Below are 72,089 nucleotides of genomic sequence, written 5' to 3'. Positions count from 1 at the left end.
TGAGGAAATGGCTGAGGAATTGAACAGGTTTTTTGGGTCGGTCTTCACAGTGGAAGACACAAATAACATGCCAGCGACTGATAGAAATGAGGCTATGACAGGTGAGGACCTTGAGAGGATTGTTATCACTAAGGAGGGAGTGATGGGCAAGCTAATGGGGCTAAAGGTAGACAAGTCTCCTGGCCCTGATGGAATGCATCCCAGAGTGCTAAAAGAGATGGCTAGGGAAATTGCAGATGCACTAGTGATAATTTACCGAAATTCACTAGACTCTGGGGTGGTCCCGGTGGATTGGAAATTAGCAAACGTGACGCCACTGTTTAAAAAAGGAGGTAGGCAGAAAGCAGGAAATTATAGGCCAGTGAGTTTAACTTCGGTAATAGGGAAGATGCTGGAATCTATCATCAAGGAAGAAATTGCGAGGCATCTGGATAGAAATTGTCCCATTGGGCAGACGCAGCATGGGTTCATTAAAGGCAGGTCATGCCTAACTAATTTAGTGGAATTTTTTGAGGACATTACCAGTGCAGTAGATAACGGGGAGCCGATGGATGTGGTATATCTGGATTTCCAGAAAGCCTTTGACAAGGTGCCACACAAAAGGTTGCTGCATAAGATAAAGATGCATGGCATTAAGGGTAAAGTAGTAGCGTGGATAGAGGATTGATTAATTAATAGAAAGCAAAGAGTTGGGATAAATGGGTGTTTCTCTGGTTGGCAATCAGTAGCTAGTGGTGTCCCTCAGGGATCCGTGTTGGGCCCACAATTGTTCACAATGTACATTGATGATTTGGAGTTGGGGACCAAGGGCAATGTGTCCAAGTTTGCAGATGACACTAAGATGAGTGGTAAAGCGAAAAGTGCAGAGGATACTGGAAGTCTGCAGAGGGATTTGGATAGGTTAAGTGAATGGGCTCGGGTCTGGCAGATGGAATACAATGTTGACAAATGTGAGGTTATCCATTTTGGTAGGAATAACAGCAAACGGGATTATTATTTAAACGATAAAATATTAAAGCATGCCGCTGTTCAGAGAGACTTGGGTGTGCTAGTGCATGAGTCACAGAAGGTTGGTTTACAAGTGCAACAGGTGATTAAGAAGGCAAATGGAATTTTGTCCTTCTTTGCTAGAGGGATGGTGTTTAAGACTAGGGAGGTTATGTTGCAATTGTATAAGGTGTTAGTGAGGCCACACCTGGAGTATTGTGTTCAGTTTTGGTCTTCTTACTTGAGAAAGGACATACTGGCACTGGAGGGTGTGCAGAGGAGATTCACTAGGTTAATCCCAGAGCTGAAGGGGTTGGAGTACGAGGAGAGGTTGAGTAGACTGGGACTGTACTCGTTGGAATTTAGAAGGATGAGGGGGGATCTTATAGAAACATATAAAATTATGAAGGGAATAGATAGGATAGATGCGGGCAGGTTGTTTCCACTGGCGGGTGACAGCAGAACTAGGGGACATAGCCTCAAAATAAGGAGAAGTAGATTTAGGACTGAGTTTAGGAGGAACTTCTTCACCCAAAGGGTTGTGAATCTATGGAATTCCTTGCCCAGTGAAGCAGTTGAGGCTCCTTCATTACATGTTTTTAAGGTAAAGATAGATAGTTTTTTGAAGAATAAAGGGATTAAGGGTTATGGTGTTCGGGCCGGAAAGTGGAGCTGAGTCCACAAAAGATCAGCCATGATCTAATTGAATGGCGGAGCAGGCTCGAGGGGCCAGATGGCCTACTCCTGCTCCTAGTTCTTATGTTCTTATGTTCTTATGAGTCGTGAACACATGGCAGGCAAAGACCTCGTTCATGGGCCTAATATACATTTTGTCCAAAATCGCCAGCGCAGCGGTGTAGGAACCGGCTGGATTTAATTGTGTAGAAATTCTGTGGCTTACCCTCGCATGCAGTAGGCTAAGCTTTTGTTCCTCCGTAGTTTCAGCGGTGCTGATTTTGGCCAGGTAGGCCTTAAAACATTTCAGCCAGTGGCAGAAGGTTTCTTTCGCCTCTGCACCCTGTGGATCGAGTTCTAGACGTCCTGTTTTAAAGTGGATTCCATGCTTTACTGCGGCAGCTTCTTAAGTGTATTAAATTAATGGAACCTTCAATTCAGCGAACACGTGTAGTTGGATCTGAACAGAGGCTTTAATACACTTATAATAGAGCCAGCCTATTCGTCGTTCAGGTGAACTGGCAGGCTGGCTCTAAGGCACTGATCTTTATACATTGGTCCCAGGGGGAGGAGTCCTGGGCGGAGCCAAGGGAGGAGCCCAGTACAAACTCTCGCGTACTCCCAGAGCGACTCCCCCTGGTGGTCGGATAGTGCAACTGCACTTACAATGGGTAGATAACGAACATATATACATGGAGTGATATTGGCAACTATATATAGTGTGAATCACATTCACCACACTTACTTATTCAAATCAAATTATGGAAATCATAAGTATGGCTCAACTATGGGGTGTTTGACATAACTAATTGATGTTAGGGTTAGAGGCACTACATTCATTGATCTAAGATGATTATGGTAATCCAAACTGGACTTAGCACTTAGCCATATAACCATATTGCTCAAATGGATTCCAGAATATAAGAGAAATATGTTCTCTCTGCAGACATGATATAAAGTGAAGCCGGAATATTCCGGAAACGTGCAGAGTTCACATCTTTTAGAACCCTGTAATTTGCTGTAGTAAATCGCTCTGAGCGCTGTTCATTAATGCATGATTGACCTCTGAAAGAACCACATTCGATAAACCGAATGAGAGAATGTTTACAGCACAGAAGAAGGCTCTTCGGCCCAACGTGTCTGGGCTAGTTCTCCATCCTGGGAGCAGGTCAGCCTGGTGTATAGGCACTTCTGCCTCACAGCGCCAGGGACCCGGGTTCGATTCCGACCTCGGGTAACTGCCTGTGTGGAGTTTGCACTTTCTCCCCGTGTCTGCGTGGGTTTCCTCCGGGTGCTCCGGTTTCCTCCCACAGTCCAAGGATGTGAAGGTTAGGTGGATTGACCAGGCTAAATTGCCCCCTGAGTGTCCAAAGATGAGGTGGGCTGACAGGGAAAGGGTGGGGGAGGGGGCCTAGATAGAATGCTATGTCAGAGGGTCAGTGCAAACGCGATGGGCTGAATGGCCTCCCTCTGCACTGTAGGGATTCTACGATAGAGTCACAGATCTCGAATCAGATTCAAACACTAATATGTGCACTCAGTTAGTTATGGCAAAGGATTTAGCAAAAGAAGGATCCCGCATTTAAATAACAGCTTTTATGGTCACAGGATCTCCAAATTGTTTTGCAGCCAATGAATAACTTTTTGAAATACAGTCACAGTTTCTAATGCAGGAAATGCAGTAGAAAATATATATGAACAGCAAGATCCCATAAATAGCAATGTTTTAATGAGCAGATAACAGGTTTATTAACAATAAATAATGGGCAGTGCATGCCCCTGCTCTTCAAATAGTATCGCCACATCAGGTTGGATTTAACATCTGGTCTGAATTCAGTAACACACTGTGGTATCGACCTGCTCAAGTCCTTGGAGTGAAAGTCAAACCCACAACTTTCTGATTCAGAGGCGAGTGTGCGAGCACTGAGCCAAGTACAATTTGCAGGAGACATTGAAACAAGAACTGCAAGATATGTACAGCAGACCCGCCACCACCTGCAGAGGAAAGACAGGTTAACTTTCTAGTGGAGACCCTTTGTTAGAAAGGAATCTCACGTGTGTCCTCACAGAGGGTCTTTATCATCTTTATAATTTAAAATCTTTATTAGTGTCACAGTCAGGCTTACATTAACGCTGAAATTACGTTACTGTGAAAATTCACTGTCCGTGTGGCGTTTGCACATTCTCCCCGTGTCTGCGTGGGTTTCGCCCCCACAACCCAAAGATGTGCAGGTTAGGTGGATTGTTCACGTTAAATTGCCCCTTAATTGCAAAAAATTATTGGGTACTCTAAATTTTTTTTTAAAGTTACTGTGAAAATCCATAGTCGCCACATTCCGGCGCCTGTTGGGGTACACAGAGGGAGAATTCAGAATGTCCAAATTACCTAACAAGCACGTCTTTCGGGACTTGTGGGAGGCACCCGGAGGAAACCCACGCAGACACGGGGAGAAGGTGCAGACTCCGCACAAACAGTGACCCAATCCGGGAATCGAACCCGGGTCCGTGGCGCTGTGGAGAAACAGTGCTAACCACTGTGAAACATTAACGTATCTCACCTCATTTCAGATGCTGATGGACCTCCTCTACCTTTCCAGCCTTTTCTGTTGTTTCTAAATTTGTACTTTTCTTCGTATCTCAGAGCGCGAAGGTTTTATCTGACTTATGGAAGCAAAGTACTGTACACACCTCTGTCAGCATCAACGGGGCCTAGGTGGAGATGGTTAGCAGTTTCAAAGTCCTAGGGGTGCACATCACCAAAAATCTGTCCTGGTCCACTCACGTCGATGCTATCACCAAGAAAGCACAACAGCGCCTATACTTCCTCAGGAAACTAAGGAAATTCGGCATGTCCACATTAACCCTTACCAACTTTTACAGATGCACTATAGAAAGCATCCTATCGGGCTGCATCACAGCCTGGTATGGCAACTGCTCAGCCCAAGACCGCAAGGAACTTCAGAGAGTCGTGAATACCGCCCAGTCCATCACACAAACCTGCCTCCCATCCATGGACTCCATCTACACCTCCCACTGCCGGGGGAAAGCGGGCAGCATAATCAGGGATCCCCCCCACCCGGCTTACTCACTTTTCCAACTTCTTCCATCGGGCAGGAGATACAGAAGTCTGAGAACACACACAAACAGACTCAAAAACAGCTTCTTCCCCACTGTCACCAGACTCCTAAATGACCCTCTTATTGACTGACCTCATTAACACTACACCCATGTCTGCTTCATCCGATGCCATTGCTTATGTAGTTACATTGTATATCTTGTGTTGCCCTATTATGTATTTTCTTGTATTTTCTTGAATTTTGTTTAATTCCCTTTTCTTCCCATGTACTGAATGATCTGTTGAGCTGCTCGCAGAAAAATACTTTTCACTGTACCTCGGTACACGTGACAATAAACAAATCCAATCCAATCCAATGTGTCAACAAGGGCACATAATTTTAAAAATTACTTTGTTCAACGCATGAGCAGAGAAATGAAATAAACCCACAAAGTGTTATTTAGCAGCCCACCAGAGCCACTCTAAACAGCATGGTGCTGAACAATAGGGCCATGTACGGCTTGCCAATTATGTATTTTACTCAAATTATAAAGTCAGTGCAGGGAGTTAGGAATACAAGCGTATTTTACAGTTACCTGTTGTACAATGCCGTCTCTTTCAGACCACATTGTACCATTTAAGGGACAGTCAGATTTTCATACCAGTATTGGTGAATCAAAGTGCAACTGGGAATGCTGAAGATTTGGAGGTAGGCCATTTCTGGACTATTTTTCTTCTATTTTGTTTTCACAATTTTCCGCCCCATTTCTTCAGCTGGGCTGTGGGGAATATGAACGAAAGTGCTCGGAGAGGAGGAGAAACAGTACATATGGAACAGTGGAGGTGCTGAAACTCAGAGAGCGGCTTTCAATTTAATTTTCTTGCCAATTTTCTCTCTGCGCCTCTCCTGAAGCTGTGAAAATATTTGCTGAGATATGTTTTTATAGGCACCACAACCCGCCGTCCAAGATAACGTTTATTTACACATGTGCTGCAAGGCTGACAAGTGTTGGAAAGAGGTCCGGATCTAGAATCCTGGAACATTTTCCCCTCCCTTAATCCAGAGGCACTGTGATCAATCATAATCATAGAGTTTACAGTGCAGAAGGAGGCCATTTGGCCCATCGAGTCTGCACCGGCCCTTGGAAGTACAGTGCCTTGCATTCCAGCAGAGACAGACCGATATCGCACTGGTTGCAGGTCAAGTTTGGGGCCTTCTTGGCCAGGCTGTCTCAGTTCTAAACTGGTCAGTGCCCTTGGGGCCATTCAGGAAGTCTCCAATTATAATCTTTAATGCAACTTGAACGACACTGACTAAAAAATGGGCTTGTTGCAACCAGAACGTAATTCAAGACACCTTACCCAGAAGGCTTGTGAAGCCTGTTACCTACCGCCAGGTAGAACAGCCCGTGCTGTCTGCTTCTCCCCAGCAGTTACATAACTGACCCAACACCTTTTCTGCTCAGAGAGGATCTTCACTCGAATATATGTCTGCTTTGTCAAATAAGGAAAATGTGTAACACTTTGCCCAGACTACTGGCATGTTCAGCTTATCGAGCAGAATAGGCGTGGTGCAGCTGTGAATGATTCCATTTCACTGGCAGATGCAAAGGGAAGAGGTAACAGACACAGTAGAAATCATGTTAAAATCGAATGCTCTTGCCCATGTCAGTTTTGGAATGTGACCCCATTCTGCCTGGACACATGGGGCGAGATTATCCGTTGCCCGATGACAATATCGTAATCGGTGATCAGGTGGAGAATCCATTCCAATGCCCAAATCAGGGGTGGTGCCATTTTTGAGTCACCGCCCCCTCTGAAATGGCGACATCGCGTTGTGCGCTGCACGCCGTTGGAATGGTGTTGATGAGTCATCGGAAGGCCCTCCCACGATGCTCCGCCCTCAATGGGCCGAACTCCGAACCACACAGTTAACATGTGGCCTGAACGGTCTGGGACCCAGCATGGCGGCCGCGGACTGTGTCCAGCATCACCACAGTCAGCTGGGAGTGACACCGCTGACCGGGGGGCTTCCCCGAGGGCTGGGGGGACTGGTGGGGGTGGCTAAGGGGTGTCGTGTGGGGCCTCTGTGTTTGGCAGGCCGGGTCCGCACAGAACATCGCCGTGCACATGCGCGGCCACAGACCCGGCCATTCTCCTGCCGCATTTCGCGTGGGAGTCGGAGGTTTCCCCGGCGTCGCTGCTAGCCCCTCACCGGTCCCAGAATCGGTGAGGGTTCGGCGCCAATTCTGGCGTCATAAAACGCCCAGGAATTCTCAGTTTCAGACGGCACTTAGCTCCTGAAACGGAGAATCCAATCCATGATTTCTCATTGCTGGTTAAGTAAACATCGCCAGTGAACTGCTGAATCCTACCAAAGGTCCTGGGCCCAATCCCTGGTTTGTGTTGAGTTATCTAACCTCAGCAATGCAGTGGTGAAGGCAAGAGAATCTAAAACAACCAAACTAGCAAAGGGGGGAAATCAGTCCTTCGAAATCTGCACTGTTGCATGGTAATCAGATTTAATAGCATTCACAGCTGGACCCAGGTTCCTGCAGACACAAGGTTCCCCCAATCAGAGTTAAAAGGACAGTATAAAAGCAGCCTTTGAGCTGGTTTAAGAGTGTTTAATCCTGTTTAACCATTCAGCGGTGCCTGTTAGCTGTGTGGGCCTCAGGTGAGGTCAGTATTCAGGTGAGGAGGCAATGCTCCAGTGGTGGAATAGCAACGGACACCTACGAGATTTTCCTAATTCTGTGCTCAGGCAGAATAAGATGGGTCTAAACAGACACCTAACAAGGGAAGTGATTCCCCTGCTTTCACGTACTTGGAAAGACTTGCCTGATTTTCCAACGTGTACCATGCATTCCGGATTCAGCCCTTGTATTCAGTCCCTGGAAAATCTTCCCTCCTCAGTCCCGCCTAACACGCAAAGATGTGCAGGTTAGGCGGGCTGGCCATGCTAAATTTCCCCCGAGTGTCCAAAGATGGTTACAGAGGTTAGGTTACAGAGTTACGGGGTTAAGGCAGGGGAGTGGGCCTAGGTAGGGTGCTCTTTCGGTGGGTTTGTGCGGACTCAATGGGTGGAATGATCTCCTTCTGCACTGTAGGGATTCTGTGATTCTATGATAAAACTGCCAGCCCAACTGACACAATATTGTGCCAATGCGTGTTGAAAAAAAACACCCTCAGGTTTTATTTTAATGCAGAGATTAGTCTTAGTTGTTACACACGATTACTGGTGTGCCTATAGACCATGAGAAATGCTGAAATCCCTTGTCAATATTCCAACACGCATTCCTTGGGCTACTGAGTAATCCTAGCGATTACCACAATTTGTGCAATGTAGGCGCCTATTAGAGCTGCCGGCAGCTGCACACTCTTCAATCGGGTATTGTGTGGATCTCTTCATTCAGTTTAGGGTTACAGCCCCAGAGCTCTGACAGTCCAGCCCTTTGAAGGAAGGGGGACTCAGTATTATTCATACGTATATGGCTGATACAAAAACAGAAAATTCTGGAAAATCTCAAGAGGTCTGAAAGAATCTTTGGGGAGGGAACAGAACTAACGTACCGAGTCTGGATGACATTTTGTCAGAGCTGCAGAGAACTGGAAATAGGTTAGGATTTGTACTGTTGTGGGGGCAGTGGGGCTGAATAGAGGAACAGTGATAGGCAGAGGCTAGGGAGAGATTGACTGCGATGTCGTGAATAAATAGACACAGGGAATGTAAATGGTGGTGATCATGGCTAAGAAGGATGCTGATACCGGCACATTAAGAGATCAGAATGTGTTACTGGCAGAACAAAGGTAAGCAGTGTGTCAACGGACAACCTGGAGCAGGGAACAGGTGGCTCGAGTGGGATGAGGTGGGAGCGAGGTGAGATAGTGGTAAGGTAAAAACAAGATGGAAAGCGGGATGAAAAGGGGGATGAAAAATGAATCAATGGAAGAAGTGAAAATAAATTGATGGAAATAAAAATGGGGTGAGGGTGGAGGAGAGTTCACAGTCGGAAGTTGTTGAGCTCAATTAGGAATGTGTGCCTAATGTGAAGATGAGGTGCTGTCCCTCCAGCTTGCGCTGGGCTTCACTGGAACATTGCAGCAGGCCAGGGACGGACATGACAGTACGACGGTGTGTTTCTGGGTCCTGCTTGCAGACAGACAGAAGGTGTTCTGAAAAGCGGCCGCCCATCTGCATTTAATCTCTCCAGTATGGAGTGGACCACATTGGGAGCAGCAAATACAATTGACCAGATTGAAGGAGGTGCACGTGAAGTGCTGCTTCACCTGAGAAGAGAGTTTAGGCCCTTGGATGATGAGCAGGGAGAAGGTAAAGGGGCAGGTGTTACACCTTCTGTCATTGCAATGGAAGGTGCCGTGGTAAGGGGGTGAGGTGTTAGGGATGGTGGAGGCGTGGACCACGGTACTCCAGAGGGAACGATCCCTGCGGAATGCTGACAGGGGGAGTGAAGGGAAGATGTGTTTGATGGTGGCATCATGCTGGAGTTAGCAAAACTGGCGGAGGATGATTCTTTGAATGCGGAGGCTGGTGGGGTGAAAAGTGAGGACAAGGTGGACCCTATCCTGGTTCAGGGAGAGAGGGGAAGGGGCAAGAGCAGAGTTTCAGAAGATAGGTAGGACACGTTGAGAGCCCTATTGACTACAGTGGGGTGGGAAACCATGATTAAGGAAGAAATAAGACATGTCAGCAGCACCATTTTGGAAAGTGGCACCATCGGAACAGATGCGACGGAGGTGAAGGAACTGAGAGAATGGGATGGCATTAATTCATTCTGATCTCTTAATGTGCCACTATCAGCACCTTTCATAGCCATGATCACCATCATTTACATTCCTTTTGTCTTTTTGTCCACAACAACTTTGTCAATCTCCACCTAGCCTCCACCTATCACTGCCCTCTTGCCAGCCCTTACTGCTCCACCCACCATACCCCTTCTCCCACAATGGTATAAATCCCATCCTATTTCCAGTCCTCTCCAGTGTAGCCACCTGGGGTGGCCATGTCCCGATTCAAAATGGACACTCGCAAGGAGTGCAGGAAAAATTGGACAACACCAGAGACAACAAGCAGGTGCAAAGTTTCCTGTGTATTAAGATTTGCAGAACCCAGACAGAACCAAAACCAATAGCCATTAACATATTAATGAGCTATCTCCAGAAACAATCAGAAACATTGAAACAATCGGGACCAAGACAGATTCCCCGGCGCCAGTGGGAGCTAAAACAAAGGCAGGCCAACGGCCACATAGGCCCAACGATCAGAGAACAACTCCGGTAGTGGAGAAAATCGATAGGAACGACTGAGACATGGACCAATTAATTGGGACCAAGTCCGGGGTCCGCCCAGAAGGGTGCGAGACCCCTGGGGACTATAAGATAGTGTCCCCAACTTCAGTTCGCTCTCTTGGCCTTGGCTCTCAGCGAGGAGAGGCCTGCCTAGCAGCTGCATCAACCAAGTAAGTCTCAGATCAACGCACGCTACGAGATAGATGCTCCTAGCTACTATTCCGTACCAACTCGAAGCCAGCAGAATCAGAACCGGACAAAGGCCATTGTTCCTCTGACCTGGTGGGCCACTCGAAGCTAAGTATAGGCTTTTAGTAGTAGTGGTAGTTTAGCAAGTAGAGTTTATGCATGAGTAATAATTGACTGTGTGTAAATAAATGTGTATTGATTTCAAACTTACTAACTGGTGTATTGAGTTATTGATCAGCACTTGGCTTTGAACCTCGTGGTGGTATCAGAAGGATACCTGGCGACTCTAGAGCAAAGGTTATTAAAACAGAGCCAATTAAGGGAAAGCATAACGAGCAACACCAGCTTTGATGAACGGTCACCCAGACCTGAAACGTTAGCTTCCTTCTTTCTCCACGGATGCTGTCAGACCTGCACAGATTGTCCAGCACTTTCTATTTATGTTTCTGATTCCAGCGTTCATAGTAATTTGCTTTTATATTGCTAATAAACTATTTTATTGTTTGAATTCAGTAGCTTTGGAAGCTCTTTTTAACATTACTGCTTCACTGCTGAATAAATCCTAAATCAGAATAGCCAAACCTGTCAGCAGCAACTTGAGATAGGCAAAGATTAATATGATGTCACATTTTTAATTTGTGCTAAGAGGAATGTTGATATTAAGTTACTTAAGAAATTCATTCCACAAAAGACATTCTGCCGATGTGAATTGAGGCCAGTCAAAGGCTGTCTTGAGGGTAGCGTTCCTTCTTTTTTGTTGCGCACCATATCATATTGAGATAATAAGGTCCAGTTACACATTCCTGAGGGGAAATTGGGTGTTATTCTGGAACCGCTTCATACGTATAACGCAGTTAGGATTAGATGCCAATGAAACCTACTGTTACCCCCTTTAAGTTAAGCTTGATTGACAGCTGTAATCCTCCATTAACAAGGTCAGATGTCGCGAGACGACAACGGCAGCGAAATCTGTCCGGGAGAAGCAAGTGACAACACCAACCCCAGACCCATTCGCGTATTGCCCTCTGTAATTGTTTCTCCAGCACCCAAATGTACATGTACCTCCCCCCCAACCCACCCCCCCCCTCCCACCCCCCCCCCCCCCCCCCCACCCCCACAAACAGATGCCTACATATATTCAAAATAATATTGCCAATTGTACAGAGTTGCTGCTGTTGAGCGGGTAATACCCTACCAGTTATTTTATTTTATTTTTTGTTTGTTTTTTTTGGTATGTTTGTGTGTGCTCTTCTCTTCTATATATATATATCTCATTCTGTGTACATAACGGTAAATATATTTTGTTCAAAAACCCAAAAAAAAACATTTATTAAAAAAAACAAGGTCGTATGTTCTCTCTTTCATGAAGATGCACAAACAATAAACTTGCTCTAAAATTTTTAAATGTGCAGGTTAGGTGGATTGGCCATGATAAAGTTTTAAAAAAAAATTTAGAGTACCCAATTCATTTTTTCCAGTTAAGGGGCAATTTAACGTGGCCAATCCACCTAACTTGCACATTTTTGGGTTGTGGAGGTGAAACCCACGCAAACATGGCCATGATAAAGTTGCCCCTGAGGTTAGGTGAGGTTAAGGGGATAGGGTTGGGGGAGTGGGCCCAGGTAGGGTGCTCTTTCAGTGGGTTAGTGCGGACTCAATGGGTGGAATGGCCTCCTTCTGCAATGTGGAGATTCTGTGGTCCTATAGAAAACTTAACAAATTAAAGTTATAATTTGGTTTAGTGTTGACGAAGTGCTTCAGTTCCCCCACAGTGCCCACTGATTGCTGAAGGGTACCTATTGCTCCTTTATGTAAATTGCTAACTAGGATAACCTTTGCCATTGTCAATAAAAGTTAACAAGTGTCTCCCTTTTAAAGTAATGCAAACAATAATTTTTCATTTATAAGTAAACTAAAGAAAACTGAACAAACTATGTCACAATGTGGTTGGCCGTGTTAATCATGCACTTCAGTTAGATTTATTGTCACATGTACCGAAGTACAGTGAAATCTATTGTTCTGTGTACAGTCCAGGCAGATCATTCCATACATAAAAAACATAGGACATATGATGAATACACAATGTAAATACATAGACACAGCCTCAGATGAGCATACAGAGTGTAGAGCTACTCAGTAGAGAAGATGTGTGAAGAGATCAGATCAGTCCATAAGAGAGTCATTTAGGAGTCTGGTAACAATGGGGAAAAGGTTGTTTTGAATTTGTTAGTGCGTGTTCTCAGACTTTTGCATCTTCTGCCCAATGGAAGTTTGAAGCAAGAATAACCCGGGTGGGAGGGGTCTTTGATTGTGCTGCCCGCTTTCCCAAGACAGCTAGAGGTGTGGACAGAGTCAATGAATGAGAGGCGGGTTCGCGTGATGGACTGGGCTCTGTTCCCAGGGTCCCACCAGTCGCGAGAAGTGTCAATCGGCAGACACCCTCTCTAGTTATGCAAATGGTCATGGAAGATAGGCTGGTAGTGGGTGTGATGTTCTTGTCAGATGGCCTGATTTATATTACAAGAACACTTGTAGCTAAAGCTATAACCGATTTATTAACAATAACTGTGGGTCAAATATATACAAAACAACAGATGAATAACAGTATGAGCATGCACAGGCAACCTCTCTCCCAGCTCCCTAGTCAGTCTGAGGTCACCTGACTCTAACATTCACTTATATACTAATGAGACCCCTAGTGGTCAGTCGATGAATTACAACACAACCATGGTATCACTACAGTGGGGGCAAGCAGGAAACCCATTGTTAGGATGGGTTGCACTGTCAACTCAAATGGCAAAGCCTTTTATCATGATCGCAGGGACCAATCTTAGTTCAAGGACTGGATTCTCCTCTTCAGGGATGGGGGGAAGGGAGGGCTGCAGGACACGACCTATAAAATCAGAAGACATAGGAGCATAATTAGACCATTCAGCCCATCGGGTCTGTTCAGACATTCAATCGTGGCTGATATGTTTCACATCCCCATTCTCCTGCATTCACCCCGTAACCCCTGATCCCCTTATTAATCAAGAACCTATCTCTCTCTGTCTTAAAGACACTCTTTACATTTGCTCTGAAGATATATGGTGGGGTCCTAAAAGGGGGAGGGCTGTCAGCTAATGCCTATTGCAAAATCAATGTGATGAATATAAGCTGGGTTCTCTAATGAACGGCCGATCCACTTTACCAGATTACTATTCATGCGGTGAGGACAGAAATGTATCTCATAAATAGACCCTGAGGTTACATGGTACACACATAGGTGGGCCTGAAATACAAGGAAATGCTGAGAGAGCAGACAACATTTGAAATGAGAGAGGCACAGCTTAGAGTTTCCTAACTAGGTCATTCATCAACACCTGGGAGTTCACTGACTTTTTCAGGTATATGAGAAATTATAAGCCTAAAGTTATTGCTCAGGATATCAATACTCAGGTGTTTGATGCAGTTGTGTATTCCTCTCTGTTACTTAGAACCATAGAATTCCTACAGTGCGGGAGGAGGCCAGTCAGCCCATCGAGTCTGCACCAAACCTCTGAAAGAGCTCCCTACCTAGGCCGCACTCCCCGTCCTATCCCCGTAACCCTGCATAACCTGCACATCTTTGGTCAGTAAGGGACAATTGTTTCATAGCCAATCCACCTAATGTGCACACGTTTGGACTGTGGGAGGAAGCCAGAGTACCCGGAGGAAAGCCACACAGACACGGGGAGAATGTGCAAACTCCACACAGGCAGTCACCCAAGGTTGGAATTGAACTGGGTCCCTGGCGCTGTGAGGCAGCAGTGCTAACCACTGTGCCGCCGTGCCGTATTATCTCACTTATCTTAAGCAGGCTAGCAATCCATTTAAATAGAAGACACACCAATGTTGCACAAACGGGTTGAACAATATCTCGAAGATTAGTTTCTTAGTTAAAAGCATCAGAAGGCGTATGTAAGGATTTTGAGAAGAAATAGGCCACTGCAGTGCTCAGCGATGGAACACCACTTATTCACACCAAGTCTGAGACCAAACGCTTCCCAGAGAGTAGAGCTATATAATCTACTCTTAACTCAAAGATCCTTGTTTTGAATGATCTCGCCCTTCAAATTATAGGTGGGAAAAATAGCTCACATTGTGTTTTACTTTAAATTGCTTAATTTAAAATACCCGGCACTGAAATTTCAATTTTTCCAGTCATAGAACAGCAGCAAAAGGATACAGTTAGACTGTGGTTAGAGGGTAAACTTCATTCCACACTGTCTCAACATGTAGCATTTCACAGATCCATGTGGGAGGTGTGAAACCACTCACCACATTTATAACAATACAGAATGAAACAAGTGAAGCAAGTAATGCAGAAAACCTTTGCCACATTTAATGCGGCATATATAGTATTACAGAGAGATCTATTGTACCATATTGAATGACTGCACATGTAACACTCTAATGTCTGCATGCTCTTATTTATTCCCTCTTCCTCTTGGAACACATTCTGGTGTCAATGCATTGCCATTGCGTTTCCTCTATGCTCCCTCCCAGCCGTCCTTGTGGTTTTGCTAAATAATATTATGGGTAATTGTTTTATTCTACAGGGACCACAATTGAAGTTGCCTGAGCTAATTGCTCACAAAAATCTGAGTAATGCTCAGTCACTTTGGTGATTACATCCTGTAGAGCATTTAATGCTGAGTTTAATTCACCATGAACGAGACAATATTACAACACTGCTTTCACCTCTGGGACTCAGATGAACCAAATGAAGGGTTAAATATAATTGTGCCTGAACTGTACCTGTTCAGTTCCGAGGATAAATGCTTAAACTTTACCTAAAGTTGGCACTGATGAGTCCTCGCGTTGTGAATGGCCACAAAAAGAGAAACATTGAATTGGCTTACATTCTGGTGAATGTGTCTCGTTACGGTAAAAAGGCAAAACACCGCAAATGATGCAAACCGGAAATAAATGCACAAAATGCTGGAAACCGATGTGCGTAATTGTGATGCAATGATGCACGGCAGAACAAGGGTTAACATGGGCCTGGAGAATAACATCGCCCATGGTATGATGTATAGAGTCGCATGGTAACAGACTGAGAATCAGTCCAGAGGGAACACTCTGTAAGCAGCCTACCTGCATGGCAGCAGCACCATGCATCGAAGTAATTTTGTCACAGGTGACCTTTTATCTGGACTGGAAAATGTTAAGAAATGTAACAGGTTGTAAGAAACTACAGACGCAGGGAAAGTGATGGAGGTGCAAATTTTCTCCTCCAGGCCCAACAAGGAAATCTTGAGTCTTCCCTGCCCCAGATTCAAATCCATCCCCCACCCCAATGTGTTAACATCACAGACTAATATCCATATTCCACCAATATTTATATGGGAAGTATCAGCTAAACCAGGCACAGCCTGCTGAGATGATAGTTATGATAACTAAACAATCCAAAGACGGATGTGAAGATTACAAGTGATGGGACTGTGACTATTTCCTTCCTGGAAGTAGCCTGGCACATAGAAGTTCAGGGCGACCGTCACCTTGATGGCCACTGGGAGCAGATGTCCTCCCCCATACCCCTGCGGTGCCAGGTGTGCCATCATCTGCCAATTATGTCACACTGTCCCCCTGCCCAGCTGGAGTCTTCGACCATGATTGAATGGTGAAGTAGACTCAATGGGCCGAGTGGCCTACTTCAGTTTCTATGTCTTATGGTCTTATGGCATGCCCGATCCAGCAGGTCCTTGAAAGACAGTCAGTGCCAGTACACACGAGTCTTCATGCGGCGACTCCTTGGCAGCTCCTCCTACTCGGCCTGTTGGTCAGCTCGACCTCCGTCCTGGGCAGCTGCCTCCTGTCCCTCTGCTGCCCACTCCTCTGCTACACGCTCCGCTGCTGCAGCTTCCTCCTCCTCCTCAAGCCATGCCAGCTCGTACAGCTGCAGGGCACCTCCCAGGGCTGCGGTGACCAGCAGGAAGGCCACCATGCTTGTTGAATTCTAATATCCATTGTCAGCAGGGGGTGAAATGCCGACATGTTAGCATGGTGCCTACCCCCGTACACAACCAGGTTCACCGGGCTACATGGTCCCCCCCCGGTTGGCACTGCGGGCGTTGCTCCCGCATGTTCCCCCATCCTGATGCCAGGTATACTGTCGGCTGGCACTGCCACCTCCAGGGGTATGCACCGTGACACCCGTAGGGGCTACTGTGGGCATTGCCCTGGGTGGGCCACCATAATGTGACTGTCGGGTGGGGAGGGGTGTGGCGGAGGGTGGGGTACGTGAATGGGGGGGGGGCGGGGGGGGAACACCCATATGGTACTCTGCAGAACCAGTGGCCAGGGTGGGTGGTCAGTAGATGTACAGCAAGATGGCTGCTTTGCAGGCTGCAGTAATGGCGGTCCATGACTGGACACCGCCCCAGTTCCGTGGAGGGGGGGCCACCCAGGCCATTTGGTCTGTCCACCCCCTACCCCTGGTCCTGGCAGGGCCCCCCTGCCCCTGTCAGCCTGGCCAGTGTCTGGCCCAGCAGCCCATAGTCGTTCCTCTCGGTGTCCTATCTCCTCCCTCTCGCCCTCATCAGCCGTGACGCTGGTTTCACAATTTGTAAAAGCACAAGTGCCATCGGAGGAGGAGGCCCCGGAGAATACCGGGTCGGGCCCGCTAATGATATGCAAACGGTGTTTATTGTACGTGTGCTCCAGTACGCATTGACGGCGCTGTCCAGGTGACGGAGAATTGCGATTTGGCATCAAATCGGCACCTACCTCGGTTTTGGCGTCGGAACCTATTCTCCGCCCAATCGTGTTTCCCGATTTTGCCGTTGGCCAACCTAGAATCCCGCCCATGGTCTTTGTAGTTTGTGTGAATGACTATATACCTCATGTTTTGTCATTGCTGGAAGGTGCTAGGTACCTATTTCTGTCAATTCCCATCAGTCTATTCCTCTGCTGGAGTGATTCCCATTCCAAATATTTGGTCAAGGATACGATTCGTACAGAAGCATCTTTAGATCTCTTCAATCTTATTCATATCTCTCACCATATAGGGATCCCACATACAACTTACATACTGCAGGGCTGGACAAACAAATGGCATTAAGTCTGACATTTTTGTCGCAATACTAAATATTTTTCAAAAATCCAAGAAGCCTATTTGCTTTGGATGTTACCCACTATATATAGAATTCCCAATGAGGTTTGCTTTTAAGATGAATTCCCAGGTATAGTTGTGGATCTACCTGTTGGAAAATTTGATTAGAAAACCTAAAGCTATCTGTTGGTAGATCCATTTTTCGTTGATGATCACATGATACCACATGTTTGCCATTGAATGTCATCTTCCATGTTTGCAATGCCAGAAGATCATCTTACAGTGAATTGATACGATTTTTAGTTTTCCTGGTGCATAAACCATGCAGTCATATTGTTTAACTTGTTGGGAAGGCCCTTTGTGTATGACAAGTAGACTACAACACAGTTCCCTGGGACACTCAGGAGAAGATGTCTCTTGGAGATGATGATTCTCCATCACATACCACTCTTTGTCTTCTGTTAATTAATAAGTGTCAGAACTAATTTAATAATGTCGTGGAATTTGGAGAAAAACATTTCATGAGGAACTTTGTCAATAACTGAGAATCACCACTCTGTCCTGAATGATGGCTCCTTGTGTCAATGTTGTTTTTTAAAATTCATTCATGGGATGTGCTTGTCGCTGGCTGCGCCAGCATTTATTACCCATCCCTGATTGCACTTGAGGTGGTAGTGATCTGCCTTTTTGAGCAGCTGCAGTCCATGTGGTGTAGGCACACCCACAGTGCAGTTAGGAAGGGACTTTCAGGGTTTCGCCCCAGTGGCTGTAAGTGAACGGTGATAAATTTCCAAGTCAGGATGATGAGTGGTTTGGAGAAGATCTTCCAGGTGGTGGTGTTCCCATGTACCACCTGCCCTAGTCGTTCTAGATCAGTGTATTCCAAACTTTTTTCCCGGGCCCCACTTTTGCCAACCAGTCGGCCTTCGCGGCCAATGTCAATCAACCTTGGCGACCCACGACAGTCAACCTTTGCAACACACATCATGTCTGTTTACCTTTCATGCGGAAGTGGAGCCTGCTTGGTCCTCATGATCTCACTCCAATCAGGTTCACAGGAGGAGGGAGAAATGCCCATATCAGGTGCAGAGTGCAGACAGTTCCATTGTGCCATCTTCATGCTTGTGAGAATGGAACATCCAATCTCGCACATGTAGGTAATCATGAAGGACAATAGCAACAAAATGCTTGCTTTACTCAGCAATGGATACTCTTGGCAGATGCTGCTTCTAAATCTTGACAGCCTCATGGACATTTGGTGGGTTTTTAATGTGCTGTCACAGGTCAGTTACAGCAGCTTACTCTTTTCATTTAGAGTCAGTTGTACATCAATAACTGACTCTGCAGTCTCAACCTCAAAAGGAATTTTTCACCCACCACTTCTCTTTCAAAATCTGAAATTTCTCTTATTTAAGAACATAAGAACATAACATAAGAACTAGGAGCAGGAGTAGGCCATCTGGCCCCTCAAGCCTGCTCCGCCATTCAATGAGATCATGGCTGATCTTTTGTGGACTCAGCTCCACTTTCCAGCCCAAACATTATAACCCTTAATCCCTTTATTCTTCAAAAAACTATCTATCTTTTTCTTTGAAACATTTAGTGAAGGAGCCTCAACTGCTTCACTGGGCAAGGAATTCCATAGATTCACAACACTTTGGGTGAAGAAGTTCCTCCTAAACTCAGTCCTAAATCTACTTCCCCTTATTTTGAGGCTATGCCCCCTAGTTCTGCTTTCACCCGCCAGTGGAAACAACCTGCCTGCATATATCCTATCTATTCACTACATAATTTTATATGTTTCTATAAGATCCACCCCCCCCCCCCCTCGCCACCCCCCGCACCTTCTAAATTCCAACGAGTGCAGTCCCAGACTACTCAACCTTTCCTCATAATTCAACCCCTTCCACTCTGGGATTAACCTAATGAATCTCCTCTGCATACCCTCCAGTGCCAGTACGTCCTTTCTCAGGTAAGGAGACCAAAACTGAACACAATACTCCAGGTGTGGCCTCACTAACACCTTATACAATTGCAGCATAACCTCCCCACTCTTAAACTCCAGCCCTCTAGCAATGAAGGACAAAACTCCATTTACCTTCTTAATCACCTGTTGCACCTGCAAACCAACTTTTTGCGACTCATGCACTGGCACACCCAGGTCTCTCTGCACAGCAGCATGTTTTAATATTTTATCATTTAAATAATGATCCCTTTTGCTGTTATTCCGACGAAAATGGATAACCTCACATTTGTCAACATTGTATTCCATCTGCCAGACCCTAGCCCATTAACTTAACCTATCCAAATCCCCCTGCAGACTTCTGGTATCCTCTGCACTTTTTGCTTCACCACTCATCTTAGTGTCATCTGCAAACTTGGACACATTGCCCTTGGTCCCCAACTCCAGATCATCTATGTAAATTGTGAACAATTGTGGGCCCAAGACTGATCCCTGAGGGACACCACTAGCTACTGATTGCCAACCAGAGAAACACCCATTAATTCCCACTCTTTGCTTTCTATTAATTAACCAATCCTCTATTCATGCTACTACTTTACCCTTAATGCCATGTATCTTTATATTATGCAGCAACCTTTTGTGTGGCACCTTGTCAAAGGCTTTCTGGAAATCCAGATATACCACATCCATTGGCTCCTCGTTATCTACCGCAATGGTAATGTCCTCAAAAAATTCCACTAAATTAGTTCGGCACGACCTGCCCTTTATGAACCCATGCTGCGTCTGCCCAATGGGACAATTTCCATCCAGATGCCTCACTATTTCTTTCTTGATGATAGATTCCAGCATCTTCCCTATTACCGAAGTTAAACTCACTGGCCTATAATTTCCTGCTTTCTGCCTACCTCCTTTTTTAAACAGTGGTGTCACGTTTGCTATTTTCCAATCCGCCGGGACCACCCCAGAGTCTAGTGAATTTTGGTAAATTATCACTAGTACATTTGCAATTTCCCTAGCCATCTCTTCTAGCACTCTGGGATGCATTCCATCAGGGCCAGGAGACTTGTCTACCTTTAGCCCCATTAGCTTGCCCATCACTCCCTCCTTAGTGATAACAATCATCCAAGGTCCTCACCTGTCATAGCCTCATTTCCATCAGTCACTAGCATGTTATTTGTGTCTTCCACTGTGAAGACCGATCCAAAAAACCTGTTCAGTTCCTCAGCCATTTCCTCATCTCCCATTATTAAATCTTCCTTCTCATCCTCTAAATGACCAATATTTACCTTAGCCACTCTTTTTTGTTTTATATATTTGTAGAAATTTTTACTATCTGTTTTTATACTCTGAGCAGGTTTACTCTCATAATCTATCTTACTCTTCTTTATAGCTTTTTTAGTAGCTTTCTGTTGCCCCTTAAAGATTTCCCAGTCCTCTAGTCTCCCACTAATCTTTGCCACTTTGTATGCTTTTTTCTTCAATTTGCCAGTGCTTCCCTTCATTTAACACAATGGGCATTGCATCCTTATTTGCATTGGCACAATTGACAAAACCATACCTCTAGAAATCATCTTTCTTTGTTCTAGAGTTAAGTTTATTCTTTGTAGGTTGTTACCAGAGACCCTGGAGCTCTATATAGATTTAACACTAGCACTGCTCTATCCTGCTGTGGATTCTCCTGTGCAGCTCTCTCCAGCAGATTCAGATGTGAGATCTTGGCCAGTATGTACACTGTCTATTTGTTTCTCTAGCCATCTCTTCTGTAACAAAACAATGCATCTTCACAGTCCGCTAGCCTTGCTTGTTGGCAGCTAGAAAATGGAAGAGCTCTCCTCCGTGATAAGGCACTAAAAGCACAAATGTACAAGGCGCTTGACATCAAGTAAACATGCAGGGTGCGTGACCTGCCCACTGCTGCCATTTATGGTTGGAGGACTGCACACAGCTTCACACTTAAAAGCCAGTCAGGCCGCCATTCTCAATTTAAATGCAGTAGCGTCCATTGGGTGCACCTCCCGAGATGGAGACCACTGTAGGAATGCCACAACCAATCGCTCCGTGACCAATTGCCCCATTACCCTCCTGACACCTGCTTGCAATCCGCCTGTAGACCGCAAGCTGCACTTTGAAAAACCCTGGGCGGGATTCTCCAATAATGGGGCTATGTCCCCACTCCAGCGTGAAAATGCGGGCAAATCACTCACGACTTTCCTGAAGGAAGTCCAGAGTAGATTCTCGTACCTGAAGGGGGCTAGCAGGGCCTCGAAGTCGTCCTTGCAGCTCTGGCTGCCGATTTGGGGCCCTGCATTTCCGGTCGGGGGTACGCGCATGCACACAGCGTCGGCATTCGGCAACCGCCCAGCGCAACTTGGCGGACCCACACCGCAGACCGGCACCAAAAAGATAGCCCCCCCCATGAGATGGCGTACGCCCGCGGATCGGTGGCCCCCGTTCACTAGCCTGGCCGTCTGTGAGGCCCCCTCCTCCCCTGGTAAAGGATCCCCCCACCAGGGCGGCTGCAGACTGAGTGACAGCCGCCACACCGGGTTCCCAACGAGTGGGACCATGAGAGACCCACGCCGTCAGGAACTCGGTCAGTTGTCATCTGAGAATCGTCATGGGGGGCTCTGTCAATGGCCCCTACCCACTCCGCGTAGACCGCTTGCGCATGATTCACGGTGATTCTCTGGGGACTGGAAAAGCGTGGGAGTGGAATCACGTCGGATTTCGGCGTCAATACCTATTCTCTGCCGCCGCAGAGGCTCAGAGAATCCCGTCCCCTGTTCGAGATGGTTGCAGTCATGGGTTTGAAAGGTGCATCCTTTTGGCTTGAGAAATTGAAAAATTAAAATATTCATACATAAAAATTAATAAAGTACAGGAAAGTTTAGATAGCTGATAGTAAATCAGATAGTCTTGGTAAGATTTCTGTATGAACTTCTCAGTGTTCAGACACAACCACTACTTGCACTTAGGTGGTGCTTTTAAGGTAATACATTGTCCCTGCTTCGCAGGAGCATTTTGGTTGTCAAAATTTCACACTGCCTCATACAATAGAGATATTTGAACAGGTGACCCAAAGAAGAATCATAAGGCTGCATTTACCCTGCTGCGGAAGTTAGCGCAAGTCGTGAGGTTTCCAAACTTAGCACACCTGTCCCCATATAGGGGGCTCTTTTAGACCTTATCTTCACTCAGCAGGGTGCAAGGCTGTGACAGAGTCAGGCCCACTAAGTCCGAGTGCTGCGGTGCCCTGGTTAGAAGACATCTTGGTCTCTGAAACTTTGTACCAGTTGTTTTAGAAGCCATTAGGCTCTCTAGCCCTCGCCCCTCAATCAGCTTCTCTTTCCACCCACCCATGCCATCTTATACCCCCTGACACCCACCCACCTCCTACGCTTTCTTATACTCAATGCCACCTCCATTTACACTCATCAAGGATCCAAAAGGAGTAGACATCAGGAGCCATAGAAAGATGAAAAAGAATTTCTAACAATCTAATACAGCTCTCACTCAAACAAACTTGTTAGTGGAAAACCTCCCATTCATGAAATTCATTCAAAACCTTTAAATCTCCTCAAGTGGTAAGTCTGTCACAACAACAATTACACTTTTATTCAGTAGCCACATCAAAGACAGCGAATCCTTTAGTAGCCTATTTAGTATGTTCTCGCCATGTCTTTGTGGGTGTCCTCGGGGAACTACAGGCTCCTCCCACAAGTCCCAAAAGACGTGCTTGTTAGATGAATTCGATATTCTGAATTCTCCCTCTGTGTACCCGAACAGGTGCCGGAGTGTGGCGACGAGGAGATTTTCACAGTAACTTAATTGCAGTGTTAATGTAAGCCTTCTTGTGACAGCAAAGATTATTATTAATAAACTGTCAATCAAATATTGAATTCACAACCCCTGTTAAGATAATAGTAGCATTTGAAACTCAGTCAAGCATTCAGAATGACATAATAACAGCCCTTGTGAATTGTCTCAACTACTCCAGATGGCTGATCAATCAAAGGAATCCAGTAGTCAGCAATTTTTGTTTTAAGCATTCACTTATAGTTTAAGCCACTTGTTTGCAAGTTTAAAATGCAAGGGATTTTTTAAAAAGTTAGATCCTGACACTTAAACAGAGCCTACCTGCCCTTCAAGAGCATTAATGCCTACCCCACACTGTGACTCCCACACTGTGGGTTAAGGCCTTTGAAACAACCAAAGAGGGGTCTGTGTTATCTCAGTGCTGAGATTAAATAGCCTAACTGCATTTGGGTTCCCATCTGTGTGAATCACATCCCACCACGTTTCCCCACTGGGGGATGATGGGATTTGTTGGAAATTACGGTAGGCGTTCAATTTCCGTATCACCCGCACCGCCCGCCCCCAACCTCCCCACTATGTTAAAATGTCCTTGGAGCCTTCCGAACTCCATGGAAATCCAGCCCACAGTGACAAGCTGATTTTAGCACACCCTCTGTTGAATTTGAGTTAAGTTAACTCAGCAGGGACTATAGATTAAGCCTGTGAATATCTGGTGTGCTGCACTGAGTGTTCATTTTATCCACTCTGTAATTTGGCAGATTTGAAAAGGGTGAACAAAAGGAAGGCCTTTGCTTTGTGAGCAGACAATTGCACGGACAAGAGTTGCTTGTGAGTGGCAAGGTTATAACGGTTCGAGTGACGAGTTAACAAAGGAGTACATCGACACACATTCTGCTGTTCACGAATACAAAATAAATCTAAAATGCTGCATCAGGAAGCATCTGCAAAGAGAAACCGAGTTAACATATCAGGTTGGCAATAATGCTTCAGCAGAACTTCTTAAACATGAGAAGGGAAATAGAAAGCAATGAATGTGAAAACGGTGGAAGAGGAAAACCCATTGGGGGATGGGCAGGTTGAAGGGTCATCATTAACCTCGAAGTATTAACTTTGTTTCTCTCGCTACTAATGCTGCCAGACCTGCTGAGCATTTCCAGCATTTTCCGTTTTGATTGCTGGATTTCGATGTTGCTAATATATTGGGAAGGTGATCTGCCATCCAAAATGCTTCCTGAACATAAGCAAGTGTTCGTCACTGTGCTAAGCTTTTCCAAATGGCAGGAATGTCTTTCATTGGTGTGCAGGCTCCTGGCTCTGTTCTGTTTCAAATAAGCTTCAGGAAAGCTTTGCGTTTTAATTGTGATGTTATAAGCAGCAACAGGGAATGTTCAGTGAAGCCAAACCACCAAAGATTCCTCACTATTACTAAGGCAGAGGAAAAACTGTAACAGGAACACATGAAAAATATAACATCACCAAGTGCATATTGAGTTACATCAGGTCTACAGCACAGAAACCACTGCAGCGTTCATTGACTGACTCAAGTTAAAATTAATCTGAACTCGGGCGGCACAATGACACAGTGGTTAGCACTGCTGCCTCACAGCGCCAGGACCCGGGTTCGATTCCGACCTTGGGTGACTGTCTGTGTGGAGTTTGCACGTTCTCCCTATGTCTGCGGTTTCCAGTTTCCTCCCACAGTTCAAAGGTTAGGTGGATTGGCCGTGCTAAATTGCCCTTTAGTGTCCAAAATGTTAGGTGGGGGATGCAGGGATAGGGCAGGGGAGTGGTTCTAGGCGGGGTGCTCTTTCAGAGGTTTGGTGCAGACTCAATGGGCCAAATGATCTCCTTCGAAAAGCGGCAGAGGGGCAGAGTGGTTAGCACTGCTGCCTCAACAACGCAAGGAACCCAGGTTCAATTCTAGTCGGGTGAATGTGTGGCGTTTGCACATTCTCCCCGTGACTGCGTCGGTTTGCTCCGGGTGCTCCAGTTTTTTCCTACAGTCCAAAGATGTGCAGGTTAGGTGGATTGACCTTGCTAAAATTTCCTCTTAGAGTTCAGGGTGCGGGGATAGAGCCTGGGAGTGGGCCAAGGTAAGGTACTCTTTCAAAGGGTCAGTACAAGCTCAAATGGGCCAAATGGCCTTTCTGTATTGCAGGGATCTACGGGCTTCGATAGCTTTAATGATCTCCAGAAGTTATCAGGACAAACATCTGCTTATTAAAGTGCGAAAGAATGTTTCACAGGGGAAGAAATGAAATAATTAATTAACTCAAAGCATCATTTACATAAATCAGATATGGGAGGGAGGTCCGTGAAGTAAAGCACAGTGGGATATTTTACTACACTAAAGGCACTATTGAAATTTATTTAGATGTAAGTTGTTGTTTCAAGGCTGAATCCAGCAGATTAACCTTTTGATTTGCTCTGAGGTGCAAGAGACCTGTGGCCTTATCGAAGCAAAAGCAATTTGTTCAAATACTTTTCAATGTCTCAAAAGCAAAGATTAAAACACTGACCCAATTTTTTTCAGCGTTACCAAAACGCACCACAAGCCAAAGGCGGAATTGAGGAAATATTTAAGGCTTTGCAAAACTAAACATGCAAAGCCAAGTAAGGGGTGTCAATGATGCTAACATGATAAAAGGAGCTTCTGGAAAATAATGGATTGAACAACAGGGAAGCAATGAATAAAATTTGTCAGGAGCCAATAGAACGAAACAGCGCGAGGGAAGCCAAGACAGCTAAAGAGAATTGCGAAATAATAAGCCTGGACAATCACTGTATCCCAGGTGGAAAAATAAAGGATTGCCCAAAGGGAGAGGCGAACGCCCAGGTGATTCGGTGGGGGTAATAAGTGGCTGCTTCTTAACCTAACCTACACAACAGGCTCCACACATGTGTTGCAGTGAAATGCTTTGCAGCCCACTAGAGGTAATGAGTAATCTGGGAGAACGTGGGTGAACACATGGAATCCTGTGTTCACGGCATGGTTGAATGTGATATTTTAATGAGGGTGAAGATTAAATATAGCAGGGCAGATGTGGATGACGAGGGTTGTGAAAATAATTCTACTGAGATTAAACAGGGAGCAAAAATTAAAAGGTCAGAATGAAATGGAATTTTTAAAGACAATTTATTTAAGGATAATGGAAAGTGAATCCCCAAAGGGAACAGTGAGAAACACGGTTGAATAAGGAGGTCAAGAGTAATTGAAATATCTCTTTTAAAAACTAACTAAATCAAAACGTTGTGAAGACTGACAGTAGTATACAGCTTTGGTAAAGGTTTTTTCATACAAGCACTAGAAGTGATAAGAGGACAATGTGGAGATCAATTATTAATAGGATTGAGTGTGAGTCAAGTAAATATTTTAGTTATTTGATGAAATAAATGAAATATCAAAACAACATGATAGGTTAAGTGAAATATCACATGTTAAGTGATATGGAGGTGAGTAATGTTATGGAGAAATTAGGAACAGCAGACATATTAGAGCAATTCTAAGGAAGAGTGCTCTTTCGGAGGGTCAGTGCAGACTCGATGGGTCGAATAGCCGCCTCCTGCACTGTAGGAATTATGTGGAGAGGCTGAGACTAATATAAAAGTCAGTAATAGTTCACGAAGAAATCCAATGCAGTGACGATTTTGAGGCACCTGGACTGGACAGAATACACCCTTAGGTCTGAGAAATAAGGAGGCTCTTGTTAGAATGATTCTGGCCCCAAGGCATTTTCTCAGCCAAAGTACAGCATCAATACAGAGGCTGTATCTGAGAACTGGACGAAACCTCGGCGGGTGTTTTCCAGGTCTCTGCTTCCCTTTTGGAAATTCAGGCATGCACTGTATGTTGTTACTGACTATTTAAAGCAACAACTATCAAATCCTATGCAGGGTGGGCCTTGGTTTATGAGGTACATCCGCAGTGCGCAAGGCTTCCCACACCCCCTGCAGAGGCAGCCAGTTACTCGCTAATAGTATCCAGCATGTGCTTGCACGTGGCCATTTTATGGGTACTATCATCAATACATTGTAGATGTTATGAGGAACATCCAGCTGTTTTTTACAAGCAGTATGACCTGCCAATGTAAAGTTATTTGAGGAACTACATAAAATTAACCATTCGAGGGTCAGGAGACTGACAGAAATCCGCTCATTTTATTTAAGGTCGCACACTGTAAATTTAGAACCTTAGAAACGTTAAAGCACAGAAAGAGGCCATTCAGCCCATTGTGCCTGCACCAGCCAAAAAAAAGAGAGAAAAAGAAAATGGCTGCTCATTTTAATCTCTTTTCCAACACCTGCGACATGACCTTTCAGGTTACAGCACTTCAGATGCAGATGCAGGTCGCTTTAAATGAGTTGAGTGGATCAGCCTCAAACACCAACTTTTTTTTTTTTTAAATTTAGATTACCCAATTATTTTTTCCAATTAAGGGGCAATTTAGCGTGGCCAATCCACCTACTCTGCACATTTTTGGGTTGTGGGGGCGAAACCCACGCAGACACGGGGAGAATGTGCAAACTCCACATGGACAGTGACCCAGAGCCGGGATCGAACCTGGGACCTCAGCGCCTTGAGGCGGTTGTGCTAACCACTAGGCCACCGTGCTGCCCTCTCAAACACCAACTTAGGCAGCGAATTCCAGACACCCACCACCCTCATGTCCCCTCTAATCCTTCTACCCATCACCTTCAATTATCTCCTGGTAATTGATCTTTCTGCTCGGGCAACAAGTATTTCCTCTTCTTCCACGGTGGCAGAATGGATAGAGGAGTTGCTTCACAGCTCCAGGGTCCCAGGTTCGATTCCCGGCTTGGGTCACTGTCTGTGCGGAGTCTGCACATTCTCCCCATGAGCGTGGGTTTCCTCCGGATGCTCCCACAGTCCAAAGATGTGCAGGTTAGGTGGATTGGCCAAGCTAAATTGCCCTTAGTGTCCAAAATTACCCTTAGTGTTGGGTGGGGTACTGGGTTATGGGGGTAGGGTGGAAGTGTGGGCTTGGGTAGGGTGCTCTTTCCAAGAGCCGGTGCAGACCCGATGGGCCGAATGGCCTCCTTCTGCACTGTAAATTCTATGAATTCTTTATGCACAATAACCATGCGGCTTGTACAAAGGATTCTTCAGAAACAACTTTTAGAAATTCACCCACTGACTCCCCAGAGCATTTCTAAACTGTTACCAGTTTTGTTGGAAAATAAGTAAAATTGTCACTATGATATGCAAGAACTTATTTTCAGACTTTATTGCATAATGAGAGCTTTGGGTCATAAATGGCAATTGGTTGAATCTTTGAGTTTTGCTTAATTTCCTGGAACATGCAAAAACAAAAGTAGCAGCCGTATCAGATTATACACGATAGTTCTCCATCACAGTGTTTTTCAACGTTTTTTTCCCAGGATCCACTTTTACCAATCGGCCAACATTCACGACACACCATTTTCCCTTATCTTTAATGTGACAGGTGCGCCTGCTTGGTCCTCATGATCTCACTTGCTTTGACATTCAATGTTACATTTCTGATCAGAACTTCAGGTGATGATTTAGGTTCTCGCTGCATCCTTTGAAAAAAATCAAGAGGTTTGTCCTCAAACTCGTCATGCTTAATCCTCAATCACCTTTGAAGTTTTAAGGGTTTTGATATAAAATTTACAATGCAGAAGGAGGCCATTTGGCCCATCAAGTCCACACAGGAAAGACCAACTCATCTAAGCCCACATCTCCACCCTATCCGTGCTGCCCGATGACAAATTTTCATTTGTCAGTACTTCTAAAGCCATACCTCAAGAAATCATCTTTATACTGCTTTGTTCCCGATTTCAGGTTTTTCTTTGTTGGCTGTTCACCAGAGGCCCTGGGGCTCTGTACAGAGCTAATACTAGCAATGCTTTGTCCTGCCACGGACTCTCCTGCGCTGCTCTCACGGGGAGAACGTGCAGTCTCCCCACAGACAGTGACCCAAGCTGGGAATCGAACCTGGGATCCTGGAGCTGTGAAGCAACTCCTCTATCCAATCTGCCACCGTGGAAGAAGAGGAAATACTTGTTGCCCGAGCAGAAGGATCAATTACCAGGAGGTAATTGAAGGTGATGGGTAGAAGGATTAGAGGGGACATGAGGAAAACACCCCAGAGGGTGGTGGGTGTCTGGAATTCACTGCCTAAGTTGGTGTTTGAGAGGGCAGCACGGTGGCCTAGTGGTTAGCACAACCGCCTCAAGGCGCTGAGGTCCCAGGTTCGAACCCGGCTCTGGGTCACTGTCTGTGTGGAGTCTGCACGTTCTCCCCGTGTGCGCGTCGTTTTCCTCCGGGTGCTCCGGTTTTCTCCCACAGTCCAAAGATGTGCAGGTTAGGTGGATTGGCCATTCTAAATTGCCCTTAGTGTCCAGGTTAGTTGGGGTTGCTGGGTTACGGGGATAAAGGAGATAGGGTGGAGGCGTGGGGCTTAAGTAGGGTGTTCTTTCCAAGGGCCGGTGCAGACACGATGGGCCGAATGGCCTCCTTCTGCACTGTAAATTCTATGAAACAAGTTATTCTCAGTACGTGGGCCCCAGCTGTTCACAATACATATCAATAATTTGGATGTGGGAACCAAATGCAATATTTCCAAATTTGCAGATGACACAAAGCTGGGCGGGAATGTGTGTTGTGTGGAAGACATAAAGCAGCTACAGAAGGATTTGGACTGACTTAGTGAGAGGGCAAGGACACGACAGATAGAATACAGAAGATGGATTTTCCAACCAACGGAATCTTCTAGTTCCGCCAACGCCAACCCCCACTGTGGGTTTCCCAGCAACGCGCGGGAAGGGAGTGGATGGATGGATTCAATGGAAAATTCTATTGATAGTGGCGGGACCAGAAGACACCCCCCCCCCCCACCCCCCCCCCCCACCCCACCCCCACCGAACAAAGGAGTGCTGCCTCCCGCCTCCGAGAAACACACCACGATGTTGGGGGGGGGGGCACGGAAAATTCCCCGTCCCCACCATTATGTGAGGTAACCCATTTTGGTAGAAGGAACAGGTATGCAGAGTATTTCCTAAATGGTAAGAAATTAGAAAGTGTAGATGTCCTTGTCCATAAGTCAGTGAAGGTTCACATGCAGGTGCAGCAAGCTATTAGGAAGGCTAATAGAATGTTAGCCTTCATCGCAAAATGATTTGAGTACAGGAGTAGAGAGGTCTTGCTTCAATTGTGTAGGAGCTGGGTTGGACCGTACCTTAGTAAGAAGTCTTACAACACCAGGTTAGGAAGGAGCAGTGCTCCGAAAGCTAGTGTTTGAAACAAACCTGTTGGACTTTAACCTGGTGTTGTAAGACTTCTTACTGTGCTCACCCCAGTCCAACGCCGGTATCTCCACATCATGACCGTACCTGGAGTACTATGTGCAGTTTTGGTCCCCTTACCTCAGAAAGGCCATTACCGCCATAGAGGGAGGTTCCGTGGATTGTGGGACTGCCTTGTCAAGAGAGATTGGGAAAACTGAGCTTTCATTTGCTCGAGTTTCGAAGAATTAAATGTGATCTCATTGAAACCTACACAATAGTAAGATGTTTCCCTTTGTTAGGGAGTCAAGAACCAGAGGTCACAATTTCAAAATGCCACTCAGGGCCGACATGAGGAGAACGTTCTTTACAGGAAGGGTTGTGAAACTTTGGAATCCTCGATTCCAGGTGGCCGTGGAAACTCAACCATCGAGTAGGTTTAAAGCGGAGATTGATAGATTTCTGATTAACAATAATGTGAAGGGTTTTGGGGATAGTGGGTATAAAATACATCAAAGTTTCTGATCAGCCACGATCATATCAAATGGCGGAGCAGGCTCGATGGGCTGAATGGCCTACTCCTGTTCCTATCCTATCTCAGCTTTCATAAATTTGTACACCTCAATTAATTCACCCTTTATCCTCCTCTACTCTAAGGAAAACAAACCCGGCCTATCCAGTCTTTCCTCATAAAACGTCCCTAATATTATAGTAATAAATCTCACAGGTTGAGAATTCTTTCGTTACCACTTCATTAAGTTTAAACAATAAAATGAACTCTACAAATCGTATCCCCTTTTCACACTTTCCCGAGTCCTAATTGTACTCTTATTTTTAATTGTTATTTTTGCTTTTTAATTTTATTTCCAGGTAATATATCTGAATATCCCATATTATTTCTTTTAAAAAAGCAACTTTACCTCCTTTCAGCGGCTTCCCACCCAAAATCCACATCAGAAAATTGATCACCAATTAGTTGAACACTCTGTCTGAAGGCCTGGTGTAATGTTTGACACCGTTCAGTTTTAACAATCAAAGAAGCATAAGTGTTATCCATGCATTAGACCAGGGTGCTTGATGGAAACCCAATGAGATAACTCATTGGCTGTACACCAAGAAAGGAATGGAATGACTTGCATTTATATAGCATTATTCATAGTCACAGGACACCCCATTTTGCAGCCAAGTAGTACAGCCTCTGTGTTAATGTAGGAAACATGGCAGCAAATTTTGTGCAGAGCAAGTTTCCACAAAGAACAATGTGTTAATGATTTGGTTATCTGTTATTGTGATGTTGATCGAGGGACATGCACTGAGGACACCAGAGATAGCTCCCATCCCTGTTTCAAAATAGTGCCAGTGGATCTTAAATGTCCACCTTGGAAAGCATGTGTGGCTTTGTCAGAGCCCCTGACAGTACAGCACTCGCTCAGCACTATACTGGCAGGCTCAAATCCTGGAGAGGGACTTGAACACACAGCTTTGCGAATCAGCGCCAGGGTCCCAGGTTCGATTCCCCGCTGGGTCACTGTCTGTGCGGAGTCTGCACGTTCTCCCCTTGTCTGCGTGGGTTTCCTCCGGGTGCTCTGGTTTCCTCCCACTGTGCAAAGACGGGCAGGTTAGGTGGATTAGCCATGGTAAATTGCCCTTAGTGACCAAAAAGGTTAGGACGGGTTATTGGGTTACGGAGATAAGGTGGAAGTGAGGGCTTGAGTGGGTCGGAGTAGACACGATGGGCTGAATGGCCTCCTTCTGCACTGTATGTTCTATGTTCTACTGAGCCACTACTGGCACTTAAAGGTAAGGATTAATGGATTTACAATTGGTTCTAATGTACCTGCTTTTGCAGTTGGAATGCCACTTTTATGATTTAATTGGTTTATTGTTAGTATCTGGGGGTTCTTTTCCCAATGTTAAACTCTTGAACTACAATTGCCAAGCTCAGCTCTGATTTCGATGAATTGTTAGTATCGCAGTGCGGCTGATAGAGAATTGATGTACGGTAGGATTGTGGTTAGCACAATTGCTTCATAGCTCCAGGGTCCCCGGTTCGATTCCCGGCTTGGGTCACTGTCTGTGCGGAGTCTGCATGTTCTCCCCATATGCGCGGGTTTCCTCCGGATGCTCCGGTTTTCTCCCACAGTCCAAAGATGTGCGGGTTAGGTGGATTGGCCATGCTAAATTGCCCTTAGTGTCCAAAATTGCCCTTAGTGTTGGGTGGGGGTACTGGGTTATGGGGATAGGGTGGAGGTGTGGGCTTGGGTAGGGTGCTCTTTCCAAGAGCCGGTGCAGACCCGATGGGCCGAATGGCCTCCTTCTGCACTGTAAATTCTATGAATTCTTTATGCACAATAACCATGCGGCTTGTACAAAGGATTCTTCAGAAACAACTTTTAGAAATTCACCCACTGACTCCCCAGAGCATTTCTAAACTGTTACAAGTTTTGTGGGAAAATAAGTAAAATTATCACTATGATATGCAAGAACTTATTTTCAAACTTTATTGCATAATGAGAGCTTTGGGTCTTAAATGGCAATTGGTTGAATCTTTGAGTTTTGCTTAATTTCATGGAACATGCAAAAACAAAAGTAGCAGCTGTATCAGATTATACACGATGGTTCTCCATCACAGTGTTTTTCAAAGTTTTGTTCCCAGGATCCACTTTTACCAATCGGCCGACATTGACGACACACCATTTTCCCTTATCTTTAATGTGACAGGTGCGCCTGCTTGGTCCTCATGATCTCACTTGCTTCGACATTCAATGTTACATTTCTGATCAGGACTTCAGGTGATGATTTAGGTTCTCGCTGCATCCTTTGAAAAAAATCAGGAGGTTTATCCTCAAACTCGTCATGCTTAATCCTCAATCACCTTTGAAGTTTTGAGGGTTTTGATATAGAATTTACAATGCAGAAGTAGGCCATTTGGCCCATCAAGTCCACACAGGAAAGACCAACTCATCTAAGCCCACATCGCCACCCAATCCGTGCTGCCCGATGGTAAATTTTCATTTGCCAGCACTTCTAAAGCCATACCTCAATAAATCATCTTTATACTGCTTTGTTCCCGATTTCAGGTTTTCCTTTGTTGGCTGTTCACCAGAGGCCCTGGGGCTCTGTACAGAGCTAATACTAGCAATGCTTTGTCCTGCCACGGACTCTCCTGCGCCGCTCTCTCCAGCAGATTCAGCTGTGAGATTCTGTCCTGTTTGTGTCTCTGGCCCTCTCTTCCTTATAAAAAAGTGACCCATCTTCAGTTCTCCGCACACCTGGTGCCTTGCCAGCTCACAGCGAGAAAATGGAAGAATCTCTCCTCCATGATTTTGCGCCGAAAGCATGGACGTACAGGACGCATGACTTCAGTGCATGTGCCGGGCCCTTGACCTGCTCTCTGCTGCCACTTGTGGCCAGAAGACTGCATCGTTCCATTTCAAAGTTGGTCACGGCCGACAGTCTTAATTTAAAAGCCGACCACAGCCTTCGGGCACTTCTCCCACGATCGAGAACGCTGCGATCCTCCCGGCACCTACCCAAACTCTCCCGTGGGTCGCGTCCCGCAGTTTGAAAAACCTTGCACTCTCAGACAGTAATGGGAGAGTGCGAGATGACAGCAGTTCCACACAGACAATTGAACTTGTCGAAATTGCTTGAAAATACCGCAAAGGAATTTTCAGGCAAAGTCCACCATTTTTAGAATGTTTTCATGTCCACTTAATAGTGAATCACGCAATGGTTATGGACGAAGAAGACTTCTCCAACCCAAAAATATCTACAGTCCTCCTTTAGCATGTAACTATTTCTCAACTGAGTCTGAGCCTGTTGCTTTCACTACCGTAACTGCAAGTCTGTTCAATAGCATTCATCATTCTTTGAATGTAGAAAAAAGTCCTGATGTTAATTTTAATTTTGCCGTTCACAACCATGAACTCATGCCCCTCGTTATATTTACAGTTTGCCTTGAAGTAATATTCCACATTTGTCCCACCACATGAATCCAATTAAAAAAAATATGGAATTAAAGTCTAGTGATGACTATTGTTGTAAAAATCCATCTAGTTCTCTGATCCCTTTTAGGGAGATAAATCTGCCATCTGTGGGGTTCTTGGTGTTGCTAATTTTAGGATGGTTGGCACAGTGTTCGCAAAGACCTCAAATAGCTTTTAAATTGAACAAAGCTATAAATTTATAACACTACTTAATTGGATTCAACACTTACTCCTATATAATACACAGTTGATAATGAACATATAATCTATTTTCATCTACTACTAATCTCTACACTATTACATTAACTGTGATCTGCTCTCACTCACACTATCTTTTCTTCAGTCTCTTCTCTAGCTTTCCCTCAACCTCTTCCCCACAGGGCTTAGCATATATAGTTGTACATCTAGCTCCCTCTTGTGGCTGATTTGGACATTATATTAACCCTTACAGTTCTTTTCATAAAATGAATGAAATGAAAATCGCTTATTGTCACGCGTAGGCTTCAATGAAGTTACTGTGAAAAGCCCCTAGTTGCCACATTCCGGCGCCTGTTCGGGAAGGCTGGTACAGGAATTGAACCATGCTGCTGGCCTGCCTTGGTCTGCTTTAATTCATGATAATGTCACACCATCCTTATTTAGTCTGGTTTACACGTGACTCCAGATCCACAGCAATGTGGTTGACTTTGAAATGGCCAAGCAACCCACCCAGTTCAAGGCCAACTAGGGATGGGCAACAAATGCTGGCCCCGCCGGCAGTGCTCACATTCCATGAATGCATTAAAAAAAATCAATACACATCAAGTCTTTACTGAAAACTTTTTTAAAATTAATTTACGGGATGTGGGCGTCGCTGGTTAGACCAGCATTTATTGGCCATCCGTAATTGTCCTTCAGAAGGTGGTGGTGAGCTGCCATCTTGAACCGCTGCAGTGCTTGAGATGTAGGTGCACCCACTGTGCTGTTAGGGAGGGTGTTCCAGGATGTTGCCCCAGCGACAGTGAAGGAACGGCGATATATTTCCAAGTCAGGGTGATGAGTGACTTTGAGAGGAACCTCCGGGTGGTGGGGTTCCCAGATATCTGCCCCACTTGTTCTTCTAGATGGTAGCGGTCGTGGGTTTGGAAGGTGTTATCAAAGGAACCTTGATGAGTTACTGCAGTGTACCTTGTAGATGGTGCACATGGCTGCCACTGTTCATCAGTGGTGGAGGGTTTGAATGTTTGTGGCAGGCGGAGCAATCAAGCGGGGCTGCTTTGTCCTGGATGGTGTCGAGCTTCACCCGTGTTGTTGGAGCTGCACTCGTCCAGGCAAGTGGAGAGTCCATTACATTCCTGACTTTTGCCTTTTAGATGGTGGACATGCTTTGGGGGGTAAGGAAGTGAGTGACTCGCCGTAGGATTCCTAACTTTTGAATTGCCCTGGTAGCCACAGTATTATTGTGGCTAGTCCAGTTCAGTTTCTGATCAATGGTAACCTCCCAGATGTTGATTGTGGGGGATTCAGCGATGGTAATGACGTTGAGGGTCAAGGAGCGGTGGTTAGATCCTCTCCTGTAGGAGGTGGTCATTGCCTGGCACTTGGGTGGGGAAAATGTAACTTGTCACTTGTCAGCCCAAGCCTGGATATTGTCCAGGTCTTGCTGCATTTGGACATGGACTGTTTCGTTATCCAAGGAATCATGAATGGTGCTGAACATTGTGCAGTCATTCGCAAACATCCCCACTTCTGACTTTATGATGGAAGGTAGGTCATTGATGAAGCAGCTGAAGGTGGTTGCGCCTCGGACACTATCCTGAGGATCTCCTGCATTGATGTCCTGGAGCTGGGATGATTGACCTCCAACCACCACAACCATCTTCCTTTGTGCCAGTATGACTCTAGCGGAGAGTATTCCCCCTGATTTTCATTGATTCCAGTTTAGCTCAAGCTTCTTGATGCCACATTCGGTCAAGTGCTGCCTTGACGTCAAGGGCAGTCACTCTCACCTCACCTCAGCCCTGTGAATCAGTCTCAAAGTCCCCACCTGCAGTGCCTCATGGACGTAACCAGCTACCTTGTGCTTGCAGCCAAACTTTACACGGTACTTACCCAGAGTACTACACAGTTGAAATATAACTGATCAACTGTCTACTACTTATAACTCTGGTTTATTCTATTGGCCTTGTTAATTAATGCTCTATTGTGAATAGATGTGTGAACCATGTTAAACGTGTATGTGTTTATGTGTAAAGGAGCAGGAAGTAGCAGTGGGACATAGATGGATTAGCTGAGGGACAAGGCCAGTGGCAGATGAAATTCAATTTTAGGCGCTCATCCACCTTGGATCCAGGAATGACAAATCAGAATATTTTCTTAACAGCGCGATAGTGGCCACTTTGGAGGTAGAAAGTGATTTGAGTGACCAGGTACACAAATCACCAGGTACAAAAAAGCTAGCATGATTAATTTATCTTACCTCAGCGGCCGGGCAACAGGCAGTGTGCGGTTCTCTCAGCCCATTGGCTCACTCCCTCGCTGGGCAGAAACCAGATTAGTATATTTAAAGCATCATTTAAATATGCCGGGATAGTTTGAAGCTGGATTCTCATGGGTCCTGGTATTCTCCGCAAACCCGACACCCCTCCCACCACCCCCAACCCCAACCCCCAGCCACCCACCGAAGACCCTTGGAGCCAGCGGGAAACACTGCTGGTCTCCATTACCAGAGATCAGACACGGTGACCACACCGGGGGGCTTCTGAGGACATTGGAGCCCCTGGGTGGTCGGGGAGATGGCAAGTGCCACTGTGCCAGGCACCCTGGAAGCGCCAACCAGGGTGCCAGGGGGCAGCGCCAGGTTGGGACTTCCAAGGGCGGGACCAGAAAGGGGGTAGGGTCTCAAAGGGGGAAGGGCTTGAAAGGGGGTGCATGAAGAGGGGCATTTTATGACCCCGTTGCAGGCAGTCACTCACCTGGGTGTGGGGGGGGGGGCACTGGTACCAGTGATTGGGGAGGGCTGCTGCCAACAATAAGTTGGGAGCCTGAAGAGAGACCCAGTCGGAGGGCCCCAATGACAGCGATCCTTGGGGGTAGGGGTGGGGAGTGGGGGTGGGGGTACAAGGGTTAGGGGGGTGGGGGTTGGCGCTGTCACTTTGGGTTCGGGACTCTCTTGTTAAAGGATGCTCTGATCTCGGTGGAGGCAGGCTTGTCGGCATGTTTAAGCACCGCCATTCTCAGTATCAGTTCAAATCAGACCCCCCCTAATAAAATGACTAAGTGCAGGAAGATCACGATGGCGTCATTCGCACCGATTTTCTCACCCAACGTGGATTCCACCCGGGGATCTATAATCCGAAACAAGTAACCACCTTCTTACAATTAGATTATAATAATACTAATCTTTATTATCACAAGTAGGCTTACATTACGACTGCAATGAAGTTACTGTGAAAAGCCCCTAGTCGCCCCGCTCCGGCACCTGTTCGGGCACACTGAGGGAGAATCCAGAATGTCAAAATTACCTAACAGCACGTCTTTCAGGACTTGTGCGAGGAAACCGGAGCACCCGGAGGAAACCCACACGGACACGGGGAGAACATTCAGACTCCGCACGGACAGTGACCCAAGCCGGCAATCGAACCTGGGTCCCTGGCGCTGGGAAGCAATGATGCTAACTATTGTCCAACTGTGCCGCCCCTCTAAGCCACTCAAGGATGACTTATCCACAAAGACAACATAGTGAAAATCAACAATTTTCTCCCCCCTAAATGCCAGATCAAATGACATTTATAAGACTGAAATGGACAAAGTGTTATTGGGTGGGAGTATTGAAGGATGTGGATCAAAGGTGGATGGGTGAATTTGAGATTTAAAATAACTATGTGCTCCTGCTCTGACCAAACATATGGACAAATGAGGCATCAATTGCTCATTTTGAATTCCAATCCCATATGGGCCAACATTTTGTTTGACCTTTTGGTTACTTCTTGGAACATTGCACTAGTTTTTAATAGCCCCCAATTGCCTTTGTTGCTGCAGTGTTCCGAGATGTTTGCCATTAACAATTAGAATGAATTACATGATTATTGCTCTGCGCTGTAGCAGTGCTACTGAGCTGGACTCTGCTGAACCACACTGTAAGGCTCAGTTGCTGTGATTCTAATTATTTTTGAGGTAATTAAGTTTTACAGTACCGATAACTTTGTCTAACGCTCACTCGGCAATGTATTACTAGTTGCAAAGGTTCCCTAAAACAGAAAAGTGCTAAAAACTCTGTTCTACTCTGGACACAGTGGAATAATTAGACTGGTGACTTGTGGAACTCGCAGCACCACAGCCCATTCAGGGAGCTCCACAGCCATTATTAATATTTCAATGTGTACACACTACTCGGCAGATTTCCGACCATCTCCAAACATGTGCAGTTGGGTTATTGTAGCACTGGAATTAAACAACTGTTGCACTCATTGAGGGGTAAGAATTGCAATTACCTTTGCGTGTTACCGAAGTCGTAAATAAATTTGTGAAGCTTTACCCCAATTTGGAAGGCGAATGAAAGTTGCAAAATTATTCCAAAAGGCGAAGTTACAGTTTTGATAGGAATGCTAAACTGAAGAAACCTTTATAAACTCACTTATGATCTCACTACAGATAGTTACAATGACCTAATGTCTAATATTTTACATTCTGGGCAAACTCTTGTAACCAATGAGGGGAAACCATAAGAAACTTATTTGGTTTTGATTTTCATCCTGCAAGCATTCTTTTTCACAGTTCCATTTAAAATGTGTTGAAATATTTTCTAGTGGCAGCAGAAGATTTTATTAGTAATTGGCAATTTCTTACATTCTGATCTTTTCATAGTCGATAGGGAGCCGGTCAGCAAAGGTTCTCTATTCATCCTGTTCCTTGAAGCAGAAAGAAAACCACTGTTACTGACATTGCCAATCAAACGACAAGATGTTGAAAGCGGCTTCCTACATTTAGCAATACAATGTTTATACCGTGTCTCTTATCCCTCATCCAAGATCAAGTTTTCACAACAGACAATGACAGTCGCCCCACTGTGATTAAAATAAGTAACTACAAGTTGAGTATCAGCGAAGCAAACCATTCAATGGACCTTATGGATATGCTTATTGTTCTAACATAGCTCATCTATGCTGTCTGTTTATTTAAACTTTCATCTCTGATGACAGTTTAAATAAACATACAGACTGTATATTTAATAATAATGATCTTTACTGTCACAAGTAGGCTGACATTAACACTGCAATTAAGTTACTGTGAAAAGTCCCCAGTTGCCATATTCCGGTACCTGTTGGGAGAATTCAGAATGTCTAAATTACCCAACAGCACGTCTTTCGGGACTTGTGGCAAGAAACCAGAGCATCAGGAGGAAACCCACACAGACACTGGGAGAGCGTGCAGATTCCGTACAACCACTGACCCAAGCTGGGAATCGAACCTGGGACCCTGGCGCTGTGAAGCAACAGTGCTAACCACTGTGCTACTGTGCTGCCCTTGCGAATGTGGGAGAATTTATTCACTATATGTGATCAAACTCCATATATATGAACCTGTTTTTTCTGCATTACTTGCCTGAATCTGTCCTTCCAAGGGTTGAAAGCTGCTCCAATATTTGGTGGGAGGGAGGAGGGTGGGGTAGGGGGTGGGGAATCTTCTGCTGTCTTCAGGATTACAAAAAAACAGCGCCCTGGAACCAAACTCCTCAACGTCACTGCTTAGTTTAGCTGGGCTGTTCCTTCTGCCTTTCCACCTTGGTGGTGGCCCACACAACAAACATTCCCTTCCCCCGTCACAAAATGGATGCACTGAGGGGTTCAAATGTATAAATCGTTAAAAGTGGGAGAACAAGATAAGCTAGAAAAACTGTGCTCGTGATCCTTGATTGTATCAATGAGAACAAAAATACAGAAAAACAAAAGCAAAGGACTGATGTCAAAATGTCAAAACATTGCCTTGAGTGCATTGGAATGAAATGTCCAATTTAGCCATACTATTGTCGGGAGAATATCAAGATCCCGGAGCAGGTACTCAACTACAGAGGAGCAGGCTCGAGGGGCCGAATGGCCTACTTCGGCTCCTATTTCCTATGTACAAGAGGTGAGAAGAGAAGAAAGCATAGATAACGAAAACAGAAAGTGCTGGGAATCTTCAACAAGCCAAGCAGCATCTGTGGAGTGATAAACAAGAGTTAACATTTCAGGCCAGTGACCTTTCGTCACTCTGAGCTTTTATTATAAAGGTCATCGATTCGAAACGTTAACTCTTTCTCTCTCCACAGATGCTGCCAGACTCGCTGAGTGATTCCAACATTTGCTGTTCTTATTTCAGCTTTTCGGCATCTGCGATATTCTGCTTCTGGGTTAGAGAGATTGACAGAGAATCTGAGAAGAAGATCTGATAAGGTGATCAGAATCATGGGATGGTTTGGATAAGATGGATAGAAAAGAACTGTTCCTACTGCATGACCAGTCAGTACCTAGAGGGAATATTAAGATCACCAAAATCAGGGGAGGCAGTGGCACTGTGGCTAGACTAGAAATCCAGAAACCCAGCGAGATGCTCTGGTGATCTGGGTTCAAATCCCACCATGGCAGATGGTGAAATTTGAATTCAGTAAAATCTGGAATTAAAAGTCTGATGGTGACCATAAACCATTGTCAATTTTCATTAAACCTGGTTCTCTAAATTCTGGTTCACTAATCTCCTTTAGGGAAGGAAATCTGTCATTCTTACCTGGTCTGGTAAGGTGACCCACAGTAACGTGGTTGAGTCTTAAATGTCCTCAGGGATGGGCAACAAATGCTCGCTCAGCCAGTGTCATCCCATGAATGAGACACAGATCAGAAACAGTGGGGGGAGCAAAGCCATTCATCGTTTTCAGAAAGGAAGTGATTCTCACATTACTACACTTCCAATGTACATCAATGGCGGTTAGAAGGAAAGTTAGAATGGCGGATCAGTCATGATTCTACTGGATGACGAAGCAGGCTCGAGGGGCCGAACGGCCCACTCCTCTCAATATTTCTTATGGTCTAAAAACACTTTGGGAGGTGATGGGGTCGTGGAAGGTGCTATAGAAATGTAATTTTAAAATAATTGATAGAAGGTTGCGTGATAGAGTAATGGAACCCAGACTAAAAGTTTACCAAGGCCCAGCGAGATGGACTGAATGCCTGCCTTAGATTCGATAAGTGTCGATGAAGAAGTTAAGCAGACATACACATTTTAAAGTTTTTTCTATATGAGCCATTTATTTGTTCCTACAGTATTCCTTTAAATCTCCCCAACCACCATCACTTGATGTCAGACCCCCCCCCCCCCCCCTCCCTCCCTCCTCCCTCCCTCCTGCTGTCAATGGGTTTGCAATTCACCTGGAACTTTGTGCAGTTTGCCTGGGGAAATGTCCCAGGTGTGCTGGTCTGCACAAGGCAGGGGACTTCCCAGACCTCCTGCCATTGGGGAGGGGCATTCCAGTCATTTCCTCCATTGCTAGTTCTGAGTGGGAGGGAGGGGACAGGCCAGCCCTCTCAGCTCTGGCTTTTTATACTCAGCGTCGCTGCCAATGGGAGGAAAAGGAGGCGGACAGCCGGCGTGAGAACACTTGTTTGCCCTGAAGTGCGGAGAGGGTCGGTGTTTAGCCGCGGGTTGTGTGTTTCTTGCAACAAGAGGCAGAGACTGCGGCTGCTGGGGGACTAGACAGCGAGAGGGAATCGCCACTGCATCTGCTTCGCTGCACACTCGCCGCTTTCTCCACCTTCCCCCAGGCATGGGGTCTGCTGCCATCGCCACTTTGGCATTGGCCATGGTGTGTTTCCACGGGGCCGCAGGTAAACGGGTCAATTCGTTCAGTTAGTTATGCTCCGGGTCGCAGCCACCGTTTCATTATTCATTCATCGGCGCGGCTTCGAATACTTTTAAGCACCGGGAGGAATACTGCAGAGAATTGGCGGCTGGTCTGATCCCGATGTCCCTGCAGCAACTTTCCATTTCTGGCTGATCTGTCATTACACATCATTGAGGACTGGAGAACTCCACTCCTTATTAAATGCAGCTCTTCATGAGCCGCCCAAGGTGTGTTTGTGGTTTATTGACCCTGTGAATCTTTCCCAAATGCGCCTGGGTGAGACCGAGAGGGACCCCACTCCCCACCGGGGAACCCCCAGTCCCTGGCCAGCCTTGCCTGATGTTAAGTGACGACCTGCCCCAGGAAGACCCCAGCCATGGAAACATCAACCTCGTCTGCCTCAATAGACACGGGAAAGTTCTAAATGGAAGTCACTTACTGTTAGAAAACGACAGAGCCAGTGATAGATTGCCTGCTGGTGTATTACTGCCCTGTTACAGAGTAGGTTATACCATATCTGCATTACACGCTGATATTTGGATGTGGTAACTGCAGGCCAGTTATAGGATAGGTTACCTTACCTTACCATTGCACCCCTGACAAGTGCAGAAAGAGATCGTTCGGCCCATCGTGTCTGTACTGACCCTCTGAAAGAGCACCCTATCCCCGTAACCCCATGTAACCTGCACATCTTTGGACACTAAGGGCAATTTCGCATGGCCAATCCACCCAAACCTATGTGACAATTTGTTGTGCATGTTCCATGTTCAAGCTGGTGAGGATCTGCAAGATTGTGCCACGTTGGGTTTGACACCAAGCAGGTTTTATCTGAAAATTCAGTATCACTGCTTTTTTAAATTAATATACACCAATATTGTAAAGTTAAACCATTACTCCGGCACGGGATGTTAAGTGAAAACTTAGTCGTTTGTAAAAGGCATTCTTGGTGAATGGTTGGATGGAAATTTAAGTCTTTTTAAAAAAATATCTTCAGGTGCTTCACTTCAACCTGTAACTAATCTGAAATGGACATCATTCAATTTCCGCACAACACTACAATGGGAATCAACTTCCAACGGTGCCGTGTACACGGTGAGAGTTCGTGGGTGAGTAAAGCATTGGTATATCTGCAGGAAACACTGAAAAGGCAATGGGATGTGGGCAGCAAAGGCCGATTCGGAGGCAACTGAGTTCTTTAGGTGATTGGCAAACTAGGTGATTGGCAAACAGCCATCATGTTGGTAAACCCACCGATACATGAGTGGTAACAACGTGTGTCCCCACCCCAAATTTTTGCATTGTTTCTTTGTATTGGCGATCAGTGCAGTCCTGGGGCCCATATAAATCTCAAGTAAACTGACTGAATGTGGCAAATTGATGGTGACAAAATAGCTGATGCCTGGAATGGGCTTCAGAGCAGTCAAAAGTGCAGAGGGATTGAAGTGGAAAATCAGTTCAGACTGGAATTTAACAGATGACTACATTCCACAGACTCGGCTTATCTGGGGCTTTACCTCTCGTTACTGAGTTGTTTAGCAATCAATGAAGTCCTTCATAAACCTTCCAAACTGTTATGGTGCACTGTTTGTAATAAGCTATTGCATTCATAAGAAACAAGGGACAGGAGGAGGTCATCTGGCTCTTCGAATCTACTCCAGTTAATGACAAACAGGATGTTGTGACACAGGAGTGACTGAGGTTGAAGTGGTGTGCAATTCATAATCATGCTTCATGGTTCCGGATTTGCTGTAAAAAAATCTTATTAAAAGTGTAAAGTGGGCAACAACTTCTGGTCACTGCACAATCGTGGTTAACTGTGGAAATTAGTTTCCTATCTCTCCCGTTGCATTTCCAAACTCTCCCGGAAGATTTGTTACACCAGCACCTCACTGAGAATTCTGCCATTGAAACATATGGAACAATGTGAAGTTAGAATCATAGAATCACTACAGTGCAGAAGAAGGCCATTTGGCCCATTGAGTCTGCAACGACCCTCCGAAAGAACACTCTACCTAGACCCACTCCCCAGCCCTCCCTGCCCTATCCTCATAACCTAACCTGCACATCTTTGGACTGTGGGTGGAAACTGGAACACCCGAAGGAAACCCACGCAGACATGGGGAGAATGTGCAAACTCCACACAGTCACCAAGATCGGAATTGAAGGGGGCAGCACGGTGGCAGAGTGGTTAGCATTGTTGCCTCACGGCACCGAGGTCCCAGGTTTGATCCCGGCTCTGGGTCACTGTCTGTGTGGAGTTTGCACATTTTCCCCGTGTCTGCGTGGGTTACGCCCCACAACCCAAAGATGTTCAGGGTAGGTAGACGGGCCAGGCTAAATTGCCCCTTAATTGGAAAAAATGAATTGGGCACTCTAAATTTTAAAAAAAAGATCGGAATTGAAACTGGTTCCCTGGAACTGTGAAGCAGCAATACTAATCACTGTGCCACCATGCCGTCACGTAACTTGCTGTACCTAAGTGATAGATATACACTAAATTTGCCAGGAAATGTTGGGGCTTATTCATTCCAGTGTGAGTAAGTATTTTATCATGCAACATGTCTTAATTATTGCCAAACAACCTTGTTGACACTGAGCGTTAACTTCAAATGTGGATTCTCATTCAGATTTTATTTATTATTGGAGAGTTTCAAAATTAAAATAAGTATTATTTTTATTTATTCTTGGGACATGAACGTTATTAGCATGGTCAATATTTATTGCCAATCCTTCATTGCCTTAAGAGGTGGTGAGCATTCTGTGTCCTTTTTTTAACCCCTCTCTCTACATCCCAATTTTCTTTCCTGCTCTTTATTTCACTTTCTGATTTAACTTTGAATTCAATATCATAACCTACATTTCCTGGGTCGTATTTTGCACTGCTCACTGAGAACTCTTCAATCTGATGGACAGATTAAGGAGTTACAGAGTTGTTTGTCCAGATCAGATGGGTTCCAGATTCCCCATAGAAGGTGCTGTGCAGCTTGGTTGAGGGGAACGTCCTGTGCAAAGGTTCACAGAAATATGTGCAAGTTTAAGGACTGGTGGCATTGATCACCAAAAGCCCTGAATGTTAGTCAAGTTCCAATGCAGGCAGATGGCCCAATCACTTTATATACCGTACAGAAACAAATCTATTGTACTTAGAACTGGAATGGTAAATTTGTAACATAACCGTGGATGTCAGCATAACCACCATTAGATATAATTGAGAGGAATCCTACAATGCAGTAATCAGAAGGATTACAGTCTTTCACACATTTTCTATTAGCCCTTATTGTGCTCTTCATATTTGTGAACTGGTGTTCCAATGACCTGGCTATCTTTCTCTCTGTGGCAGAGGCACTAAATGACTCGAGGTAATTTTGCCTTAGCATTGAATCATGTGAATGATGAGCTCACCCAGTATCATCAGAACCGCTTCATTAATCTGCCCTCGGAACCTCCCAGATAAGGTACCTTTTTGGTGACGATTATTGGCAACCGCCCCATATTCGTCTTGCTGCTAGTACAGGAAAGCCGGTTCTACATAATCGGTGAGCAGGCTGAGTGGAACAGCTGTGGTTGGATTTAAATGTGCAGTATAAGTGACCGAGGTTCTGTAATATGCGTCTAATATGCATTTACACTTCAGTCATTCAGAGCATCTTAATTCATCCAACCAGAAAGACTCTACTTTTTGACCCATGTGTTTCAGCATATAATTGTTTCCTAAGGATGCCCCGATATCTTTGCCTCCATGACTTGATCTTGCAGTCTGTGTATTAGTCACTTTTTGTATGAGGAAGAATTTCCACCTATCGGTCTTAAATTTTGCCTTTTACTGGTTTGAACCGGTGTCCCCTTCCCCAACTCCCTCAAAAATAGTCCAAGTTTACTTTTTCATTCTCTTTTATCTTCTGTACGATCGCCTCTTGTTCCCTTTTCCATCGGTCTTTTCCTCTAGCTCACAACCTACTGGCTCTCTTCTGCATTGTATTTCAGTAGTTGAATGCTGTTTCCCTTGTACGGACAGATTGTTTGACAGACAAGGGAGCCCAGGGTTAGGGGTCAGGAAAGGACAGCTGAGATCGCAACCTGATCAGCTGTGATCTTACTGAATGATGGAGTAGGTTCGAAGGCCCAAATGGCTTACTCCTGTTTCTATGTTCTTGGCAGTCAGAATTGGACATGGTACTCAAATGAACATGAAGGAACTTGATTGTGACTTGTTCTACTGGTTTGACAATCCAACATGTTGCATTGGCTCTATTGGTTGCTACTTTGCATTGGTTGGACATGTTGTGCAGCAAAAACGTTCAGAATCCTAGGCCTATTTTAACCTCAAGCTTCGTTGTTTCATCAGCACTAATGCTGCCCATCATTACTTACCATGTGCCAGAAACTGGAGATCAATACTTAAATTCTGGATCTTTGCTTTGCATTGTTGAACTACCTCTCTTCTCCCAACACTAGAATGACAAACACACTAAATGATTTGAGATTAACTTGCAGTAGCACTGAATCATGTGGATGCTGAGCTCATCCAGCCACTGTGGCAGCTTCGCTAATCTGCCTTCAGCATTTCCATATATGGTGCTTCCTTCTGACTGTACCGTGGGCAAGAGGCCACAATGTCCTTTGTTACCGCTGGTACACTATATTGTAATGGAGTCGGACTCTGCCTCAAGTCCTGGACCCAGATGTTATTGGACCTGAATGGTGGAAAATGTTAGCTTCCTGCCTGGTACTGGTTCTCCACCTTGGGAAGCTCGGCATCATTACAGGAATACATTCAGTGTGTATGGAACAGAAGAAGCAGCAGGGAACAGCCATTAGAAGGAGCAGGAACGCACATTACCATCCATTTTTAAAAGGTGAAGTGGCAAAGAGCCACCAGCTAAAAGAAAAAACTTAAAAAGGGACGTCACGGACCAGAGTGAAGAATGGTGGAGCCTGAGGAATTAATGTATCGATTATATTAAGATAATTTAGGAAATAAATATAGGGGCAAAATAGCCAGAATAGATGAAAGCAGGAAAAATACACACTGGAAAGACCCATAATAATAAAGATCCATTTGCACCGAGTATCAACTATGTAGAAATAACCAGGGTAATGAAAATCGCTTATTGTCACGAGTAGGCTTCAAAGGAAGTTACTGTGAAAAGCCCCTGGTCGCCACATTCGGCGCCTGTTCGGGGAGGCTGTTACGGGAATAGAACCGTGCTGCAGGCCTGCCTTGGTCTGCTTTTAAAGCCAGCGATTTAGCCCTGTGCTAAACAGCCCCTTTTAATTAATTGCTAATTAATCTCAGTTCAAACTAATCCATCATTAAATCTAATCCATCATCAAACTAAGTCATCTCAAATGATTCTAAGGTTTCTCAAAATAAATTACTACAAATTAAGATGAGAGGTGTCAGCACAGGCAGTGTCTCAGAACTGTCTTGCGTGGGCACTCATGTCACTTCCACAGGAAACGTCCCTGCCTCCACTCACTCCTGAGGAAAGCGTAGGTTCAAGAAGGAGTGAGTGTGACTGTCAGCAGGGGAGAAGAAACATAGAGGAGACCGAGGAGGAGGCCCTGCAGATACTGGACTTGTCAAATCTACTTGTTAACTGTGAGGAGAAGGATAAAGACTGCCGGGGAGAATGGCCAGAACACCATTTTGGCATCTTGGAGCAGGAAACTGTTCAGGGAAAGGAGCAGAATAGCAAAGTTGTAGTCGTAGGGAATTTGATAATTCCAGGTAAGATAGAGTCCTCTGCAGCCCGTGACCGAGAGTCCAGGCGAATGGGTTGCTTTGCTGCAATGTTAAAGGATATCTCTGGCAAACTGGAGAGGAATTTGGAACGAGAGCAGAATAATCCAGTTGCCATAGTGCAGGTTGGGGCTGATGCCATTGGGAGGAACAGAGCTCATGGAATATCAGGCCCTAACGAGTGGTAACTTAAGGATTACTGTGTGAGTCATGCGCTAATTGACATGAGGATCAACAGACCAGGAAGGTAAATGCATGGCTGGAAGATTGAGAGAAGGAGGATTTCCATCTCAGAGATTTGTACTGGGACAGGGTGAAGCTTGTAGTCTCTGATCCCATTTCCAGTGGAAAGGATAAATAGGGCTGTGGATCGGTCTTGAATCTGTTGAAATGGGGGCCAGGGTGGGCGAGAGGTGGGTGTCTTGTGAAAATAATAGGGCTGGAGCTAAATAAATCTGAGTAAAGATAAAGATTAACGGTATCATGTTTTTTAATTGTATCTGTTTCCCAACCTTGAGTGCAAAATGATTTGTTAGAAATTTGAGTTAGTACCTGCAGGTGCGGGACTTCCTATATAGGCAGGTTTCAACCTTCCCGTTCTTACCACCAAGGGGGATACAGGATAGGGTAGTTTCCAGAGGGTGGGTGGGAGAAGAGAGGGTCTCTGACATTTACAAGGAACTTATGGGATCAAAGGGGATGCAGACCGAGGAGCTGAATCACAAGTGGGAAGAGGAGTTAGGAGGAGAGATAGAGGATGGTCTATGGGCAGATGCGTTGGGTAGAGTCAACGCGTCCACAACATGTGCCAGTCTCAGCCTGAGGCCTCGGGCTCAGTGCCAGGCTATTTTGTGCCAGGCTCAGCCTGATACAATTCAAGGTCGTTCACCGGGCTCAAATGACAGTGGCCCAGGTGAGCAGATTCTTTGGGGTAGAAGACAGGTGTGCAAAATGTGCGGGAGGGCCAGCGAACCATGTTCACATGTTCTGGGCATGTCCGAAGCTGAGGGGATTCTGGCAGGGGTTTGCAGATGTCATGTCCACGGTGTTAAAAACAAGGGTGGCACTGAGTCCAGAGGTGGCGATTTTCGGGGTGTCGCAGGATCCGGGAATCCAGGAAGAGAAAGAGGCAGGCGTTCTGGCCTTTGCTTCCCTGGTAGCCCGGACACGGATACTCCTTGCTTGGAGGGACTCAAAGCCTCCGAAGTTGGAGACCTGGCTATCGGACATGGCTAGCTTTCTCTGTTTGGAGAAAATCAAGTTCGCCTTGAGAGGGTCACTGTTAGGGTTCGCCCGGAGGTGGCAACCGTTCGTTGACATCTTTGCAGAAAATTGTTCGTCAGCAGAAGGGGGGGTTAGTTTGGCTTAGAGTAGGGGGTTAATAAAGTTGGGACCTGTAAGGGAGGAAGACGGCTTTTGCACTATGTTTATAGATTCATGTACATTGTTTGTTTTGTTGGTGTTGTAAAACCAAAAAATACCTCCATAAAATGTGTATTTAAAAAAAAAGAAATTTGAGTTAGGCAGTTAATAAAAACAAATTAAATTGCATGTACAGCAGTGTACACAGCGCTCAAAACAAATATAATTAATAACAAAAATCCAGATGTTGTCGGAATAACAAACTTGGCTTAATAAACAACAGGGCTGTGCTTTTAAATATTGCTGGACTTAACTCATTGAGAATAAAGAAGGCAAATAGGATGAGATAGCTGTAGTAAAGATGATATCATGGCAGCAGAAAGAAGGCTAGAACTAAAGTTAAGGTAGAAAGAGAATCCATATGGATTGAGACAAATACAAAGGGATCAATCACCGTAATAGGGGTGCTCCACAAACACCTAACAGTGGAAGGGAGGTGGAGAAAAATATTAGCAAATCTATTAAATAAGATTGGGGGAGGGGGGGGAAATAATTTTGTGAGGTTGAGAATTGAACCAGAGAAGGTAAACTGCAGAAAAGTGGCTCCAAAGAAAGAGACAGTGAGAAATATTCTCACTCGGCTCATGAAGCTTCGGTTTCTCTGAGCTTGAAACGTTCTACGCTGTGACAAAAGCCCTATTGAATTATCCGAGGCAGTGTCTGAGGCAGTGACTGAAAGTTAATATAGTGGGTGTGATTTCTTTGGATTTTCAAAAGGCCTTTGATAAAGTATCTCCCCCTGTTGTTCACCATTTCACATTAACGATTTGGACTCCAAAATCAGAAGTACAATTTAAACATTTGAGGACGTCTAATTGAGAGGTGCAGTTAATACAAAGGAAAAGTAGAACAAAATGCAGAAGAAACTTGCAGAATGGGTGTGAAATTGGAAGACGAATTTCAATGTAGTTGAGTATGCATTTTGGCAGAAGGGAAAAGAAGGCTGCACACTGTTGAGTAATAATACTGTAGTCTGAATGCGGTAGAGGAGCTAAGGGATCTGGGGTATAGGCACATATCACTAAAACTGACAATGCAGGTTAATAAGGCCATAAGAAAGCAAATCGAGAATTGGATTCATTTCTAAAAGGATAGAATTACAAAGCAGGGAAACTATGTTAACCCACATAGTATCTTGATTACTGCCTTCCAAATTACAAAAAAAGATAAAGATGTTGCGGAAGCTGGTGTTTTAAATCGCAAAGTTGGCACCAGATTGAACGGATAAATTCCTCAGGAGAGGACAAACAGACTGGGTCTTTTTTTGTCCTTACGTATTTTTTTTCCTTATGTAAATGAAAAGGCTCACGGGAAATGTGGCAGAGGTCTTAATCAAACCTGATCATTATTTCATAACAGGCATGGAGAAATCTTAAAATGTTATTTATGAGCTCCAGTCAGAAACATTTTAAGATAACATGAATAAATCCAAGAGGGAAATTGGGAGTGGTCAGAATGTGTATGTGCGAGCTCAAGGAGTAGTTAGGCAAATATCACAGATGTATTCTAAGGGTGATCTGGATAAACATGAGGGTGAATAAAACTTGTTAGACAGTGTGGGGAGGGAGCTCACATGAGGTATCAAAGTCAGCAGAGACCGTTTGAGCTGAATAACCTATTTTGTTTTGTGCTGTGGACTCTACGTATAACAAACAGCTTGTTCATTTTAATGCTGTACAGGGGATGGATTTGGCAGCTCTTGATTCTTATGTGGTCCGTTGTTATTTAGATCATTTATTATAAAAATGTATCGCTTTCAAGGTAAATTTGGTCTAAAAGGATCGACGGTAATTTGTAGCTTCCTTTCTGAACTTCAATATTTCATTGGTGCCTCAGCAGAAGTCTCAAGGGCAGCACGGTAGCACGGTGGGTTTGCACAATTGCTTCACTGCTCCGGGGTCCCAGGTTCGATTCCTGGCTTGGGTCACTGTCTGTGCGTTTTCTCCGTGTGTGCATGGGTTTCCTCCGGGTGCTCCGGTTTCCTCCCACAGCCCAAGATGTGCAGGTTAGCTGGATTGGCCATGGTAAATTGCCCTTAGTGACCAAAATTGCCCTTAGTGTTGGGTGGGGTTACTGGGTTATGGGGATAGGGTGGAGGTGTTGACCTTGGGTAGGGTGCTCATTGCAAGAGCCAGTGCAGACTCAATAGGCCGAATGGCCTCCTTCTGTACTGTAAATTCTATGATTCAATTCCCTCCAGAATTTATGGATCAATTGATTGTCCAAATATCTATAACATTTGACTGGCGGATCAAAAGCTGATTGAACAAATAACATATTTACCTAGTGATGCCTGAAAGATCACTCAAAACAGTTGAGTCCTTTCCCTCCATTCAGGCAGTCCCTTTTTTCACCTTCCTATTATAGATTGATATTTTCCTTCATAACGTAGGAGACACACATGCTGTCAGTCTCAACCAAGCTGATGGGACTGGAAGTTCAGTTACACTTCCATAATGAGGATAGATTGGAGAGGTTGGAACTGTTCTTCTTGCTGAGAAGAAGGATGAGAGGAGATGTGATCGAGATGTTCAAAATAATGAGTGAGCTGGACAGAGTAGTTGGGGAGAAACTGTTCCGCCTCGTAAAAGGATCAAGAATGAGAGGGCACTGATTTTAAAGTGATTTGCAAAAGAAGCAAATATATGAGGGGGAAAAAAACATTTTCTTACAACGAGTGGTTGGGATTTGGAACGCACTGCCTGGAAGTGTGGTGGAGGTCAGGACAAACGAGGCAGTGAAGAGGGCATGAGCCGGGGGGGGGGGGGGGGGGGGCGGGGGAACGGTATTGAGACATAATGCTCGTTTGTTGAGCCGGTGCAGACACAATGGGCCAAATGGCCTCCTTCTGCGCCGTATCAGGCAGCACTGTAGCACAGTGGCTAGCATTGTGGCTTCACAGCGCCAGGGTCCCAGGTTCGATACCCTGCTGGGTCACTGCCTGTGCGGAATCTGCACGTTCTCCCCGTGTCTCCGTGGGTTTCCTCCGGGTGCTCCAGTTTCTTCCCACAGTCCAAACATGTGCAGGTTAGGTGGATTGGCCATGCAAAATTGGTGTCCAAAAAGGGGTGGAAGTGAGGGCTTAAGTGGGTCGGTGCGACTTTGATGAGCCGAATGGCCTCCTTCTGCACTGTATGGTCTATGTTCTGTGTAACAATTCTGTGATTCGGTGAGGTAACTAAACAATGGGAGCTACTAAAGCGACTAATTTTAATTGTACCCTTCCTCCCCTAATAGCGTTGAGACATGGTGGCACAGGGCTCCAGCTCTGCGGTGCCTCCTCCAACACAGACTTTCTTTGACTGCATAGTGGGATATAATGTGCAATTATGTCAAATATGATTGAGAAGAAAAGGAAAGAAATTAGTCAGGGAGTGGCTTAAAAGCCTGTAGGTAGATTGCATGTTCATAAAAATAAGTGTTTTTCCTACAAGAAAACTAACCTTCAAAGCCTGTTTTCAAAACTGATTTCAGCAGACATTATTTCAATAAATATTTCTGAAACTAAAGCTGCATATCCTATGTTCCTTATCTATCTTCTACCCTTATGAGGGCAGCACTTCTGATTGGTGAAGTTCACAAACAAATGCTTAATGTATTACATTCCATTCAATTATTTTTTATTCATGTATGAAATTGTTCAGTTCAAATGGGTTGATACCTGCGTGGCAGGGCAGACAGGAATGTGAAATGCCTGGACATGAACTTTGTCAGCAATTTTAGTGAAGAGCTGGCAAGTACAGAAGTGAGTCAGAATGATTTTTCTGAAACTTAAGTCCCAGTTTAAGCTGGGGAAGTGGGCAAACAATTTTCCCGATACATTTTCACAGATTTGTACATTGAAGTATCTTTGCATAAAGTTTTGAAAATAAGTAAGTGAATATACTACTGCGGTTAAATCTGTTGCTGCGACAGTAGATTAAGCAAGAACCAAAACTAAAATTAAAAACAACGATTCTGGAGATCTAAAATAAAAACAAAGTGCTGGAAATACTCAGCATGTCTGGCAGCATCTGTGGAGGGAGAAACAGAGTTAACAAGTCAAATGTGACTTTTGTGGTGATCTTGGTGAGGTTGACTTCAGGATGGAAAGCGTAGTGTTCACAAAGACACTTGAAGCGACGTTCATCAACAAAGCTAAATTTACTTACACTGCTTAAATTAATGTTCAACACTTATTCATATAGTAAACAAATAGATTATATTAAACTACACTCACTAATACTATCTCTATGCTCTAACTGTCTCTATGCTCTAACTTAACTATATTCTATCTTCTCTAGCTCTACTATGCGCTTCAGTCGGTCTCCTGTCCTCTACTCCACTCTCTTTAAGAAGCCTAAGAATCAGTGTCTTTTATAATACTGTCCCTAGCTCCATCTAATGGCTAAATGTAACATGACATTAACTCTTCACAAGCTGTACATTTCTATAATCCCACAACTTCTACTAGGACAGTTTTTTAAAAAAACTTCTTAATGTTCCTATTTTAATTTCCGCACAGTGTAGTTACAGCAACATTGACTGTTATGTAAACCTCTGGAAATAAACTCCAAACCAAATATGATGGTTCACGTTGCACATTTCAACTCCAGTCTTGTATACAATGGGCCGGGTTTTCCAGCCCGTCCCATCAAAGGGGACTCACCCCCCACCCCCCAGCGGCAGATTCCTCAACAGTGGGAAGGGTGAGCCATACAAAACACCATAGACCTCGATCGGGACTGGCGGATCCCATTGCCAATAGTGACACACCCCCCCCCCCCCCAATCCCCCCCCCCCCCCCCCCCGCCCCCCCCCCCCCCCAACTCAGCTGCCAGAAATCCCACCCAATGTTTTTATTGTCACCTAATCTTTTAGGACAGTATTGCCAACTTTCTGCATGTTTAAATAACAGTGAAGAAATATTTCCTGTTGTTCTGAAACCCCACTGATGTTATGTGTTATTTGTGAGAGTAATCCAAACTGAAACACTGGTTTTGTGTGGTGGACATTCGTACGTTTGCCGAAACAGTGAGAACTCAAACCTCTCATTCATTAAACAACAATAGAAGTATTTATTAAAGTAGAAGAAAGATGATCTTATACTTCGACTTTATTAACAGTAGGCATTTAGTCCCTCAAAGACTGGGAACCCAAAAGCATCTGTTTCCCCCATAATACTAAACTCTACTGAGACCTCTCCATTTCCTAAACAACCATCATAAACCTATTGAGTCAAATCCAGCCTGTGACTCCCACACCGAACAGCCTAAGTGGCCAGCACTTCATCTCTAGCTGGGCTGTTTCCTGAGGTAGCCCGGCCCTTCCCTCTCTCTCTCTTGCTGTTACTTCTTCAATATCTGTTACTAGCCTGCTTCCTGGCTCATAGCACTCTGCTAAATGTATCAATTCCCTATTCTTTCCTGTTCCTTCCTTTCTCTCAGTTGCTGCACAAACATGGTTTACAAAATACATGGCAGTCTGATTGTATGGTCAGATCACCAAACAATAATGCCTGATTAAAACAGATGGACAGATGTCTCTGGTTAATCATGTATTCTTTTGACTTGGTTGACCCATTGTATACATGAGGGATTTCAATTGAACCCATGGCCCGTTCTCAGATTTCTCATTAAACCACAATCCACAGGCTGAAATGTACGCACAGATATTCCTTGGTTTCCCCTTTTTGGAGAAATATTTAAATTCTGGAATTCTGCCCATTCCTTTGGTGACATGGGCAGAGTTCTCTCACGTCGGAGGTGTGAATTTTATCCGGTGCAGCTATGGAAGCCTGGTTCGTGAGAATTGCACTGCTTAATGTTTCTGCCACAGATGGTACAGACCACCCACAGTCTGTGTCAGCAGCCTCTGAAGGAGCTTTACCCTACCCTTGCAGGACCCTACTGGCTGTTGTGACACCAGAATGTCTAATTTGGACTGGTCAGGCCCAGGCAAAGAAGTCATGCGTCACTCTGTAAAGAGTAAGTAATGGATTGCAAGATGGAGCCTGCACTAGTTTTTCTAAAAAGGAACAGGCACCAAACTTGTTGGCAAAGTGACTTTGAGGAGGTGGTGCTATTGGTCTCATTTAATTCCCTTACGGATATAGCCCTCTTGAGTTTCACTGATTGGTTGCGCTTACACAGGGGCGGCATGGTAGCAGAGTGATTAGCACTGTTGCTTCACAGCGCCAGGGCCCCAAGTTCGATTCCCGGCTTGAGTCACTGTCTGTGCGGAGTCTGCGCGTTCTCCCCGTGTCTGCGTGGGTTTCCTCCGGGTGCTCCGGCTTACTCCCACAAGTCCCGAAAGACATGCTTGTTAGGTGAATTGGACATTCTGAATTCTGCCTCTGTGTGCCCAAACAGGCGCTGGAGTGTGGCGACTAGGGGCTTTTCACAGTAACTTCACTGCAGTGTTAATGTAAGCCTACTTGTGAGAATAATAACGATTATTACATATCAGATGGGTTTACTGATCGGCCCTATTCCAACCAGAAGGGTTTTTTTTCTCTGAACGTTGTTAGTCTGTGGAATTCTTTTCCCCAGAAAGCAGGCTGTGCCATTGAACTTATCCGAGGATGAGTTAGTCCGATTTTATGACAGACGAGGGAGTCGCCGGTTATGGGGGCAAGACAGGGAAGTGAAGTTGAGACCACCACCTTGATCTTACTGAATGATGGAGCAGGCTCGAAGGGCCGAGTGGCCTACTCCTGCTCCCATGTTCCAGTGTCCTGCATAAGATGTCAGGCTCCGACCCTCAACCCCGTTTCCAGCTCTGGCCCCGTAACATTACGGGGCCTCTGCCCATTCAGTGGCAGAATTCACCTTCTCCACCCGTGCGCCTGGAAACTGAGTGCTTCTTGGTTTCAATGGAGGAGGCTGGAGGTCGGCGCCTGACAGGATGTCCTGACTCATCCCTTTCTGGGAATACTGATCGTGTACGTGTTCAAAGGAGCTGCCGGCAGCTGTCGTACCAGGTAACCCCTCCAGACTGGAGTGCTTTGAAAAGAGCAGGCAGCGGAGCCAAAATGATGGTAAAAGCCTTTTGTTCGTTCTCCCTCCCCAGAACTGAATGTTTCTCTGCTTCAGTGGAGAAGGACGATGGGGCCAGTGTTGATGGCTGTCCTGCCATTTCCCTTTGTTCGCTGTGGTGGAAGAAGTTTGTTGTGTTGAAAGGACAGTTGAATGGGGTTGATAGCTAAATCTGGAAATGAAGTTCGCCTGCACACTGACGGGCTGCCTATCCGCAAAGTCTGTTTGGCCCCGTGACCACTGAAATGCCACGAACGGCAGCTTATTTTACCGAAGTAAGTGAGACGCTTCCTCGGAACAATAAGCTGCTGTTTTGTTACTTATGCTTCAAAAGATGCACAGCTTTAAAATAACAGATTTTTAAAAACTTTTAAACGCAGTGTCCAAACTGACTGGGCGAGAAAACGCGAATGTACCCGCATCAGAACTACAAGCTGCGATATGACCAGCATGATGCAGAATGTGACAGAGAGATATGTTGCCGAGGTGTTCACCCTGAATGCAAACATCACAGACGAAATTGAGGAACCACCTGTGGCTGAATCTACTCCAATCCAGCTCCTAAGTGAAAGTGAGTATCACCGATATGGTTCACAGGGTACCTTGCATCATGATGTTTGCATCAAAAGTTATAACTTGCAGTTGTGTAGTATTTTGAAGGCGGTAACATTTTCCAGGGAGCTTGACAGGAGTGTTTTCTGTCAAGATTTGATTGAGTCATGTGAAGAGACAGGAGAAGAGCTGTCCAAAAGGTTGGTTGAGGTCTTAAGGTAGCTTTTAAGGAGGGTCCTGAAGAGGGAGAGAGAGGCAATGAGTTGAGGTTTGGTGAGGAAATTCCAGAGGGTAAGGCGAGGTCTGGCCGCCAACGATAGGAGATGTCTTGCCTTGTGGTTGAAGGGCTTGGGGATGTTACAGATGAGGAGGAATAAGGCCATGGAACAATTTGAAGTGAGTATGACAATTTTAAAATCAAGACATTGGCTCCTGGCCTGGCATTCACCACAGGGGCTCCTCAGGGTAGTGTCCCAGGCCCAACCGCCTTCACCTGCTTCATCAATGACCTTCCGTCCATCATTAGCACCAAAATGGGCATGTGCACATGATTAGACAATGTCATCACTATTTGCGACTCCTCAGATATGAAGCACTCCATGTCCAAATGCAGCCAGACATGGACAATATCCAGGCTTTGGGCTGGCAAGTGACAGGTAACGTTCGCGCCACTCAAGTGCCATTCAATGACCATCTCCCAAAAGAGAGGATCTAACCATCGTCCTTTGACATTCAATGGCATTGCCATCACTGAATCCTGCACTATCAACATCCTGGGAGTTACCATTGACTAGAAACTGAACTGGACTAGCCACATCAATACTGTGGCTACAAGAATAGGTCAGGTCAGGGTAACTTTCTTCCTGACCCCAAGGCCTGCCCTTGGCTGATCATTCAACTCAGTAACTTTTCCCCGCTTTCCGTCCCTATCCTTTGATCCCTTCAGGCCCAAGAGCTAGGCCTAACGCCTTCTTCTTGAAAATATACAATGTTTTGGCCTCAACTCTGTTATGGGCCAGGGTTTAGAGAACTCCAAATTATATCATGGAGTCTACCTGACATACAGCTTTTAATAGATTTTGGTTATGAGGAGCACAAGGGCCCACTTTCCAGGTGTTATGCAACAGAGACATTAAGTATTTTAAAACAAAACAATGTTTATTCTATGAATTCAGTTAACATTTTATTTATTTATTTTTTATTTTTAATAAATTTAGAGTACCCAATTATTTTTTCCAATTAAGGGGCAATTTAGCGTGGCCAATCCACCTATCCTGCACATCTTTTGGGTTGTGGGGGTGAAACCCACGCAGACACGGGGAGAATGTGCAAACTCCTCACGGACAGTGACCCAGGGCCGGGATTCGAACGCGGGTCCTCAGCGCCGTAGGCAGCAATGCTAACCACTGTGCCACCGTGCTGCCCATCAGTTAACATTTTAGAAACACACAGTGAACATTTTATCAACTACCAACACAAATACCCCCACAGACACAGTACTCTATATGTAACCCTTAATAACTTTCCTAACAACATCCAGAAGCCAAACCCATTTTTTAAAAAAGCAGTAGGTATAAATTCTTTATACAAGACAGTTATCACTTTTAAATTAGCACGTGATCTGGACACCTTTTAACATACAGAGAGAGCGAGACAAAATGAACCTCCCTTGCCTGAATTCAGCTTTCAACTGCCTAAAACGGAAGTAAAGCACAATGCCACAAACAGCTTCCAGCTCAAAACGAAGGTAATAGCCAGAGACACAACCCAGCTCCACCCACACAACGACATCACTACAGCTATTTGAAAAACACCCATTTTTTTTAAAGGTACACTCCCTTGACAACTCCTTTCTGTAGTAGAGAATTCCACAGGCCCACCACTCTTTGGGTGAAGAAATTTCTCTTCATCTCAGTCTTAAATGATTTACCCTGTATCTTTACGATTACCCCTGGTTCTGGACTCCCCCACCATCGGGAACATCCTTCCCGCATCTACTCTGTCCAGTCCTGTCAGAATGTTATAAATCAGTCCCGCCATCCTGGGAATCAGTCTGGTAAATCTTTGCTGCGCTCTTTCCATAGCAAGAGCACCCTTCCTCAAAAAAGACCAAAAATGCACACAATATTCCACCTGTGGTCTCAACAAGGCATCCTTGCTCCTGTACCACAAAATAAAGACCTTACAAACTGTAATCAATAACAGTGGTAAATACTTACCTGACCATACTCAACAATCAGCTGCTTCACCACTGGTGGGTGAAAGCAGAACTAGGGGGCATAGCCTCAAAATAAGGGGAAGTAGATTTAGGACTGAGTTTAGGAGGAACTTCTTCACCCAAAGGGTTGTGAATCTATGGAATTCCTTGCCCAGTGAAGCAGTTGAGGCTCCTGCATTAAATGTTTTAAAGGTAAAGATAGATAGTTTTTTGAAGAATAAAGGGATTAAGGGTTATGGTGTTTGGGCCGGAAAGTGGAGCTGAGTCCACAAAAGATCAACCATGATCTCACTGAATGGCGGAGCAGGCTCGAGGGGCCATATGGCCTACTCCTGCTCCTAGTTCTTATGTTCTTGTGTTCTTCCTTGCCCCGCATCACTTTTGAGTCCTGACATCACCCTCAGGCACTCCAAACTAGCACTCAGATTTCTTCCTGCACACTTTTTCGCTCTCCTCTCGCACTCTCCTGTAGGTGCTGCTGACTGTGCGTCTCCTGGTATCCTCCTCTTGCACTCGCCTTACCATCTAGAAGGACAAGGGCTTCCAACACTTGGGAACACCACCACCTGGAGGTTCCCCCTCAAGTCACTAACCATCCTGACTTGGAAATATATCCCCGTTCCGTCACTGGATTAAAATCCTGGAATTCCCTCTTTAACAGCTCTGTGGGTATGCCCACAACCCGGGGACTGCAGCGGTTCAGGAAGGTAGCTCACCACCACGTCCTAAAGGGCACCATGGGACGGGCAATAAATGCTGGCCTAACCAGCGAAGCCAACATCCTGTAATCTGTGAGTACATGAGCGGTGGATAAATGGCATGTGATCTGAGATCATATGTGGGCAACAGAGCTTTGGATGAACTGATGGAGAGTGGAAGACGGGATAGCAGCCACTGGAGCTTTGGAATAGTCTTACTGTTAAATTTGACCTGTCACCCTGCCTTCTGTCCTTGCCCAGGAGGTCTGTCACTAGCTGTAAAGAGAAAAGAGAATATATACGATGAAGGGATAAGCCAGAAATGTCTGTTCTCTTCACAAATGCCAACAGACTTTGTTTTTTGCTTCTGACTTTCCCGTAGGAGATCTGCTAGTTTGACTGTAAAGGGACATCTTATCTCAGACAATATAATGGAATGCACCAAGTTTAAGAGAGTCAGAAAAATGGGGCCCAAGAAGTGGGGGAAGAAACAGAATGAACTATTACAAAACGTATTTGAAGTGATCGCCATGTTCTACTGACTGGCTCACTAATAATGGTGACAATCCATGCTCCCCGGCACGACAGTGTACAACTAACAGTAACTACTGTCACTGTAAAACTGCAGTGAAATGTGGCAATCTGGGCGTTTCTATCAGTGGTGCCCTTCCGTAATCTTTGTAAATGCAATCAACAAGTAGGTCCAGATTTGCACTTCTCGGGTGATTCCCCAGCTTGGCAAACAACAGTCACTCACAGGTGGGCTAGTCCATTAGGAGGTGCTGGATGAAACAGGAGCCGGGTGCATAACTCCAGAATGAGTGCAGAGGCTTCTAGGTGTGGAGGCAGGCTGGAAGCAAGGCTTTCCCCTATGCCCTGGCACTTGTAATAAATAGAAAGTTATAATAAACATAAAAAATCCCACCTGCCCTCACAACCAAACTATCACTCACCCATCCCCATAGCCTCCATAGAATCACCAATGCCAACTTGGTATCAATCCATGTCCCTCACCCACCTCCTATTGCCCTCAACCTCTTCATGCCAAGAGTATACTTGGACAGTTCCTTGACAAATTTGGCACTTCCTGGACAGGTGGACAGTTCTTGACAGTTCCAATGCCTTTGTGTGTAAAAAAAGTGCATTACTGTATCACATTTTTTAACAATCCCAAAGGGTGCCTTACCTCTGCTAAGAGTTTCCTTGCACCATTTCTGAAGGGGTGCCTTACATCTCTGAAAGGGCACACTGGTTTCCAAATGCATCCACCAAGTTCAGGCCTCCTCTTACCTGTTCTAATCTCCACACTCTGCATCCCACACTCCGGTACTTCCAAAGAACACTCCAAAACACTGCATGATATCTACGGACCCAACCTCCAGTACAAAGTGACTTACTAGAAAGATGGTACAAATGGCAAGGTTTGTTCAATAATTTCCCCACTTCAGTGGACGAAGCTGGTGATTTAAGTCGGCAGCTGCCTCTGCAAATTGTGCAGGTGCAAACTCCGGCCAAATTCCAGTCCCACCCCTACAAAGTTGGGAATTGCTGAGTTCAGGGGCAGTAATTGGCATTTTTCATGATTTCTTATGGTATTTTTGCCATGACCGAGAGCATCTCCATTGTGGTAAAAACCCAGGCCAGAAACGGTAACATTAGTTTCAACTTACTGTATGCTATTATTCCTGTAAGAAGAAATGTCAGTGTAGTTGAAAGCTATAATTGACTTTTCAACAGTTTACTAATCTATAATTACTGCTGAAGAACTTCTCTGTCCCTGAGAAACATAGGTCATTCCTTCCCTTAAAAATTATAATTTTTTTAATTATGTAAATTGGTTTTAGTGTATTTATCATATTTACCTTAAAATTACTATTAGCTTACATCTCATATTGATGCCCAAATCTTCATTTTGCTTTTGTGAACTGATTAAGAATTGAATTATAATCCCTGCATTGCTGTCTGTGAGAATTCTTTAATTTGATTGGTAGCTCAGCCTGCTTGATAACATCACAGTTGCTGGATTCAACTCTATAGCTGGCACCAGATTCAAATTCCTGTCAGAATAGACAAAATTGCTCAACAGCCTATTAATTAATTGGGCACTGCTTCCTTTTGAGGTTAGCCTTGACTGCTGACTGTGTAATCCAGACCAAGAAAGTTGGGTTCGATTTGTAGTATTCTTTTCCAAATATACTGAAGGGCAGCACGGTAGCACAAGTGGATAGCACTGTGGCTTCACAGCGCCAGGGTCCCAGGTTCGATTCCCCGCTGGGTCACTGTCTGTGTGGAGTCTGCACGTTCTCCCGGTGTCTGCGTGGGTTTCCTCCGGGTGCTCCGGTTTCCTCCCACAGTCCAAAGACGTGCAGGTTAGGTGGTTTGGCCGTGGTAAATTGCCCTTGGTGACCAAAAAAGGTTAGGAGGGGTTATGGGGATAGGGTGGAAGTGAGGGCTTAAGGAGGTCGGTGCAAACTTGATGGGCCGAATGGCCTCCTTCTACACTGTAACTTCTATGTTCTATACCGCATTCAATCATCTTGCAGCATAAAAGCAATAGAACAATGTACCTGGTCGAAATGATGTGCTTGAGTTTAATATGCTGATGTTTTAATTGTTTTCTAGCTGAAATTGGGGAACCGAACTTTAAACTTTTTCAAAATAGTAGCAGAGAGGCACGATTGCTGATCGAAGATACAGTTACCAGCATCAGATTTTCAAATAACACTCCAAAAACACTGCGTGATATCTACGGACCCAACCTCCAGTACAAAGTGACTTACTGGAAAGACGGTACAAGTGGCAAGGTTTGTTCAATCATTGTGCTGAACTTGGGTTTTCTATTCAAAAAATATTGGGGGGAAGGTATCGCTGACAGAAAGAACGTTATTTCAAAATTTCTCTTCCAGAGAGATAAAACTACAAATAATCAAGTGGTACTAATTAAGGTCGATGAGGGAGTCACTTACTGCTTCTCTGTTGAAATCAAGATTACCTCACCATATAAACATGGTCCAAGAAGTCAAGCCAAATGCACAAAGGTTCAAAACCCAGGTATGTCCTCTTTTTAAATTTGAAACGGTGTCTTTTTATGTCCTGGTTTATAAAGGATGCTCATCCTGTTAAGTTAGACCATTAGACGTAGGAGCAGAAGTAGGCCATTCGGCCCATCGAGTCTGCTCCACCATTCAATGAGATAAGTGAGCTCATGAAGTGCAGCCATCAATCAGTGAAGAAGTCATCAGTGCTAGTTAACTGCCAAGGGAATTCTCTTCAATTTGTTTGAAGGAAACCAATCTAAATGAGTATTGTTCCAAGGGGTCCTCGGTGCCTGGTAACGTCCGCCCTCTTTACTCATATGCACTCCTGTTAAGAGATGCTAATACAAGGTGGAGAAATGGTCTGCTGAATGGAGAGGTCCGAAAGAGAATTGCCAGTATGGTTCCTGAGTTGAGGGACTTCAATTCTGCAGAAAACTGGTTCCCTCACTTGTCGCTGAGTGAAGATCTTGGAACGCCATCCCTAACATCACTGTGGACCGACACCACACGGACAGTAGCGGTTCAAGAAGGAAGCTCACCAGAACCTTCTCGAAGGCAATTAGGGATGGGCGATAAATGCTGGGGGTCTTGGGGGCACATTGGGTAGCGTCCCTACCTCTGAGTCTGAAGCTCTGGGTTCGAATCCCCCACCAAGACTTGATGGCCAAGGAAGGAGCATTCACAATGTGGTCAAACAGTCCAGATGTCGACTGCTCCCAAACATGCAAATCCTCCCAAACATACCAATGGCAAGTGGTAAGAGCGGGGGAGAGATTCCTGATCAGCCACACTTGATGTGGAGTGGCTCCCTTCAAGTTATAACCCTCTGGCGACCTACTCAGGAAATTTCTACCTATGGAAACAGACAAAAGTCTGTCTTAGTGCATCACGAGGTACACAAAGAGAATTGGAAGAATAAAAAACAATCTGATGTTTTCTCATTGGAACAAAGAAGGATAAGGCGGGATGTAATAGGAGGTTTTTTAAATCATTATCAGATTTGATAGAGTAAATAATGAGAAACTTTTCCCAGTGGCAGAATGATCAGAGATTTAAATGATAGTGTTACGGATGTCTGGTCATCCCCCATTGAATCTATTAATGTTATCTGGGTTGTCTGGTTTCCCACTCCCGTTTCTACAAAAGAACAGAGCTATGCCATTGATATGCAACTATCTTTCCATTGCTGGACACACAGGTCATCAGATTCTGTGATGGAATGATGGCTCGTCGAACAAGGTTGTCCCGAATGGCAATGGACCTTGAGTCGATCATCCTTGTTGAACCGGGGCATTCTGTGTATTCCCACTAACGAGGTTAAGTCTGAATGGGACAAAGTAGCTCAGGCTGTGGGCGTATCCCTCTGATTCTGCTGCTAGCAGCCCTTTTAACCCTGGTTAAAAAGAAACCATTCAGTCCCTCATGCCCGTGCTACCTCTGATCAAGGTAGTCCATTAATGTCAGTGGTCTGTTCTTTTTCCATACCTATTTATTTTTTTCCCTTCAGCATTTGTCCAATTTATTTTTCAATTAATTAATTTTTCAGGCAGAGCATTACAATTCACAACAAAAGCTCTGGCACCTGTATCTAAGGAAAGGTAGAGTACCATTGGATGCAGTTCAGAGAAGGTTCTGTTGCCAATCACCATCAGAGTCACCAATTATGTTGCCAATTAATAATGATGCTCTTTAGAGTCGCCAGGTATCAAATGATACCACCACAAGGCTTTACTGGATATCGATCAAAGGACCACACAACCAGTTAGTCAGTTCAAGTTCAAAGATGGTTTATTTACTCACAAGGATTATTTTGACATGCAACACAAAACACTACAAGTTAAACTACACCTAACAACTACAATAACCTGTACTTAACTTCAGGGCAACCGGCTCTATGCAGATGGACAAGGCCTTTGTCTGGATCTTGCCTGGCTGGGTGGAAGACGTGGCTCTGTTTCTGCTGGGCTCATCCGTCTGGTAGCGATCGTTAGTCTTAAACTTGTCTGTCTGGTCGTTATGCTGCACTTGGGTTGGCATAGGCCGGATCCAAGAGAGACCGAGCACATGGCTGTGTCTCTTATCCCTCTGGGATTTCACGCTCTTTGGGGCGGTCCTCAACTTGGACCCAATAATTCGACAGGCTTCGATCACTGCCTTCGATTTTGGCCAATAAAGGGGCGGGTGCCTTGATGGCTGGGTGTGTCTTTAGCGGTCATTAACCATGGCTGTTTGGGCTGCCTGAGTAAAGTGAGGGGCACCGATTAGTTTGTATCTGTATCGGTTACCTGAGTACAGTTCTTTTGTTCTGGGGAAATGGGCTATTAGAATGCAAACGAGCGGGGTTTCGATCGCGTCTAGCTATCTGGGTTGCAGAAGCTCTGAGTATGTCTGAGTCCTGGGTTGGCCATAATTTCCATGGTCCTTTGCAGGTAGCCATCTGAGATGGCTACAGTTCACTCGGTTGATCCAGGGTATGGAGGGATTTTCTCATGAGGAGAGGTTGAGTAGGTTGGGCCTGTACTCATTGGAGTTTAGAAGAATGAGGAGTGACCTTATTGTGACATATCGGATTCTCGAGGGGCTTGGCAGGGTAGATGCCCTTGTTTCCCTTGTGAGAGAGGCTAGGACCAGAGGGCACAATGGCAGCGTAAGGTGTCCCCCATTTAAGCCAGAGATGAGGAGAAACTTCTTCTCTCAGAGGGTAGTGAATCTGTTGGAATTCCTTACCGCAGAGAGCTGTAGAGGCTGGGTCATTAAGTGCTTTCAAGGCCGAGATACTCAGATTTTTAAACTGTAAGGGAATCAAGGCTTTTAGAGATAAGGCAGGAAAGTGGAGTTGAGGGTTATAACATGAGATCAGTCATAGATAACAACAGAAGCTGGGTTTCATACCGAGAGAGAAACTGGATGAAATCAGCAGCATCATAGATTAATGTTGTTGGACCCCTTGTTAAAACTGTTCCAACTCGCCACGTGAAATGTCTGCGCTCTCTTCCGATGCTGATGGACTTGCTGCATACTTCCAGCAGCTTGTATTATTATTTGATTTTCAGTTTTGGTTTTTCTCCCAATTATTTTGTATTTTTCTCCTTTCAGAGTATGGCCTCGGTTTCTATGCTTTCATAATAGTAGGAACACTGGTGGTGCTCAGCGTTATTATCGGGGTGACGGTGTGCTTATGCAGACGCAAGGCCGCACACAGCAAATCTGAGACAAACCCTCTGAAGGCGGTTTGAAGAGGTGAATTTGGCGCAATCGGCTCCATCTCTAGCTGCTGGTTTGGGTCTCTGTAAAGTCTCTTCGCTGACGATAGGAAATGAAAGATCCTTCTGCGGCAATACCTCACTGCCGTGACTGATCGTCCACAGGGGAAAATAAGGATTTGTTTCTGTGAAACAGTTGGACTTGTCCACATATCAAGCAAGTGAGGAACATTGTTTGAATCTCCAAGGCACTAATTGCAAAAATCTCTCGTCGATTGATAAAGCACTTTCATACTTTTGTTTTCCGTGTTGTTGGTTTCTAAGGGTCATTCTAAAATGCTGTGAAAGCAGGAAGATTATAAATTTATTCTATTTATTTAATGACTAAGTCTTAACTATTTTTCTTTTTACTGTGCACCTTAAGGAATCTTTTGTACATTGGGTGTTTACCTTTCTTGATTGTTTATCAAAGGGGAATATATCTTTTTTATTGTATTTTTAAACTATTTTAATGAAAATAAACTGACGGTACTTAACAAATTATGGTGACTGGGAACAAATAAAATGTTATGGCTTTTTTAAAGTTGTGTATTCCATTGTTATTATTATTAGATGCAAAGTCTGCATTGATTCATCTCTGGTCCATTGAACCACATGTTGTGCCCTTCCAGAAACTGGGATATTGTTCTACCAGTAACTTGATACCATGAATTATCAATGTCTACAAGATCATAAAATGTTACAGCACTGAAAGAGGCCCTTTGGCCCATCGTGTCTATGTTGGCCATCAATCGCCTATCCCAATCTCATTTTCCAGCACTTGTATGCTGTGGTGCCTCAAGTGCTGATCTAAATGTTTGCCAAATACTGTGAGGGTTCTCGCCTCGACCACCCTTTCAGGCAGTGAGTTCCAGACTCCCACTACCCTCTAGGATAAAAGGTTTTTCCATAGACCTCCTCTATATCTCCTCTAGGGGCTGTTTAGCACAGGGCTAAATTGCTGGCTTTGAAAGCAGACCAAGGCAGGCCAGCAGCACGGTTCAATTCCCGTAACAGCCTCCCCGAAGAGGCACTGGAATGTGGCGACTAGGGGCTTTTCACAGTAGCTATATTTGAAGCCTACTTGCGACAATAAGCGATTTTCATTTCATTAAATCCCCTGCCCCTTACCTTACATCTATGCCCCCTGGTTATTGACCCCTCTACCAAGGGGAAATGTTTCTTCTTATCTCCCCTAACTATGACCCTCTTAATTTTGTACAGCTCAACCAGGTCCCACTTTCGCCTTCTCTACTCTAAGTAGAACAACTCCTCCTTCATAGCTGAAATGCTCCATCCCAGGCAACAACCTGGTGAATCCTCTCTGCACCCTCTCTCGTACAATCACACCCTTGCTCTGGTCTGGTGACTAGAAATGCACACAGTATCTAGCTGTGGCCTAATTAGCATTTTATACAGCTCCAGGGGCAGCCCAGTGGCGTGGTGGTTAGCACTGTTGCCTCATGGCACCGAGGACCCGGGTTCGATCCCGGCCCCGAGTCACTGTCCGTGTGGTGTTTGCACGTTCCCCCTGTGTCTGCGTGTGCCTCACCCCCACAACCCAAAAGGATTTGCAGGGTAGGTGAATTGGCCATGCTAAATTGCCCCATAATTGGGGGGAGAAAAAGAATTGGGCACTCGAAATTTTTTTCAAAGTATTATACAGCTCCATCATGACTTCCCTGCACTTATATTCTATGACTCGGCTAATAAAGGCAGCATCCCATATGCCTTAACCACCTTATCTACCTATCCTACTGCCTTCAGGGATCTTTGGGCATAGCCCTGAAGGTCACTATGCCCTCTGCACTTCCTGGAGTCCTACCATTCATTATGTATTCCCTTACCTTGGACATGCACACCATGGTCGTTCTGGTCCTCTTCCTAGCATCCTGCCATTCATTGTATATTCCTTTGCCTTGTTAGTCCTCCAAAAATGAATCACTTCACGTTTTTCAGGGTGAAATTCCACATGCCACAGACCTGCCCATCTCTCCAGCCCGTCTAAATCACCCAGTAATCTAAGGTTTTCCTCCTCCGTATTTACCACACCAATTTTCGTGTCATTTGCGAACCTATTGAAAATGAAATGAAAATCACTTATTGTCACGAGTAGGCTTCAATGAAGTTACTGTGAAAAGCCCCTAGTCGCCACATTCCGGCGCCTGTCCAGGGAGGCTGATACGGGAATCGAACCGTGCTGCTGGCCAGTTTGGTCTGCTTTAAAAGCCAGCTTTAAAAGCGTACCTCCACATTCATGCCCAGATCGTCAATGATCATCTTTTTTCTCCTTTCCCGTGCAGCCAATTTTCTCTTCCATCTCTTCCTTTCGAAGGTGTTTATCTTCTTCACTAGTTCAGTGTTTTATGTTAATCCTCCTGTACTCTTTCATAAACAGCAGAGTGCTTTTAAAATGGGAGCTCTCAACTGTGCACCCCAGTGGAAAAGATGCAGAGGAGAGCTACAAGAATCTCAACGATTCAGATAGACTTCAGGCACTTGACCTATTCGCTTAAACAGCAGCATAGACTTAAAGGTGACCTGATAAAAGTCTCCATAAAATAATGAAAGGCTGGGATTGCATGCCTATTGGGAGATTATTCCAGTTTGAGAGACTGAGGATCACACTCGTTTATACTGTGCAAGATGAGAAATAGATTGGATGTTCGGAGATTCTTCCATTCCCAAAGAGTAGTGAGCCTCTGGAAGGAGTGTTGTCATGGTCCTGGCTACCTGCACCCCCTTCAAGAGGGAGCTGGACTGATTCAGTCATGATCCGCAGAAAGAAAATGTATCAGGTAAACTAATGGGACTAAGGTCTGGCAAGCCCCCTTTGACCTGAGGGCCTGCATCCTGGAGTGTGAAAAGAAGTGGGTGCAGACATAGTTGCCGCGATTTAGTGGCCTCGACGATCCCGACTTGGTGTCGGGATGAGGCTTGTTGAATCTCACGGGCCGTCACAATCTGGATCTCGACCTCACTGGGATTCTCCAGTTCCCTGGGACATAACGTATCCTGGGAGACAAACGCCTGGGAGACCTCGCCAGAGTGGTGGAGTTTAGTACTGGTCCATGCAGATGGAGTGGAATAACAGCACCTGGGGGGGGGGGGGGGGGGGGTCACCTTGGCAATTGGAGACACCCGGGTGGTCGGGGAGAGGGCAGGGTGGCACCTTGGTACTGCCACCTGGGCATCCTGGCACTGCCACTCTGCCAGAGTGGCAGGGGTACTTCCAGGCTGGCAGTGCCAATGTGCCAGGGTGGCACTGCCAAGGGTCTGGGCCTGGGGGGGGGGGTCATGCGCATGAAAGGGGGGGGTGAGGGGTGTATGACAGGCAGGGGGTGAAGGTAGGGTATGAATGGACCTCATATATGTTGGAGGGTGAAGAGGGCAGAAGGGTGGAGTCCCAATAGAGATGTGGGGCCTAAAGGAGGGGAGGAGGCTTGAATAGGGGATCCTCGGTGTTCCCATAGCAGTGTGTCCTCATTTGGGGAGTGGGGGGGAGGTAATGCCCATGGCTGTAGGGGGCGCATTGTCCCTGGAATGGTGTGTGGGGGACCACCAAGCTCACTTAGAGATCGGGGCACTCTTTCAAAATGGTGGCCCGATCTCGGAGGAGCCGGTCTCGTCGGTGGGTTCAGCTCCCCATTGCTGAAAACATTTCTAAATGTGGGCTGGAGCAGGGAGAAACTCCCCAACACCCAAGAAAATGACTCGGGGCGTGATCTACCAGCCATGTTCCGCCAGAATCGGGGTGGGACGTGGCCGGTAGATTCTGGGTGAGGCCTCCTCCGAGATTCTCGACGGGTTGTGCCTCGCGAGACATTTTGATCTCGGTGCCGCCCACAATGGGTCAGATACAGCCTCGCTCGGCTAAGTGAATTTAAGAACCCACTCAGCGGTGCTCCAGTCGCTCGGATCAATCGGCTACCCGGCATCTATCAGCTTCGCCGCGGAGACCCCAGCCGGGAGCAATTCCATACTGGTCCCCACTAACTGGTACCAGGTGGAACGGAACTTGGGGGAGACTCCCAGGTGCTCGGCGAGGCCTTGGTGGTCGACCTCCGGGCAGGGTGGCACCCTGGCAGTGTGGGTAGCACCTTGGCACTGCCAGCCTGCACAGAGCTCCTCAGTGCAGGAAATGACGGCAAATGTGGCCTCGGGGGGGGCTTTCCCACCAATGCATGAAAACAGGACAGAGTGCCGTTCGATAGCAGGGTGGTTCCCGTCGCTACAAGCAACGGGAACGACCTCGCTAATCCCCCCAGAACAGACTTTGTTTTCATTTGGTTAGATCACGCCTTAAGTGTGGGTGAATACCGGAGTGAATCTCACTTAAAAACTGGTGGGAAACACCCCACAAACTGGCCCAAAATGACCCTTAGGCCACGATCGTTCGGCCACGCTGTGCGGAAAAGCAGTTCGCCGCCGGGGGAGCCTTCTCCCGGTATCTACCCGGCTCGTAACACATCACCAGATTCAACACAATCTCGCAAGATGTTGCAGGGAAAATCCTGCCTACAATGGGCGGGGTCAGCTTTTGGCAAATCTGCGGGAGGCAGTAAGCCTTACTCTACTGTGCAGATTACCAAGCTACCTGAGGCTTTGGGATTCAATCCCTTCCCCTTGGGGAGCTTGGGCGAGCGCCGTTTGGTACTGGTCCCCACAATGGGAACCAGACAGAGCAGCACTTGTGGGGGTCTCCATGGGGATTGGAGGCTCCCATCTGCATGCCCTTTGGGCAGGGTGGTTCCCTGGCACTGCTGGTGCCACCTGGGTACCCTGGCAGTGCCAGCCTGGCACCCTGGCAGTGCCACTTTGGTGCCTTAATGAATACCCCTTAGTAACTGTTCCAATTCAATTATAAAATCCAATAAACCAAAACCCCTTTCAAGGGTGTGGCCCAGCACACTGTAATCTCACTTGAATGGGACTGGTCCTTTTCCTGAGAGTCTGGTCCAGTTCCAACCAGCAGATTCAGAACTCCCTTCCAGAAAGCAACTCTATCTTTAAGGTTACCACGGCAATTTGCCACACCCAATGTGCTTCAAAAGAAAACAGGGAAACACTGCTTCTCCTTACCTGGTCTGCGTGTGACTCCAGTTGACTCTTAAAAATATGCCACTCAGTTCAAGGGCAATTAGGGGCAGGTAACCAATGCTGGCCTTGCCTGTGACACCCACACCCCATGAAAGAATAAAGAAAAAATTCAAAATTCAGTTTGCGGGTGAGAAAGTGGAGTCCCACACTGGTGTTAAGACCATAAGACCATAAGACATAGGAGCGGAAGTAAGGCCATTCGGCCCATCGAGTCCACTCCACCATTCAATCATGGTTGATTTCAACTCCATTTACCCGCTCTCTCCCCATAGCCCTTAATTCCTCGAGAAATCAAGAATTTATCAGTTTCTGTCTTAAAGACACTCAACGTCCCGGCCTCCACCGCCCTCTGTGCCAATGAATTCCACAGACCTACCACTCTCTGGCTGAAGAAATTTCTCCTCATCTCTGTTCTAAAGTGACTCCCTTTTATTCTAAGGCTGTGCCCCCGCGTCCTAGTCTCCCCTGCTAATGGAAACAACTTCCCTACGTCCATCCTATCCAAGCCATTCATTATCTTGTAAGTTTCTATTAGATCTCCCCTCAACCTCCTAAACTCCAATGAATATAATCCCACGATCCTCAGACGTTCATTGTATGTTAGGCCTACCATTCCTGGGATCATCCGTGTGAATCTCCGCTGGACCCGCTCCAGTGCCAGTATGTCCTTCCTGAGGTGTGGGGCCCAAAATTGCTCACAGTATTCTAAATGGGGCCTAACTAGTGCTTTATAAAGCCTCAGAAGTACATCCCTGCTTTTATATTCCAAGCCTCTTGAGATAAATGACAACATTACATTTGCTTTCTTAATTACGGACTCAACCTGCAAGTTTACCTTTAGAGAATCCTGGACTAGGACTCCCAAGTCCCTTTGCACTTT

The 72,089-nt window shown here is 45.5% G+C and overlaps 1 protein-coding gene across 1 annotated transcript; it reads left to right on the top strand.

Moving 5' to 3' along the window:
- The first annotated feature begins 41,774 nt into the window (after nucleotides 1–41,774).
- f3a (coagulation factor IIIa) lies at nucleotides 41,775–66,653 on the top strand. The gene is made up of 6 exons (XM_038793892.1): nucleotides 41,775–42,163; nucleotides 43,175–43,286; nucleotides 56,742–56,932; nucleotides 62,452–62,633; nucleotides 62,736–62,880; nucleotides 65,964–66,653. Exons 1-6 carry the CDS (start codon nucleotides 42,103–42,105, stop codon nucleotides 66,101–66,103), a joined length of 831 nt encoding a protein of 276 aa, XP_038649820.1. The 5' UTR covers nucleotides 41,775–42,102; the 3' UTR covers nucleotides 66,104–66,653.
- Nucleotides 66,654–72,089: the final 5,436 nt, after the last annotated feature.

Source organism: Scyliorhinus canicula, chromosome 4 (genome assembly GCF_902713615.1).
Source record: "Scyliorhinus canicula chromosome 4, sScyCan1.1, whole genome shotgun sequence".
Taxonomy (NCBI): Eukaryota; Metazoa; Chordata; class Chondrichthyes; order Carcharhiniformes; family Scyliorhinidae; genus Scyliorhinus; species Scyliorhinus canicula.
This window is presented reverse-complemented; position numbering and strand designations above follow the sequence as displayed.

Excerpts from the sequence above, each read along its gene's own strand:
- f3a (XM_038793892.1), top strand. The coding sequence starts at position 42,103 with ATGGGGTCTGCTGCCATCGCCACTTTGGCATTGGCCATGGTGTGTTTC. Across the intron at positions 42,164-43,174 it reads GTGTTTCCACGGGGCCGCAG|GTGCTTCACTTCAACCTGTA; the intron begins GTAAACGGGTCA and ends AAATATCTTCAG. Across the intron at positions 62,634-62,735 it reads AAGACGGTACAAGTGGCAAG|AGAGATAAAACTACAAATAA; the intron begins GTTTGTTCAATC and ends TTTCTCTTCCAG.